The 71,336-nt window shown below is 37.3% G+C and overlaps 5 protein-coding genes across 10 annotated transcripts in view; 1 reads left to right on the top strand and 4 right to left on the bottom strand.

The window, feature by feature from the left end:
• The window catches only part of LOC124380772 (valosin containing protein), a 10,152-nt gene extending 1,315 nt beyond the window's left edge, over positions 1–8,837 (bottom strand). Inside the window, exons 1-14 of the mRNA XM_046842028.1 lie at positions 8,694–8,837; positions 8,280–8,396; positions 6,528–6,639; positions 5,547–5,719; positions 5,279–5,421; positions 5,043–5,173; positions 3,978–4,109; positions 3,794–3,896; positions 3,573–3,706; positions 3,154–3,289; positions 2,620–2,732; positions 661–825; positions 414–536; positions 110–322 (exon numbers count right to left, since the gene is read on the bottom strand). Of these exons, the coding sequence (XP_046697984.1) occupies positions 110–322; positions 414–536; positions 661–825; positions 2,620–2,732; positions 3,154–3,289; positions 3,573–3,706; positions 3,794–3,896; positions 3,978–4,109; positions 5,043–5,173; positions 5,279–5,421; positions 5,547–5,719; positions 6,528–6,639; positions 8,280–8,296 (1,695 nt within the window). The 5' untranslated portion in view covers positions 8,297–8,396; positions 8,694–8,837. The remainder of the gene's footprint in view (positions 1–109; positions 323–413; positions 537–660; positions 826–2,619; positions 2,733–3,153; positions 3,290–3,572; positions 3,707–3,793; positions 3,897–3,977; positions 4,110–5,042; positions 5,174–5,278; positions 5,422–5,546; positions 5,720–6,527; positions 6,640–8,279; positions 8,397–8,693) is intronic.
• A 6,379-nt stretch (positions 8,838–15,216) lies between these two features.
• Positions 15,217–24,377, bottom strand: fancg (FA complementation group G). Its single transcript, XM_046841812.1, has 14 exons — positions 24,182–24,377; positions 23,144–23,228; positions 20,098–20,223; positions 19,808–19,998; positions 18,939–19,074; positions 18,712–18,842; positions 17,924–18,070; positions 17,647–17,807; positions 17,474–17,537; positions 17,076–17,395; positions 16,943–16,983; positions 16,621–16,767; positions 15,669–15,783; positions 15,217–15,524 (listed from the first exon to the last, which is right to left on the bottom strand). Exons 1-14 carry the CDS (start codon positions 24,242–24,244, stop codon positions 15,425–15,427), a joined length of 1,827 nt encoding a protein of 608 aa, XP_046697768.1. The 5' UTR covers positions 24,245–24,377; the 3' UTR covers positions 15,217–15,424.
• A 3,311-nt stretch (positions 24,378–27,688) lies between these two features.
• On the top strand, positions 27,689–37,611 carry eef2l2 (eukaryotic translation elongation factor 2, like 2). 2 transcript variants are annotated; one of them, XM_046841491.1, is made up of 15 exons: positions 27,689–27,832; positions 31,481–31,695; positions 31,960–32,141; positions 32,489–32,700; positions 33,090–33,277; positions 33,475–33,580; positions 33,805–33,918; positions 34,008–34,146; positions 34,251–34,446; positions 34,822–35,080; positions 35,399–35,506; positions 35,652–36,005; positions 36,173–36,355; positions 37,030–37,162; positions 37,249–37,611. In XM_046841491.1, exons 1-15 carry the CDS (start codon positions 27,830–27,832, stop codon positions 37,440–37,442), a joined length of 2,586 nt encoding a protein of 861 aa, XP_046697447.1. In that variant the 5' UTR covers positions 27,689–27,829; the 3' UTR covers positions 37,443–37,611. The 2 variants fall into 2 exon arrangements, with proteins under 2 accessions (XP_046697447.1, XP_046697446.1); XM_046841490.1 differs by lacking the exon at positions 27,689–27,832 and adding an exon at positions 30,152–30,193.
• An 87-nt stretch (positions 37,612–37,698) lies between these two features.
• pias2 (protein inhibitor of activated STAT, 2) lies at positions 37,699–46,829 on the bottom strand. Of its 3 annotated transcripts, XM_046841494.1 has the most exons (15): positions 46,744–46,777; positions 46,472–46,573; positions 43,748–44,216; positions 43,448–43,535; positions 43,313–43,363; positions 43,133–43,223; positions 42,856–42,990; positions 42,661–42,766; positions 42,472–42,545; positions 42,210–42,370; positions 41,992–42,125; positions 41,077–41,257; positions 40,367–40,506; positions 40,231–40,268; positions 37,699–40,029 (listed from the first exon to the last, which is right to left on the bottom strand). In XM_046841494.1, the coding sequence occupies exons 3-15, from the start codon at positions 44,211–44,213 to the stop codon at positions 39,844–39,846; spliced, it is 1,851 nt and encodes a 616-aa protein (XP_046697450.1). In that variant the 5' UTR covers positions 44,214–44,216; positions 46,472–46,573; positions 46,744–46,777; the 3' UTR covers positions 37,699–39,843. The 3 variants fall into 3 exon arrangements, with proteins under 3 accessions (XP_046697450.1, XP_046697448.1, XP_046697449.1); XM_046841492.1 differs by lacking the exon at positions 46,472–46,573 and having other exon boundaries at positions 46,744–46,829; XM_046841493.1 differs by having other exon boundaries at positions 46,472–46,788.
• A 23,543-nt stretch (positions 46,830–70,372) lies between these two features.
• arid3c (AT rich interactive domain 3C (BRIGHT-like)) overlaps positions 70,373–71,336 on the bottom strand; it is a 55,479-nt gene continuing 54,515 nt past the window's right edge. For all 3 annotated transcript variants that reach the window (XM_046841146.1, XM_046841147.1, XM_046841149.1), the window contains one exon: positions 70,373–71,336. This exon is cut by the window's right edge and continues 2,447 nt beyond it. The gene's annotated coding sequence lies outside the window, so the exon portion shown is untranslated.

Here is a 71,336-nt window from a genome sequence, read left to right as displayed (position 1 = left end):
AAAATAAATAATTAAATCACCTTTTATAGATCATCTGATCTAGAATAACAGATGGATTTTGGTTATGCTTTAGAACACACATTTACCCTTTAAATTTAAAATTTCTCACCTTATCAAAGATCTCACGAACATTAGCCTCAGACTCTCCAAACCACATGGTCAACAGTTCAGGGCCTTTAATGGAAATGAAGTTGGCCTGGCACTCATTGGCAATGGCCTTGGCCAGGAGGGTTTTACCACAACCTGGCGGCCCATAGAACAACACACCCTTGGATGGAGTCATACCAAACTTCAGGAACTTGTCTGGATGCTCCACTGGATACTAAAAAAAAAAGTGAAAAAGAAATTACACACCAAACAGTGCAAATGACGATATAAATCTTATGATCCTGCATGGAGATAAGATGGATTACCTGCACCAGCTCCTGCAGCTCTCTCTTGACATCATCCAGTCCACCAATGTCCTCCCAGGTGATGTTGGGCACCTCAACCACAGTCTCACGCAGAGCTGATGGGTTGCTCTGGCTCAGGGCCCACTGTAAAGTAACATGAAAGACTTTGAGCTTGCATATTATTTTAGCCAAATCTGTAATTAATGCATCAAATAAATTTATCATAACATATTACAGTACGCATATGATTGTTTTACAATCTTCATACCCTAAAGTCATCCATGGTGACAGCCAGTGAGTTCATGACCTCTGCATCGATTGTTTCGTCCTCCAGGTCAATGAGGTCCATCTTCTTACGAATGGCCTGCAGTGCAGCCTCTGAGCAGAGGGCAGCCAAATCAGCACCCACATGGCCATGGGTCTCATTGGCAACCTGAATAACAAACATCAAGGATTAACAGCAGCAACAAAAGCAGCAATTACATTTGGCAGTTGACCAGTTTAAAATACTGAAATAAAAGTTACATAATTGCCATGTGCTATGATTTACCTATTTATATACAATTACAGGGACAATTGGAAAGAATGGACAAGGGGGGAAAAAAATTAAAATAGTGGTGTGAAAAATTGTGTCACACTAAAAGTAAAAGATACAAGTGAACACATAATGCAGTTTTTAAATGAAGGTTTTTATTATTGAGTGAAAAAAAAAAATCCAAAACTACATGGCCCTGTGTGAAAAAGTGTTTGCCCCTAAACCTAATAACTGGTTGGGCCACCCTTACCAGAAACAACTGACCTCAAGCGTTTGCGATAACTTGCACTGTGAGTCTGTTGCAGCACTGTGGAGGAATATTAGTTCACTCATCTATGTGGAATTGTTGTAATTCAGCCACATTGGAGAGTTTTCGAGCATAAACCCCCTTTTTATGGTCATGCCACAGCATCTCAATAGGATTCAGGTCAGGACTTTGACTAGGCCACTCCAAAGTCTTCATTTTGTTTTTCTTCAGCCATTCAAAGGTGGACTTGCTGGTGTGTTTTGGTTTATTGTCCTGCTGCAGAACCCAAGTTCGCTTCAGCTTGAGGTCACGAACAGATGTTTGGATATTCTCCTTCAGGATTCTTTGTTAAACAGCAGAATTAATGGTTCCATTCATCACAGCAAATCTTCCAGGTCCTGAAGCAGCAAAACAGCCCCAGACAACCAGACTACCACCATATTTTACTGTTGGTATGATGTTCTTTTTCTGAAATGCGGGGTTACTTTTACACCAGACGTAACGGGACACACCTTCCAAAAAGTTAAACTCAGTCCACAGAGTATTTTCCCCAAAAGTCTTGGGCAGACCTTTTTTTGCCCAGTCTCTTTCGTCATGAACACTGACTTTAACTGAGGCAAGTGAGGCCTGCAGTTATTTGGATGTTGCGGGGTCTTTTGTGACATCTTGGATGAGTCGTCGCACTGTGCTTTTGGGGTAATTTTGGTCGGCAGGCCACTCCTGGGAAGGTTTTCCACTGTTTCATGTTTTTGCCATTTGTGAATGATGGCTCTCACTGTGGTTCGCTGGAGTCCCAAAGCTTTAGAAATGGCTTTATAATCTTTTTCAGACTGATGGAAAATAATTGAGAGCTCTCATTTGTTTCTGAATTTCTTTGGATCTCGGCATGATGTCTAGATTTTGAGGAACTTTTGGTCTACTTCACTTTGCCAGGCAGGTCCTATTTAAGAGATTTCTTGATTGTGAACAGGTGTGGCAGTAATCAGGCCTGGGTGTGGCTAGAGAAATTTCTCTCAGGTGTGATAAACCACAGTTTTAATAGGGGGCAAACACTTTCACAATCCAAAACTACATGGCCCTGTGTGTTTGGCCTCAATAATAAAAGCCTTCATTTAAAAACTGCATGTTGTGTTCACTTGTTATCTTTTACTAATATTTAAATTAGTTTGATAATCTGAAACATTAAAGTGTGACAAACATGCAAAAAAAAAAAAAAAAAAAAAAAAAAAGAAGGAAGGGGCAAACACTTTCACACCACTGTACATGTATACATACACACACACACACACACACTCAACTTCCAATTGAAAATTCAACATGCACATCCCATATTGAGCAAAACAATCTGTCTCATCAATTATATAATAAACATTCACTGCACAAGTCTTACTAGTAAATGCAAATAACCACCCAATATATTCTCCCACAAAAAACAAAACACAAACCTGCTCCAGATCAACATCATCAGCCAGCTTCATGTTCTTAGTGTGAATCTGCAGGATTTCCAATCTTCCTGTAGCATCAGGAATGCCGATATCCACCTCTCTGTCAAAGCGTCCTATAAAAGGAGAAATGGTTGAACTAATATAAATTGTAGTGTCCTAAATAAACAAGTATACTCAAGCTGTCTATAATGTCATTCATTCCTTTAAATGACAACAATTCACTTGAACTACAGCACTTGGAAACCAGACAGAGAGTTGCCAACAATACAGAGTGGAATGAGGAATCAATCAATCCTTCTCCAGTGAACATCTTAAATAAGAATTATTTCCTTTAGACATCTTATATATAAAAAAAAAAAAACTTTCAGGCCAAAAGGACAACAACAAACCATAATAAACTCATACTTCAGCATACAACCTAGATGCATACAGCATTTCATTTTGCAAACTTCTGTCTGTTGTAATATTTTGCAGCATCGGTTCAAAAGCTGGGGGAAAAATAAAGGCCCTTAAAAAAAAATCTAGCAATTTTACCGAATCTCCTGAGAGCGGGGTCAATGCTGTTGGGTCTGTTGGTGGCAGCCATGACGATGACATGAGCCCGCTGCTTCAGTCCATCCATCAGGGTAAGAAGCTGAGACACGATGCGCCTCTCTACTTCACCGTGAGTCTGAGGAGACCAAACCAGATCAGGTTACTACAACACAAACTTCCCACTGCATAATACAGGAGCAGAAAACCCAGCTTTTTAAGGCAACACCGAGCCAAAAGGTCATGAAACTCAAACTGTGTACAACAAACAATTACACATTAAATCAAATAAACGCAAAATGAATGCGTTCATTTATCCCCTAATGAAAAAAGTGTCAATGCAATTATTATTGAAAGACAAATAATCTATATAAAAGCATTTCAGCAAGAATAAACACTCATCCAACATAACAGTTCCTCACCTTCTCTCTCTTGGGTGCAATTGCATCCAGTTCATCAATAAAGATGATTGCAGGAGCGTTCTTCTCAGCTTCTTCAAAAGCTTTACGCAGGTTGCTCTCAGACTCACCAGCCAGTTTACTCATAATTTCAGGGCCTATGGAAGTGAGAACATAAAAACATTAATTATCTACAAAGATTAAGAGCATTTAAACCCCGATTTCAAGCTTCATAACTGTTTTACCATTGATCAGGAAGAAGAAAGCTCCTGTTTCGTTTGCGACAGCACGAGCAATCAGAGTTTTTCCAGTTCCGGGGGGACCGTACAGAAGAATACCACGTGGAGGCTGAGCCACAAAATGAAAATCAATTAATCATCACTCAAATCTGAGATTAAAAGTGTGTCTTAAATATGCTGGATTCCTTACTTTCACACCAATGGCCTTGAAAAGTGCAGGGTGCCTGAGTGGCAGCTCCACCATTTCCTTGATCTGAGCCAGCTGCTTCCTCACACCTCCAATATCATCATAGCCGACTTCATTCAGAGATTCTTCCTCATCCTGTCAAAACAACCAACATTTGTGTTAAAATGCTGCAGTTATATTTTGCCTCCCAAACCCGACATCAAATACAATATCATATTCTGCCATTACCAACACTTTAAAACATATAAACACCCTAAGAAAGCAAAGTATACTCTAGATAAAGTGTTCTATGATGTCTAATACAAAATAAAAAAATCGTGCCTTCAGACCTTTGATCTGATGCATACTATATTTCTGGACCTGAGAGTAGGTGTGTAATCAATTGCTTGAAACCAAAGTCCTTTTATCAGCTTTCTTAATTATGCTGTTAAACAGTAAGGACCAAAGTAAGGAAAAAATGGAAAGGGTAAAAAAAAAAAACAAAAAAAACAAACAAAAAAAACCTTCACAGACTCTGTGCTTAGGATGGGTTTGAGCTGAAGATCTTTATTAGAAAGCTTTGGACAGTGGTTTTAAAAAAAGATTCTTACAGTTCATAAAAACCCTTTGTGCTACTGCAAGGTATAAGGACATTAAGGATAATTTGACATTTGCCTTTAATGCAAAATGTTCTAGACAGCATTTTACCTGGGCTGCAGTCTAAAAATAAAGAAGCAGTGTCAGCATTACACTAATCTTTATGCATGAGAATAGGAATAGAAACAACAATGGTAACTGAGGAGCCTTGTAAGTTTTGTCTAAACAATTACATTCCTTAATCTGCCTACTGATTATTAGTAATAGTGACCAAAAATAAATAAATAAATAAATAAAATAATTTTGTTCCCCTCTAATAATTTCTTCAAAATGTTTATTTACTACTAAATGTTTAAATACATGCATCGTTTTAAGGTTGATTTGGTTCTAGTACACATGGATTTAATATCCAGAATAGATCAGGTGGATCGGTGCAGGAAGCCTAAAAGCTATGCTTTGCGTGAAGATGCAGAACTTGTACATTTCTCTTACCTCACGCTTAATAGGTTCTCCTTCACAGTGAATGACAGTGTCTGGAGCCACTATACAGTATGGGCTAGGGTCAGTCTCCACCACTTTAAACTCAACAGCACGCATGCCTCCTCTGACCAGGAAGATATCACCTATTGAAGAAAAAGAAAAACCCTTAACAAAGAATGCAATTGTGTGTTCTATGAAGAAGGTGTAACAAATTAAATAATTTTAACTACATATAAAATGATGTTCACCTTTGCGGATTGGCCGGTAAGCCTCTAGGAAGTAAGGCTTTAGATACACCTCAAATAAGTTGCCAGTTATTCCCTCCACTGTGTCATCAATGGGCAGAACATGGATCCGTTTCCCGTACTTCACATCTGGGCATGGCTGAATGCTAACAAATAGAACACAAAGGATATCTTTACATATATTTTGACTGCAAGAGCCCACGTCTAAACTTTAATATTGCAAAACACTACAAATTACTGAAAAAGATTTATTAATAGACAGCAGTGTTACCTGATGACATCTCCGAGGCGAACCCTGAGGTTATTACGCACCACTCTGTTCATGCGCACTTTCTCATCTGAGCAGCTATCATCAGACAGAACAATGCAAACAGTCTCCCTCCTTTTCTTGCCCTTCATCAACACAGTGTCTCCCCTGAAGAGCTGAAGCTCATCCATCTTGGCCTGAAATTGAGACACATTGCATCAAAATCAGACACTTGGGATGAACATCCATCTCAGGTGATCTGATCACAAGTGGAAAATGTTTACTGCTTGTGTTCTGGGATTTCATCCAGCTTCCAGTGACTGATCAAATTTCATGCCGTAGCTTTCCTTTGTTTTGTCTGTAAAGGTGGCTAGCAACATAAGTAAATTATGGAACAAGTCACACTTGCTAAAGTGGTTTTAATGGGATTTTCTTTACTCCTAAGAGCTTAAGTAAATTTTACTTTATTACATTTAGACATAATGAAATGTTTACATGCCAAATTATGGGTATAGTACGCCAATTGGCCAACACCATAATAAGATGCATATTAAGAGTGCTTAATAATGAGAAATTAAAAGCCATTTAGGATTTTTCCTAACTAGGTGCTTCGGTGATTAAACTACACAATCCTGTCCAAGTGAACAGATTAACATGCACATAGAAAAACTACTACATTAAACTGCTACAAAATATCCTCTTTATTTTTAGTTATATCCATAACAAGTAATGCACTTTGTGAGAATTCATTACAAAACGGCCTAATAAAAACCAATATATTTTACATGACCTTTATTGGACAAGTTGCACAATATGTGTAAGTGATTCTGTAACATTTTGTAGTCCCTGATTAGACCACTGTAGACCATCATCAAGAACCATTTCACACAGGTACACTTCTCTGCCCACTTGTGATTCTATCATCTGAGACAGGTGCTAATACAAGGTTTGAATGGTGTAGTATTTGCAACCAAAAACAGACTGTTCTATTGGCCATGGGCATACCTGAGAGAGGGAGACCACACTGTTATCTTCATTGATCGATTCATCAACAATCAACCTGTTGGGTCTGTTCTTTTGTTTTAGAATGGCAGTAGAAAGATCGTCATTTTTAGATCTGTGGAGGATCAAGCAAAGGATACAATAATTATTCACATACTAGCAAACAAGAATATAAATAAACAAAAGCATATTTGAAAAAAAAAAAATGAACCTGGCAACATCACCCTATTTCACTGAAAACGAAAATGAAAGAACTATTAAAAGACCAACGCAGTTTCATAATGTCAGTTCATTCAAATGCACAGGATTAGATTTTATTTTTAACAAAATCAGCGGTGTAAAATCCACATGTGGCCCAAACAGAGCTTCACTCCAGATCTTTTTACTCTTGATTGATTAGTGAATCGAATCATTTGGCTCGGTTCAATAATAAGAACCGAATGGCAAACGGATCACTACCACTTTTCCCCTAAAGCAGAAAGTTTGCAGTATTGTGGCAGATGTTTTTCGTCTGATGAATACTGAAATACTTTAGTCAGATTTTCCCATATTTTATACATCGACTAAACATGACCACTTCAATTTATATCATCGCAAACAACATGAACATGATCCCCTTTGTTTCATTCACACAGCTGACAACAAAAACAGACACTCGACGGTTCGCGGAGTTTCGTAGAGTGTCGACTCGTTTATAAACGGCTCATCATGAGCCGTTTATAAAGAAGCCTCTATCGACATGTACACCAAATAATCATCACAAAATAGACTCCAGGCTGGATTAATAAATAAATACACGTGGACTAATTCAGTTTACTATTAAATACATCGAGCTTTCGGTGCCGCTCCATCTTTGTGAGCTAGACTGTCAAAAGCAAGGGTTAGCATTACGTGGCGTGAACGAACCAATTTGGAAATCATAAATAACTAAATAACGTTATATAGATTATTAAAAACGTCAAAATGTAAATTTGATAACAAAACGCCCAGAGTGTAGTGAATACAGCCGGAAAAACTACAGGCTTTATCAGTACACGATGGCCGAATGACACAGCAAATGTCTGGGCTTGAACCTGACCCTAAACCTAGCAGCAAACAAGAACCAGGGTGAGAGTGAAAACCACCAGGGTTTAGTCTGAAAATGAATTAAATCTGATTTATTCGGGAAAATATCGTGCTATTTATTTTTATTTTTTGGGAAATTGACGCTCAGCTTTATATCACGGATCAGCTCGAAGCTAAAGCTAGTCGCGGGTTTGTGTTGAATAAAATAAACAATATCAACGGATTGGTGAATATTCATTATCGGTGTGAACAAAACAATTAAGACATTATATAAACGTTTATTTTTATGTAATCACATTCGGACATACGGTCAAACAATGACTTAAAAACATGCCTGATGCCGGTAGGCCAAAGCCTGACCCGGAGAATGACTCAGTATCGTTGGTTAGCTAAAAGAGCTAACCAAAGCTAGCACATCATAGTAACGGGAAGGTCTTACCTGGCAAACGTGATGTATGAAAAATAATAATTTCGAGCTTTAAAATAAAACTATTATCTACATAAAGCTCATTATAGTCATTTTACATGTAAATTAGTGAGCGGTTTAACGGCTCAGCCTGGGCCATCAGCAGCGCCGCTAGCTAGCTAGCCTAGCTCCAGCTAAACTGCGACGCTTAACACAACTTTTAAAACGCGCACAAAAAAAAGACCTGAAAAGTCTGCGTGGGTTTCATTTATTATTTTACTCACTCGCCGCCCGAAGCCATCCTCCACTTGAGACGCTATAAATAAGATGCAGAAATGTAGCCTTCTTAAACAGTCAAGTCCAAGCTCCGCGACAGCACTTCTTCTTCTTCCTCTTCACCCCTGCAATGAATTTCAAAACGTCAGCTTAGCTTGCTAACATAATCTGCGGAAAGACACTACACGGCCACCGACCAATCAGACAGAGGTGTAGGTGTTAGGAAGGTTTCCTCTCATGCTCGATGGACCAATTGTAAGAGAGTTTCACTATCTGGTGTGCGCTAATCAGGATCTTGTATTCGCCCCAGCGTGTCAATAAAAACACGGTACAGGATTTAGAACACTCAAACTTTACTGGGTTTATAATTGATCGTGTGTGATTCTTGCTGTCATCTGGTAGGTTGCGCGATGCTGACTGACCTGCTATTTGGTAGGTTGAGCGATGTTGAATGACCTGCTGTTCAGTAAGCTGCGATGCTGCTATTGCTAAGTGTTCTGGCCTTTAATGCTCTTGATGGAGAACGGTGCAATGTGATGTCAGAGGCAACTTATCATAAGGGGTAAACTGTGTATCTCCCTCCAGTGGTGAAGCGTGGAAATATAACGGAATGGGATCTTCAACTCTGCTTCATCCAGCTCTATCTCCGATCTTTTACTCAATGCCACTGTCTCTAAACCATGGGCGTAAATCCCGGGGGAGGAGGACGTGACCCCAAAAAAAAAATAAAATAAAATAAAAATATCACAATCTCTATCGTGAAAATATATGTATGTATACCTAAATAATTGTGTAAGTAGAAAACCCACTGCCTGCTTTCCCAGTTCATCTTACCTACTCTACACACACGAGTCAGGTGTGTGTCTGCGGCTCAATTAATGTTCAACTCCATTAACTAGGGTATTTTATTCACTTTAAATAAAGCGATTCTCTTTAATGTAGTAGATGCAGACTCATTCATAAATTAGTTGCGGCAAAAATGCTGAGTGCCAATGTAATTTTCCATGAATCTGCTATATTAGTGATTAAAATAAGACTTATCTAGTGAACGTTAGCTTGTTTACAATAGCTTGTAGCATAGTGCACTGCAGCTAACACACCAAAGCCGTTTCCCATGCAGTGTTTTATTTGGGACGACTTGGCGTAATGTTAACTTAACATTAACAGCCACAATTAGCATATTGTTTATCTGTGCATTTACTAAATGAGCACTGTGCTACGTCTGAACTGACCCCACTGTATTTTTTTGTATAATCAATTTCTATTCTGTTCTTAAGTGTCTTCATTAATTTTAAATAAAATTTTAAAAGTTTTTTTAACTCCTTGTTTTGCTTTGTCATTGAACCTGAGAAAAACTTTGAAAATAACCATATTGACGCAGTCTCTATGATACAATCTTCTTCTTCTTCTTTCGGCTGCTCCCATTAGGGTTTGCCACAGCGGATCATCCGTCTCCATACCACCCTGTCCTCTACATCTGCCTCTTTCACACCAACTACCTGCATGTCTTCCCTCTCCACATCCATAAACCTCCTCCTTGGCCTTCCTCTTTTCCTTCTTCCTGGTGGCTCCATCCTCAGCATTCTCCTACCAATATAACTCATGTCCCTCCTCTGCACATGTCCAAACCATCTCAATTTTGCCTCCCTCACCTTGTCACCAAAACGTCCAACATGCGCTGTCCCCCTAATAAACTCATTTCTCTATGATACAATAATAATGATAAAAGCAAAGTTGTTCACTGTGGGGACACTGTCTTTATAAGTACAATTTTACTGTATTATTTTTTTCCCCATCAAAAATTGCTCATGAGAAATTTTATATTTATTGTCCCCCCCTACTGTTAAATGAAATTTACACCCATGCTCTAAACCATACAACATGCTCTTCTCCCTGCAACCGCACCACTCCACTGCCCTCCCTTTCATTCACACACATGTACTCTGTCTTACTCCTACTGACTTTCATTCCCCTTCTCTCCAGCATGTACCTCCACCTCTCCAGGCTCTTCTCAACCTGCTTACTACTCTCACCACAAATCACAATATCATCCGCAAACATCATAGTCCACGGAGACTCCTGTCTGACCTTATCAGTCAACCTGTCCATCACCACTGCAATTTTGCTCAGAGCCGATCCTTGATGCAGTCCAACCTTCACCTTGAACCAGTCTGTTGTTCCTATTGCACACTTAACTGCTGTCACACTGTCCTCATACATGTCCTGCACCACCCTCACATACTTTGCTGACACACCTGACTTCCTTATACAATAACACAACTCCTCTTTCGGCACCCTGTCGTACGCTTTCTCTAAATCCACAAACAAACAATGAAACTCCTTCTGACCTTCTCTATACTTCTCCATGAACATTCTCAAAGCAAATAAGGTGTCTGAGGTGCTCTTCCTCGGCATAAAACCATACTGTTGCTCACAGATGGTCACCTCTTCTCTCAGCCTGGCTTCCACTACTCTTTCTCGTAACTTGATGGTGTGACTGATCAACTTAATTCGCCTGTAGTTACTGCAGGTCTGCACATCTCCCTTATTCTTAAAAAACGGTACCAGCACACTCCTTCTCCTTCCTCAGACATCCTCTCACCTTCCAAAATCCTGTTAAACAATCTGGTTAAAAACTCCACTGCCATCTCTCCTAAACATCTCCATGCTTCTACCGGTATGTCATCTGGTCCTACCGATTTTCCACTCTGCATCCTCTTAATAGCTGCTCTCACTTCCTCCTTACTAATTCTATCCACTTCCTGCCTCACCACCTCTACACCATCCAACCTTCTCTCTCTCATTTTCCTCATTCATCAACTGCTCAAAATACTCCCTCCATCTTCTCAACACACTCTCCTCACTAGTCAAAGCATTTCTATCTCCATCCTTTATTGCTCTAACTTGCAGAACATCCTTCCCAGCTCAGTATCTCTGCCTGGCTAATCAGTAAAAATCCTTCCTCCTTGCTAAGTGTCCAACTTCTCATACAGCTCCTCATATGCCTTCTCCTTGGCTTTCGCCACATCCCTCTTTACCTGCTGCCGCATCTCCTTGTACTCCTGCCTACTTTTCTTATCTCTCTGTCGATCCCAATTCTGTTTTGCCAACCTCTTTCTCCTTATGCTCTTCTGCACTTCCTCATTCCACCACATCTCTTTGTCTTCCTTTCAATTTCCATATGTCAAATCAAGTATCTTTCTAGCTGTCTCTCATCACTTCTGCAGTAGTTGCCCAATCATCCGGCACCTCTTCATCACCACCGAGCCTATCTGACCTCTTCCCTGAACCTTACACTAGTCTTCCTCCTTCAGTTTCCACCATCTAATTCTTCTTTCAGTCTTCGCTCTCCTTCTTTTCTTCTTCACCTCCAAAACCATCCTACAGACCACCATCCAATGCTGTCTAGCTACACTGTCCCCCGCCAACACCTTACAGTCTCCAATCTCCTTTAGGTTGCATCTCCTGCATAAAACATAGTCCACCTGTGTGCACCTTCCTCCACTCTTATACGTCACCCTATGATCCTCCTTCTTCTAAAAATAAGTGTTCACCACTGCCATTTCCATCCTTTTAGCAAAATCTACCACCATCTGCCTTTCTACATTCCTCTCCTTAAAGCCATACCTACTACTTAAGTGACATACTCCGCTGATTAATCCATAGGATGACATACAATGCTCCACAAGTGGGTAGTGAGATGGAGAGAAGGAAACATTCTTGAGTGAGTTAGATGAAGTGGTAGAAGGTGTACCTAGGAATGAACAATTGGTGATTTGGGGCAGATTTAAATGGGCATGTAGGTGAAGGGAACAGAGGTGATGAGAAGGTGATGGGTAGGTATGGCTTAAAGGAGACTTAAAGGAGAGGAATGTGGAAGGGCAGATGGTGGTAGATTTTGCTAAAAGGATGGAAATGTCAGTGGTGAACACGTATTTTAAGAAGAAGGAGGATTATAGGGTGACGTATAAGAGTGGAGGAAGTTGCACACAGGTGGACTATGTTCTATGTAGGAGATGCAACCTGAAGGAGATTGGAGACTGTAAGGTGTTGGCAGGGGTTGTAGCTAGACAGCATCGGATGGTGGTCTATAGGATGGTTTTGGAGGTGAAGAAGAAGAGGAGAAGAGTGAAGACTGAAAGAAGAATAAGATGGTGGAAACTGAAGGAGGAAGACTGTAGTGTGAGATTCAGGAAGAGGTCAGACAGGGGCTCGGTGGTGGTGAAGAGGTGCTGGATGATTGGGCAACTACTGCAGAAGTGATAAGGGAGACAGCTAGAAAGGTACTTGGTGTGACCTCTGAAAATAGAAAGAAAGAAAAAGAGACATGGTGGTGGAATAAGGACGTGCAGGACAGCACAAGGAGAAAGGGCAAAACAGAATTGTCATCGACAAAGTGATGAGAAAATTAGGCAGGAGTACAAGGCAGCAGGTGAAGAGGGATGTGGCGAACGCAAAAGAAAAAGCATATCCTTTTGTACCGATTTACCAGGCAGAGGGACCGAGCAGGGAAGGATGTGCTGCAAGTTAAATCAATAAATAATGGAGATGAAAATGTTTTAACAAGATTGTTTAACAGGACTTTGAAAGTTGAGAAGATGCCTGAGGAATGGAAAAGAAGTGTGCTGGTACCGATCTTTAAGAATAAGGGAGATGTGCAGACCTGCAATAACTACAGGGGAATAAAGTTGATCAGTCTCCATTGACTATGATGTTTGCGGATGATATTGTGATTTGTGGTGAGAGTAGTGAGCAGGTTGAGAAGAGACTGGAGAGGTGGAGGTACATGCTGGAGAGAAGGGGAATGAAAGTCAGTAGGAGTAAGACAGAGTTCATGTGTGTGAATGAAAGGGAGGGCAGTGGAGTGGTGCGGTTGCAGGGAGAAGAGGTGGAGAAGGTGGAGTAGTTCAGGTACCTGGGGTCAAGAGTGCAAAGTAATGGAGAGTGTATTAGAGAAGTGAAGAAAAGTGTGCAGGCAGGGTGGAGTGGGTGGAGAAGTGATAGCAGGAGTGATTTGTGATAGGGTAGGAGTGATTTGAGAAGGGTATCTGCAAGAGTGAACAGGAAGTTTATAGAACTGTGGTGAGACCTGCGATGTTGTATCGATTAGAGACAACGGCAGTAAATAAAAGACAGGAGGCGGAGCTGGAGGTAGCAGAGCTGAAGATGTTAAGGTTTTCATTGGGGGTGATGAGGATGGACAAGATAAGAAATTAGTTTATTAGAGGGACAGCACATGTTGGACGTCATGTCACATGTTGGTGACAAGGTGTGTGAGGCGAGATTGAGATGGTTTGGACATGTGCAGAGGAGGGACATTAGTTATATTGGTAGGAGAATGCTGAGGATGGAGCCACCAGGAAGGAGGGAAAGAGGAAGGCCAAGGAGGAGATTTCATGGATGTGGTAATGGAAGACATGCAGGTAGTTGGTGTGAAAGAGGCAGATGTAGAGGACAGGGTGGTATGGAGACGGATGATCCGCTGTGGCGACCCCTAATAGGATGCAGTCGATAGAAGAAGATATCTTAGAAGATAAAAATGGACGTTGTGAATGAACATGTGTTTCGCTTAAGGTTTTAATTTTGCCTCTTTTATATTTATTACTTATATTTTTAATAAAAAATTGTAAGAAATGCGTGCTGCATTAATCACGCATAAATTAAACAAGTGCCATTAAAATGAATTTGCATTTTGACAACCTTAATTGATATATTAATACAAAACAAGTAAAAATTTATTGTTACCCAATAAATTTATCTGGGCTGAACATCCACTATATAGAAAACATGCAGAAAAAAAATTTATGATCAGGAATGTTTCTTTTCTTAGTCATGTTTACTTCAATGTTTACTTCACTGACTCCCCCTGTCTCACCCCAGACTTCTTGTTGCCTTCTGCTGCCGCCTGTTGCTAATTTTGTAAACTAGTCTACATCTGTGGTGTGTGAGAGCAAGAAAATGATACACCAGTGAATTGAAAAAACTACACAATGACAGGGAATCAGTTGATGGGCTGAAAACAGCGCAGTGAGAATAGAAAATATTTCATTAAATAGACTAAAACTAAAGTAACAAACCTGTTTTGAAAGTGTAAGAAGTAGAAAGTACAGATGTTAGTGTAAAAATGTAATGAGTAATGTAATAAGTTTCTATAATGTAATGTAAAATGTCATCCTGAAAATAGTGAAATGAACAACTGATACCAGAAAAATCTCTATGCAGTGGTGAGTGCACAAATCACGAAGTTAATGTACAGATACACACTAAAATATTACTGCAGTAAAATTGCTCCCTTAAAACTTTCACTTGCTTAAAAATACAAAAGTATATGCCCTCAAATGTACTTAAGTACCAAAAGTACTATGATATGTTATTTGTTATGGCTATAATGTTGCTAATATCATTTTTGTCTAAAAAAATGATAATAATCGTTTAATCAACACAGTTTATGTGAAAAGACTCTGGTACTCTTAGCACACCAATCTATTAATAGTATTATATTAATGAGTCAAACACTGATTGATATCTATCATTATTGTGCAAATAAGGCCACGGGTGTTGTGGCAAGTTCGAGTCAGGAGATTCTTCCATTATTTATTCCTCTCAAAATGTTCTGCTTGCTGTTGAACTGACGCTGAACTGTATATTGGTGATAAGAAAATACCACCAACTGGCAATCAAAACAAATCAAAACACAGGGCTCGCTCAAACCTGATTGGTGGCTTGACCAATTGTAACTGTTTTTGTAAAATGTTTTTGAGTAAAAAATAATTACTTTGAAATGTAGTGAAGTAAAAGTCTCCCCAAATGGAAACACTCGTACGGAAATAAATACAGAAGTACAGATATGCAAAAAAAGCTACTTAAATACAGTAACGAATTACATTTACTTCGTTACTGTCCACCACTGCTCTTATGTCCATATGCTAATATGTTCACTAATGATGCAAATAACCATTTTTAATTTAATACCATAAGCATGTATTTCAAAGTATTAACAATTCTGTAAATAATGTTAAATAAACTCATAAAATATGTATTTCTTAGTTAATACATTCTAATCAATTCCACATGTTGAGGTTCAATTCTGATCCAATAAGTCTGCATGTTGGTCCAACATACACGTAGGTATGCATGAATGAAATAGGAAATATTAACAATTCTGTATAAATTCCTCGATTTTCCTCTTCAGGCTGCTCAGGTCAAAGGCTGTAGGATCCTCATTACACGTTTGAAGATACAAGGGCAGATCTCTAGAATACAAATAAAAAAATGAGTAATGTGTTGCCTAACACAAAAGTATCAACAAAGAACCAGTTACAATCCTTACCAGACTGGTTTTTGATTTGTAGTTACACACAAAACATACAAGACCGACGGCGGATTCGGTAGCTTACACTGGTGGTGTTGACTGTGTGAAGTTAAGGATTTGCTTCCACATGGCTGCTGCCTCCTGCTTGCGGTCCAGCCTCCACATGATCTCCACCAGCCACATTCCAGTGTTCATGCATCCTGGTAAAATGAGAGCCAATTTTGAGTGGGGTTGAGAATGTTATTCCGTAATGATGTAATTCATAAGCACTTTACGACTTTTCAGTAGTAGTTCAATGCTAGATTAAAAATGAAGACTCACTAAAAATCATATTTATATTAGACTAGGGGAATGTTCAGGTCCCAAAAATATAATGTAAAAACATTATTATTATATCATACATAACCTGCTTATCATAAAACGAAACTGAATGTCACATTGATGGAATGACAGGTACAGTGGAAACTCGTTTTGCGAATGTAATTCGATCCAGATTAATATACTCAAACCAAATCATACGTATAACGACGCGAATTTCCGCATAATTAGAAATAATGGAAATTCGGATAATGCGTTCCAGGACCCAGAAAATATTCATATAAATGAAACAATACATTACAATATACAGTAAAATAATACATTTTAAAGTGATATTTGTTGTATTACTGTATATTGTAACAACAATAATAATCTTTAAAAGAAAAACTGTTTAGAGGAGAGTCTCTCTTTAGAGGAGAGATGGTGTGAGGAAGACAAGGCGGAATGGAGGATAAGGGTAACTGCTGGGAAGGAGGTGAATCGCCATGGGAAGGCTTTCACTATCTTCACTTAGTCTTTCAGTTTTCTACTCACTTGGATCTCATTTTTTTTAAACTTTGACTAAAAACCCCATCTAATGAAATTTCTTGGCTGTTGTCACGGAGTTAGGAAGCGTGTGAAAAGAACCAACGTCCCAGCGCGACGTTCGTATAACGAAGCTTCAAACATATAACGAGACAAAATTTCACGGGTATTTTTGTTCGTATAACAAAACTTACCTGGTGTCGCCTGAAGACTGAGCTGAAAGTCCCTTAAAGCCTCCTTCAACTTGCCTCTCTCTACAAAACACACAGCTCTAAATGAAAGTGCTTTTCCTTTAAGAGCTTCCAGGAATGTCACTGTTTTCTCAACCCCAGGATCTTTCACTGCAAGGGACATATTTTTTTAAGTGACTGCAACTGTATTAGAATGAATCTCATTACATACACAGGAGCAACAGAAAAAAATCAAAAGATCTAGATCACTATTTACATGCCACTCATAAAAGGAAGATAATTAATTTTATGCCATCCTGTAAAAGAAGGAAATATTTGGGCTTGCCTTTTTGTTTAATGCACACTTTTACCAGTTGATTGATAGCTCTGCAAAGAAAATATGCAAAAAATATATATGATGAGTAAAAGAATCGAACTAAATGGCACTCAATTTAAACAGCTTCAAGATCTTTTTTTACCTAGTAAAATTGGTCAACGCCTCTTTTGTATCTTTGAGTTGTAAATGAGCCTGCCCTTGAAGGTAGTAAGCAGCTCCAGACCACAGAACACACTGCAGTTTCTCCTCTTGAGAATCAGCTTCCAGCGTAAGAGGTACGAGTTCTCTGGAAACTAGTGGTGAAATCAACAAACTCTCTGGGATGAGGTCAACAGTTTTAGCAATAACCTCATCACAAATAGCAAGGGCATCCCAAACGCGTTTGGCTTTTAAAAGGGCAAAGGCTGCTTCAAGGTAGATCGCTGGAATTCTTGGAAATGACGAGCCATCTTCCACAGGCATCTGCATTGTTTTAGATTCGCATGTCATTATATATAGTGAGTGATATTCAGAAAATCATAATTAAAATGGTTAACTCACTTGTTTTGAGTCTGACTGCAAAGAAGCCAAGAGATCAAGATAATATTCAGCTCCTTCCGAAGTCCTAAAGAAAAGTTGGACATACATGTTTGAGAATAGCATTTTTTTTTTACAGGTTTATGAAAACACAGAACTGTGGAGGAATGGAATGGTCTTAATGTTGGTGCACTTGCCTGTCACTGAGTACACATCTATGCCCCAGTGTGTGTAGTATATAAAGAGTAGATGGAATTTGACAGATAAATTCGATTTGTTCACTACCAAGCAGCATATCAGGAGATATCAATGGCATTGATGAATTTGATGGATTGCTCTCAGCATGCAACATTACAGCCTGTGAACATAAGTAAATGAATAAAATTGTTATATTGTATATATTTTATAGCATGTAATATATTTTGTACTAGAATCATGTTTGGAATATAGTTTGTCTATAGTAAGATCACTTACAGAGTGCAGGAGATGTAATGCCTCTATTTCTGCATTGGTGTTACTCAGCTGTTTGTATACTAGCGAACTCTGATAAAGAGCCCTTTGGCAATTAAAGTCCACCTCCAAGGCCTTTCTGTAACATTGAAGAGCACTCTGGGGCTTTTGCTGAAAACACAAATATCAAGCAAATTATGAAATAATGTTTTTAAGTTGCAGAATTACAATACTTTAAAGTCGCAAAAAATGTCATAAAAATAATACAGTCAACCCCTTGGAAAATTTGCGAGTTCTCATTTGCAAACGACAGCAAGTTGTGGATTATCTTAAAATTCGCGGGAATCTGCGGCGTATGTTCAGGCGTATGTTCAGGAACGTTAGGAACATTTTAAATGATGTATTTGGTCAAATACTGTACACTATTAAGTTTATAAAGTGACAATGTCTAAATTAATTCACTAAGGTACCATATGGGCTGTGGGGGTGTGTCCAGAATTCGGATTTTCGGAAACTTCGGAATTCCGTGAGTTCCAGGGGACCACTGTATACAGATTCAGTGTCCAGTTGCCATGGTAACCAAGAAAGATTTGTAGCCAACACAAGTCTTTAACCAGCTAACCAACAATGCTTGCTAAAATGTATCAGGGATGACACTATTTATGTACTTACATTTACTCAACACATAAAATCCCACATCGATATAACTAGATAACATCCCTCCAACTGAGTGTGTATGTGTATATTTATAAGGATATTAGAGATGAGAGTGGAGAAATATGTGGAGATTTGGCAGTGCAGTGACTTTTTACCAGCTTGGCATAGCAAAATCCTGTGAGCACGTGAACATGAGCCAGAAGCGCTCTGGGCGAGGGCTGGGTGGCAGCTTCCTGCAAAACCCTAAAAGCCTCGACATATTTCTCTTTCTTCATCTGCTCCACTCCTAAAACACATATACATTATTACATACCCATATGACAGATTAAATCATTTTAGATTTTTAGTTTGGCCGCACAGAGCTTAGTAAACACCAATATACCAATAGAAATGAATGTGCACACGTGCAAAAGCTCCTGGAGGTCTTTGGTTGCTAAAGCAACAAGAAGGGAGTCGTCTTCTTCGATAGAAAGAGTGAGGTTTCGGGTTTCTGCAAGCAGATCCCCTGACGATGTGCTCTGTATCAGGAAGAAGAAGCAAGATGGTTAAAATATTGCAATTTATTTTTTTTATTTATTACAAAATCTTAAATTAAAGATGAAAAAAAACAAAAAAAAAAATTTATTTTTCAATCACTAAACATTTGCTTTACTGATGCCCTGAGGATATTTAATGGTTATTTGTCAATTTAGGGATGACAATTTCCTGAAACACCCCACCATGCTGCTACATTCTTTGGTTATTCTATTATGTTTACCAAACATTTTGATCAAAGGACAGCTTTCCACATATAGAATAGAAAGAAACGCAAACAAACTGTTATCATGGCAGATACATTTACTCCCCATTCTGTTTTCAGTGAAATTGAATAGATTGATTTCCCTGGGAGGTGATATAGGGTACTTATGGCTATCAAGAATATATTTAGAAATGCTTTCTATTTCACAAGCTGTTTCTCTGATGCATTCTATGGTCAGATTTGTGTACAATGTATTTTATATATATGTATATATAAAATGAAATTAAGACAGCTGGGGTGGTTCTTCATTTTTGGTGGTCTTTTTTTAGAAATAAAACTATAAATCTGTTCCATCAGGTTACTGTCTGAGGTATCTCCAAAGTTATATATGAGCAAAATGATTACAAAAGTTATAATGGCTAAATGTGCATACAACCTTATTAGACATGAACATTTTTAACACTGTAAATGACAATGTCTGTTGTAATGCCATAAGATTTTACATGACATACTTTGTGATTAACATGCAGAAGCAAATCCAGGACTCCATCATAGTTGCGTTCTGAGAGCCAGACCGCCCACTGAATCAGGAGAAGTTTGTGGATCCATGGCTCATATGCCATACCACCAAAAGTCTTCAGCACAGCTTGCCATAACGCAACCAAATCATAACTGGGAACCTGCTTGTGTACAGCCTCTAATGCTAGAAACCACAAAAAAGTAAAACAACAAAGTATTTATAAACATACAATTCCCATCTGCAAATGTTTTTCCTACAATTAATACATGACTTTACATTTACCTCTTATTAGGATATTGGTGATGCAATCCTTTGTCTCTTTTGGTGTGCCGCAACTCAGAGAAAACAGCAAAGTGTTGTATGAAATGGTGATTTCAAGCTTTAGGTGTTTTGTTTGGGCGGCCACACCTGTTAAAGGAACATAATAATACACCAGTTTTTCTATTTAACAATAAGGTGGCTTTATTGTAATAACTCCTATATACAAAAAGTACAGTACACAGTTAAACAAAACAACATCCCTCCAGGACTATGGTGCTACATTAAACAACAAAGCTACATAAAGTTAGTTTATTAGTGTGCAGCGGTGTAACCTCGTAGATGGGGTGAGTGGCAGCTGCTGTTCTTAAAATAGGTTTTGGCAACCTAATTATGAGCTGGGATTACATCTGCATGACAGACAGACAGACAGATTTTTATCTACAGTTGAAACCAGATATTTACATACACTTCAGAAAAAAACACAAAAACTTATATTTCTTTACTGTCATACATTAAATCAGAGTAAACTTTTTCTGTTTTAAATCAATAAATGTTAACATTTTTTGCATTTGTTAAATGTCAGAATCGAGCGAGGGAGAATTTTTATGTATTTTTATTATCACTTTCATCAAAGTCAGAAGTATACATACACTAAGTTTATCGTGCCTTTAAACAACAAAAAAAACTCCAGATGATTCCATTCTAAGCTTAAGAAGCCTCTGATAGGTTAATTGATTCCATTAGAGTTAATTGGTGGCACAACTGTGGATGCATATAAAGGCACACCTCAAACAAAGAGCCTCTTTCTTTGACATCATGGGAAAATCAAGAGAAATCCAAGACATCAGAAAAAGAATTGTTGACCTCCACAAATATGGCTCATCCTTAGGTGCAATTTCCTGCAAATGCCTGAAGGTCCCACGTTCCTCCGTTCAGACAATAATACGCAAGTTTAAAAAACATGGGAATGTACAACCATCATACCGCTCAGGAAGGAGACGGATCTCTCGGAGTCCCAGAGAGGAACGTTTTTTGTTGCGAAATGTGCCAACCCCAGAACAACAGCTAAATATCTTGTGAAGTTGCTGGATGAAACTGGTAAGACAGTGTCATTATCCACAGTAAAACAAATACTGTACCGCCATGAGATGAAAGGTTACTCTGGGAGGAGAAAGCCATTACTTCAAAACCACCATTAAAAAGCCAGACTACAGTTTGCAACTACACATGAGGGAACAAAATCCTAATTTCGGGAGACATGTCCTGGTGTCTGACAAAACAAAAATTTAACTGTTAGGCCATAATGATAAACGATATATTTTGAGGAAAAAGGGAGAAGCTTTGAAGCCTCAGAACACCATCCCAACTGTTAAGTATGGGGGTGGTAGTATAATGTTGTGGGGCTGCTTTGCTGCAGAAGCGACTGTTGCACTTAGATGCATAGATGGCATCGTGAGAAAAGAAAATTATGTGGATATATTAAAGCAACATCTGAAGACATCAGCCAGAAAGTTAAAGCTTGGGCGCAAATGGGTCTTCCAAATGGACAATGACCCCAAGCATACCTCCAAATTAGTTACAAAGTGGCTTAAGGACAACAAAGTCAAGTTATTGGAGGGGCCATCACAAAGCCCTGATCTCAATCCCATAGAAAATTTGTGGGAAAAGGTGAGTGCGAGCAAGAAGGCCTACAAACCTGACCCAGTTACACCAGTTCTGTCAAGAGGAGTGGGCCAAAATTCCAGCAAACTATTGTAGAAAGCTTGTGGAAGGATACCCAAAACGTTTGGCCCAAGTGAAACAGTTTCAGGGCAATTCCACCAAATACTAAGGAAGTGTATGTATACTTCTGACTTTGATGAAAGTGATCATAAAAATACATAAAAATTCTCCTTTGCTCGATTCTGACATTTAACAAATGCAAAAATTTTAATATTTATTGATTTAAAACAGAAAAAGTTTACTCTGATTTAATGTATGACAGTAAAGAAATAAAAGTTTTTGTGTTTTTTTCTGAAGTGTATGTAAATATCTGGTTTCAACCATATCTATCTATCTATCTATCTATCTATCTATCTATCTATCTATCTATCTATCTATCTATCTATCTATCTATCGATCTATCTATCATCTATCTATCTATCATACAGTGCTTGTCAAAATATTTGAAAAACCTAGTCTTTTATGGTTTTTGGGAGACCCTTTTGTGTTCCTTTGCAACAAACATTATTGGAAGAACGTCTTTGCACAGACGAGGGCACAGATATTAGCTCTAACAGAAGAACTTATGTAAGAGACTAAAAACAGGAGAGAAGATTTTAGCTGAGTGCATCACACCCAAAGATAAACATTGAGATGAAAGGTTTGGGGTTGTTTTGGAGCAGGGAAGGATGGAGACTAATTCCGTGTGAAAGTAAAATTGAACCAACATGGCTACCATTCCATACTTCCACACCATTCAATTCCATCTGGACTATGGCTCATTGGAACCAACTTCACCATACAACAAGACAATGACCCAAAGCCTACATCCAATGTTATTTATAAAGTCGCTGGAGTGTTATCTATCATGGAATGGCCTGTACAGTCACCACAACGAAATCCTACTGAACTGCTCTGGGATAAACTGTATCACAAAGAAATCTCTAACTAGTGAAGAACATCTTTGGCAAGTTTTACACAAGGCAAAGCAAAGTATTTTTGTTGAATGTTTGGAGAAGAGAGTGTGCAAAGCTTGAACATAGTTGAACATCTGTATATTTAGATATTTCTTTGGTCAAAGTAAATATTTATATCATAAAATGATCTAGTTTGTTGCACATAAACAAAAGGAACGTGTGTTTCTAAATATTTTGAGAAAATCTCTTTGAAGTATTTAGAACTAAAACAGTTACTAGAATTATTGTGAATTTATTTGCAGCTTATTGTTAATAAGTGGACAATATTTTAACAGTGCATTAAACAAGACACGAATCAGACAACATGCAAATAATACAGTTACTATATCTAAATCGGTAACTAGTTGGTTATTTTTCTCTTAAACAACAAAATAACGTATCACTCTCACCTTGAGCTTTTTGCTGCAGTTTCAGCCACTCTGAGTAACAGTGTTTCCGTATGTCCTGAAGAAGCTGCCGGTGACTTTCATATTCCTGTAACATAACAGCATCACCACATTAGCTGCTTTGAGACAATCTTCATTGTTAAAAGCACAATACAAATAAAAATAAATTGAATTGAATTATTGAGCTCCTTATCAAATATGCACCTCCATGTCAACTTCGCACACCCATAACTTCAGCACCACTCACATTACATCACTGCATTACCATAAACTTTTTTAATGCTTTTTTTTGCACATCTTTTCTGAACTGATGCTATATTGCTCTTTTGCACAACATTTTTGTTTACATTTTGGCTACTGTTCAATTTTGTCCACTTTGTCTTGTCACAACAGGTTTCCTGGCAGAGCTATTTTGTGTTTTGTCCTGCACTGTCTTGTGTTGTTTTTGCACTGTCTTGTGTTGTCTTTGCACTGTCTTGTGTTGTCTTTGCACTGTCTTGTGTTGTCTTTGCACTGTCTTTGCACTGTATTGTGTTGTTTTTGCACTGTCTTTGCATTGTCTTGTGTTGTCTTTGCACTGTCCTGTATTGTCTTGCACTGTCTTGTGTTGTCTTTGCACTGTCTTGTGTTGTCTTTGCACTGTCTTGTTTTGTCTTTGCACTGTCTTGTGTTGTGTTGTTTTTGCACTGCTTGCACCAGGTTGCACACATGCACTTTATGAGGCGAGGACACTTACTAGTCCTTATCCCTGTGTTTTCTGTTTCAGTGATTGTTGTTGTATGTAGCATCAGGGTTCTGGAGGAACGTTGTTTTATTTCACTGTGTACTGTGTCAGCTATATATGGTTGAAATGACAATAAAGGCTTCTTGACTTGACTTGAACGGTTGTATCCAAAACGTCTCCCTAACAAACACTATAGACACTTAATAGTGTGGAGAACTCATGTTTTTATAAACACTGAAGTGAGCTGATGGAGGGAGTCAGGAATAATTAGGTAATTCACCCTACAGCAGTTAGCTGAAAGAGCTAATAACACATACCTTCCACTTTAAGGCGACCGTATTATTCTCCTCGGTCCATCTGTCAACCAAAGTCGGAGGCATATCGGCGGATATTTAACATAATCAAACCAAAAACTACTTACAACGCGAATTCATTATTAACAATTTCTCGCGATTTGAACTTTCCCTCCAGGGGCCATAGCGCCTTTCGAAACTTTACTGCACATGCGTCAAAATCGCCCCCTCCACTCCACGCATGCGCACAGTGGTAGCGCAGATAAGTTGATCAAGCTCTGCAATATGAACTTTTCTCATAACACAAAATTCAGTTTTGTAGCTCTGTCATGAATAATATTTAATATTCTGGTGAAAAAGGCCCATTTGTTTTGCTTTCTTTAAAAAAAAAACCAACATATCATTTGCACAGATCATTTTTCATATTGAACCATAATAGACCACATAACATATTTATATTATTATTATAGAATTATTATAGAATAGAGTGAGGGGCAGTAAATGTTAAATCTACCCAGATATAAAATGACAGACAATCACCCAACTTCCCCTTCAAATCCAGACAAGATCAGACCTTATACACAAAATGTTTTATCGAGCACGTGATTTTTCATTAGAGCTCATTAGAGATGTATAAGAGTTAAACTTATCGGCACTATAATATTCATATTTATACTTATAGGCACTTATTAATTCATATTTTATAAGCTATTATAAGTTGCTTTGGGCCAATGTCCATCATTAAAAGTGCTATACAAATAATATTGAATTGAACTGAATTGAACTGATGACGTTCAAACATAATTGCTCTTTACAAATATCTTCTTCTTCTTCTTCTTTCGGCTTCTCCCATTAGGGTTTGCCACAGCATTCTCCTACCGATATACCTCATGTCCCTCCTCTGCACATGACCAAACCATCTCAATCTCGCTCCCTCACCTTGTTCCAAAAATTCCTACATGCGCTGTCCCTCTAATAAACTCATTTCTAATCTTGTCCATCCTCGTCACTCCCAATGAAAATCTTAACATCTTCAACTCTGCTACCTCCAGCTCCACCTCCTGTCTTTTACTTAATGCCACTATCTCTAAACCATACAACATTGCAGGTCTCACCACAGTCCTATAAACTTTCCCCCTTCACTCTTGCAGATACTCTTCTATCACAAATCACTCCTGCCACTCTTCTCCACCCACTCCACCCTGCCTGCACTCTTTTCTTCACTTCTCTAACACACTCTCCATTACTTTGCACTGTTGACCCCTGGTACCTGAACTCCTCCACCTTCTCCACCTCTTCTCCCTGCAACAGCACCACTTCACTGCCCTCCCTCTCATTCACACACATGTACTCTGTCTTACTCCTACTGACTTTCATTCCCTTTCTCTCCAGCGCGTTCCTACACCTCTCCAGGCTCTTCTCAACCTGCTCCCTACTCTCACCACAAATCACAATATCATCTGCAAACATCATAGTCTATGGAGACTCCTGTTTGACCTCGTCTGTCAACCTGTCCATCACCACTGCAAAACGGAAAGGGCTCAGCACTGATCCTTGATGCAGTCCAACCTTCACCTTGAACCAGTCTGTTGTTCCTACTGCACACTTCACTGCTGTCACACTGTCCTCATACATGTCCTGCATCACCCTCACATACTTCTCTGACACACCTGACTTCCTCATACAATACCACAACTCCTCTCTCAGCACCCTGTCGTACGCTTTCTCTAAATCCACAAACACACAATGCAACTCCTTCTGACATTCTCTATACTATATTCTTTTATCTACTATTTATCTACTCTATATTCTTAAAGCAAATAAGGCATCTGTGGTGCTCTTCCTCGGCATAAAACCATAGTGTTGCTCACAGATGGTCACCTCTTCTCTCAGCCTTGCTTCCACTACTCTTTCCCATAACTTCATGGTGTGACTGATCAACTTTATTCCCCTGTAGTTACTGCAGGTCTGCACATCTTTCTTATTCTTCAAAACCAGCACACTCCTTCTCCATTCCTCAGGCATCTTCTCACCTTCCAGAATCTTGTTAAAGAATCTGGTTAAAAACTCCACTGCCATCTCTCCTAAACATCTCCATGCTTCTGTCATCTGGTCCTACAGACTTTCCACTTTTCATCCTCCTAATCGCTGCTCTCACTTCCTCCTTACTGATCCTATACACTTCCTGCTTCACCAACTCCACATCATCCAACTTTCTCTATCTCTCATTTTCATCGTTCATCAGCTGCTCAAAATACTCCTTCCATCTTCTCAACACACTCTCCTCATTAGTCAACACATTTCCATCTCCACCCTTTATTGCTCTAACTTGCAGAACATCCTTCCCAGCTCGGTCCCTCTGTGTGGCCAATCGATACAAATCCTTTTCCGTGTCCAACTTCTCATACAGCTCCTCATATGCTTTTTCCTTGGCTTTCGCCACATCCCTCTTTACCTGCTGCCGCATCTCCTTGTACTCCTGCCTACTTTTCTTATCTCTCTCTGTCGATCCCAATTCTGTTTTGCCAACCTCTTTCTCCTTATGCTCTCCTGCACTTCCTCATTTCACCACCATGTCTCTTTGTCTTCCTTTCTATTTCCAGATGTCACACCAAGTACCTTTCTAGCTGCCTCCCTCATCACTCCTGCAGTAGTTGCCCAATCATCCAGCACGTCTTCACCACCACCAAGGCCCCTGCCTGACCTCTTCCCTGAACCTTACACTAGTCTTCCTCCTTCAGTTTCCACCATCTTATTCTTCTTTCACTCTCCTCCTCTTCTTCTTCACCTCCAAAACCATCCTACAGACCACCATCTGATGCTGTCTAGCTACACTGTCCCCCGCCAACACCTTACAGTCTCCAATCTCCTTCAGGTTGCATCTCCTACATGGTCCACCTGTGTGCACCTTCCTCCACTCTTATACATCACCCTATGATCCTCCTTCTCCTTAAAATACGTGTTCACCACTGCCATTTCCATCCTTTTAGCAAAATCTACCACCATCTGCCCTTCCACATTCCTCTCCTTAAAACCATACCTACCTATCACCTCCTCATCACCTCTGTTCCCTTTACCTACATGCCCATTATAGTCTGCCCCAATCACCAATCGTTCATTTCTAGGTATACCTTCTACCACTTCATCTAACTCACTCCAGAACTTAACTGCTCTTTACAAACATAACGAGCAGAAAAGCATGTCAGAAGTCAAAACCAGATCCTCTGACAGTCTGTCCAGGTGTTCATGTGGAACTATTAAAATCTAATACATTTCAGACATTTCCAGTGTCTTCTGACACATCAGGGAGAAACTTCTACTCTGTCTAGGAATATCCAAGATCATTTTGCAAGGGAAGAAAAATGCACCTTGCGTTGAGATCATTCGCCCACAGTGTCACAGATATCATCTCACTTCATTTTCATAGTTACATCATTTTATAAAGGGTGTCAATTATTTTGGATCTGGGAACCACTTAAACACTGCGCTGTCAATTTCGGTCCATATGACTCTCTCCACATGACCCAGTGTGTGTGTGTGTGTGTGTGTGTGTCGCAGCATAAACTCCCATACGACGTCATCTTCTCCCTCTTTCACCTCCTCGAGTGCAGAAGCGGAGGATCGCAGATCCACAACCGAGGCGGTCTCACACCGGACAGCCCTTTCGCCAAAATGGTACTGTCATTTTATTAAGGTTACAAGAAATGGACAAAATTCCTTATTATAGAGCTCAATAGGAATGCGCTGTTTCGCTGTGTCATGCTTCGATTTATTATTTTATTTATTTCAATGACGCAATGGCAACCTGCTAGAGAGGTTTTTATTATTTTTATATGATCTTATTTCGATAGTTTTTTTTTTTGTTTATTTCGTATATACATATATACAGGGTTAAGTGTAATTAATGTGTCCCATTAGACGTGACGGAGTTGGTAAATAAGGCCGCGTATGGGACGGACACCGCGTCCTCCTGCAGGCTGAGCGGCTCGTTTCGGGTTGATTGCGCTGTTATTTTCGTGAGATCTCTTCTGCCCACATGAAGCGGCATAACGTTACTTAGCGGCGTTATAAATAACGCGGACACGCCCACGGCTCACTGCGGCGCGCGCGTTCGGATTTCATTGGCACCGAGCGGCGAGGGGGAAAACCGACGGGCAACTCGCGAACGATTCGTTTTTTCATAAACGAGTCTTCGAAACGAATCGATTCGTAGCACGAAGAAGAGAATATTCTCGAATCCTGGGTGTCAAAAATAAAAGGAAAAGGAGGGGATGCCTATGATTAGTGCAGGATAGCTTTTATTATTATTATTATTATTAGTAGTAGTAGTAGTAGTAGTATAGTATAGTATACTATTAGTATTAGTATTAGTATTAGTATAGTAATAGTATTAATTATTAATTATTATTAAGTATTAATAATAATTATTAATAATAATAATAATAATAATAATATTATTATTATTATTATTATTATTATTATTATTATTATTATTATGCCATGGCCAAGATTTCTATGTTTGAAGATCAATTACACCTGTTATAAATATGAGGGGTCCAGATGATTTTATTGGTTCATAAATTAGATATAAGGGAGCTAAGGTAAATTTTAAATACTGTCTACTGTATGTATGTATGTATGTATGTATGTATGTATGTATGTATGTATGTATGTATTATTAATATTATTATTATTTTTTTTTATTATATGGTCAAGATTACTATTTTTGAAAATTGACAAAACCTGATGTTGATTTGAGGGGTCAAGAAGACTGGTTCTTTAAATAGATATAGGGGAGGTGAGAGGAATTTCAAGCAGCACATGTAATGAGCAGTCTACTATACATTATTATTATTATTATTATTATTATTATTATTATTATTATTTTATCACTTCAGCAGCAGCCATGATATTTGGGGGTGCAGCAGCATCAATACCCCACTTTTTGTGTCCTTGAAAAACATATTTTTACTGCATTTTCTATAATGTTATGGTTACAATACATTTTTTAAACAATATTGTCTGTTGTAGAAAATTGAACAAAGATTGAAAATACAGAATAATGTAGAATTTTGTAGTTCTTAAAACGGTGTCAGTGGAACCCTGAAATTTTAAGTTCAGTTTAAAATTTTAAATCCCTCTTTTAAATCTATAAATAATTATTCATCATTAATTATGGATGAGGTTTCCCTTTCAACAAAGCAGGCCAGATTGATTAAACCTGACAAAGTTGAGGGATCTAGTATCTCCAGTAGTCTAGAATGATGGTTCACCAAGTTTAGTATGGGAATCCCCAAGAGCCAGTGGATTTTAGACAGGATTTAACATTTTTTTATAACCTGGTAGTAAGATTTTACTTTATGAAGATGAACAAAACCTGAAATAAAGGGGGATACAGGACTGCCTATCACAAGACACCTGTCATTCAAGATATACAGGTGAGTGACAGGTGTCTCGTCCAATGATCTGTAAGTTTCCATTCACAAACTATACCTACCTTTTCCGGTTTGTCGGATTTGTCGTTGTGTTTTTGGATTTGTTAATTTGTTTTTGGATTTGTTAATTTGTTCATGTGTTTTGCACTTCTCGGCCACCGTACACGGGGGATGCGGGGGATATGTCCCACGCACATTTTTATAAAAAGTAAATTCGTCCCCCTCACTTTTTTAGTGGAGTTGTGTTCACGACATGTTGAGGTTTTAATGGAGCAATGGTACCTCGACATACGAGTGCTCTAACTTACGAGTTTTTAGCAAAAATATGAGGTACGAGCTCAAGACGCCTCAGTCAGTGTTGCTGATTGTGTGTCTCGATACACACGCACACAAACAAAGGTTTGAATGTGCGCGCACTATGACGTCACTGTGACGAATCTTGTGATAAATCAGCAACACTGGCCTCAGTCAGTGTACTTGTTTGCCTCGCTGTCGAAGCATCTTTGATAAGTTGTGCTCGCGTTTTTTGCTTTTTGTACATTTACAGTACTTTATCACATTTCATTTTATAACCATGGGTCCGAAGAAAGTGAGTGGAAAGGTCAGTGCTCAGAAGAAGATGTCTATTGAATTAAAGCGATTGACTTGGCGAGGCAGTACAGGCGTAGTACTTCAATGATATGTACTATGCTTAACCAGTTTATTTTTTTTTTACATTCTCTTTTATAATCCTTTTATACAATATTTGTCATTTATAAATACATTTTTCTTATTCAAAAACACGTAACAAAAACAACTGGGGTGGCATTTTGGGGGCTGGAACGGATTAATGGCATTTCAATTAATTTCAATGGGGAAATTTGCTTTGAAATACGAGCAAATTGACATACGAGCAAGGTTACGGAACGAATTAAACTCGTATGTCGAGGTACCACTGTATTATTATTATTATTATTATTATTATTATTATTATTAACACATAAACATATGTGTCGCACAATGTTTAGTAACTCTGCCTGTTGCTCATGTTGAATAATTAGCAAGTTTTAAAGGATTTAAAGGATTATAAGGAAAAATAGCTGCTTGGACAAACGTTCACTTTTTTCTGTGTATTTTCCTTAAACTCTTTTATAGATGGGAAGGAACGTCTCGGAAAAACGTTTGGCAGTTTTAAGTAGCTTTATATGTTGAGATATATGTTCGCTTTAACACTGTGTAAAAAGCTACTACTTTTAAACAAACCAGCCAGGAAGTTTAAAAGAAGTGACACTGAATGTTTATTTTATCTCATTGTATAATTGATATCGGGTCTTGACATGTTTGTCAGTTGAGTTCAATACATATTTTGTTTCAATAGTTTGTTTTGAATTTCTTGTTTTATTCCTGAAACATGGACTGTAAAATAGAACAAAATGAAGTATTATTTTAATGTGCAAGTATCCATTACTGTGTGCATTGTACTGTGCATACACAAAATACAATTTAAAATATGTAAACAATATACTCTTAGTACCATTATAAGGACATATTTGTACTTTATACTCAAAAAGGTACACATTACTACCTTAGAGTACCAATGTGTACCTTAATGTACAACTATACATTTTTGGGGTAAATAAGGTACAAAGATGTCCTTTTAAGGGCACTGTCCCAGTGGCAAACTGCTGTATTTCTTTCTTTCTTTCTGTTTTATAATCATATATAATTATAAAGCATATAAAGCAAAAAAATTATGATTAAAAATAAAACCGGTCAATTACACAACGGTTAACTGAGAAAAAAACAAAAACAGGTAACACTAGACATTTCGTCCCCCGCACTTTTGAAATGATGGCTACGCCCCTGGTTGTAATATACCAAACACTGGTGTGTTTTTTTTTTCCCTCAGGTGAACTTCACAGTAGACCAGATTCGTGAGATCATGGACAAAAAGTCCAACATTAGGAACATGTCCGTGATCGCTCATGTGGACCATGGCAAATCTACTCTCACTGACTCTTTAGTGTGCAAAGCAGGTATCATTGCCTCCGCACGAGCTGGTGAGACCAGGTTCACGGACACGAGGAAGGATGAACAGGAGAGGTGCATCACCATCAAGTCGACGTAGGTATTCCTTGTAGCTTCAAAATCCACAGCGTCCAATGAATTTACCACATCTCAATATTATCTGTTATCGCTATAAAAAAATAGAAGGCAAAAGTAGTAAAAAAATTATCCTATTCATTCTATTTCAAAAACAATCATGTATTGGCAGCTGATAATCTGTTCATTAACAGCTTCTACGCAATGTCTAGCATCCAAGTCATAAAACAAAAGTAGCGCAAGTCTATACATTTTTAAAGGCATTGTGTATTATCTTCAATGCAGAGCTATCTCTCTGTACTACGAGCTCAGCGACAATGACTTGGCCTTCATCAAGCAGTGCAAGGATGGATCTGGTTTTCTCATAAACCTGATCGACTCTCCTGGTCACGTGGACTTCTCGTCCGAGGTGACGGCAGCTCTGAGAGTTACTGATGGGGCTCTCGTAGTAGTAGACTGTGTATCAGGTATGACGGTGCTGGACTTCAGCAGGTCAAATTGAAAGGGTCTTTGCAGTATTGACTCACAAAATCCCCTGAAAATGTACCTACAACATCCGGTGCACTGACTGTTTTTAATGTACTAAGATTTACTGCAGTCAAGTGGCAATTGTTGGAAAATCAATAATATTTATGAATGTGATAAAAAAAGAAGTCTCATAATGCAGTGTAAAAACACTCCGAAATCCTAAACAGCATTTCCGCCAAATGTAAATGGATAAAAAACAGTCTGTGCTTAGTAGTGTGTATGTAACATATTTTGAATGATGAAGCGGTTTCTTCATATTTGAATAAGAAATATATGTATTCTCCAGGTGTGTGTGTGCAGACCGAAACCGTCCTGAGGCAGGCTATTGCCGAACGCATTAAACCAGTCTTGATGATGAACAAAATGGACCGTGCCTTGCTTGAGCTGCAGCTGGATCCGGATGAGCTTTTTCAGACCTTCCAGCGCATCGTAGAGAATGTCAATGTCATCATCTCCACTTATGGTGAAGGAGAGCATGGACCAATGGGCAACATTATGGTAAAAAAAAAACTATTTGCATTTGAGTGTTTTTTTATTTTCCTACCAGCCATCATCAGTTTTATTGTGCAATTTTGATTCTGATGTTTTATTTATGTCTTGTGTACATCTATTACTTTTTGTAAAGAGTTTTATTTTAAATGTTCTTCCCCATACCATCTCAGGGATTTTTTCCTTTCCATTGTCTTAGGGGTAACTTTAAAAACTGTAAACATTATATTTGTAATCTATTTAATTCTGTAAAGCTGCTTTGAATCAATGTCCATAGTTAAATGTGTTGTACAAATAAATTAAAATGTAATTGAATTGATTAAAAAGATTTGGAACGACACAATATATAAATGATCTTTTTTTTATTCAAGTTCATTTGTAACATTTTTCATTTTCAGGTGGACCCTGTTGCTGGTACAGTTGGATTTGGTTCAGGCCTCCATGGTTGGGCTTTTACTCTTAAGCAGTTTGCTGAGATGTATGTTGCCAAGTTTGCTGCCAAAGGTGAAAAGAAAAAAGGAAATGTCTCTCCTGAAGAGCGCTGCAAAAAGGTGGAAGAAATGATGAAAAAGCTCTGGGGAGATAAGTATGTGAAGCAAAAAAATCCCAAAAGGACTCAAATAATTAAAAAATGTTTGTAATATTTGTAAAATATAATTATTATAATTCTTTATGTAACTTTTTTGTAATTAAATATAGTTGATAAAGTAAAGGTAGAAAAGTTATATATTTATTGTGTCAGGGTGGGAATTAAAAAAAATAATATATTTTTTGATTTCTTAGGTATTTTGATCCTTCCTGTGGAAAATTCAGCAAAACAGCAGCCAATGCAGAGGGGAAAAAACTCCCACGCACTTTCTGCCAACTTGTGTTGGATCCAATTTTTAAGGTGCACAATATAATGCTAATAGACATTATTATTTTTTTTTTATTCAAAAAAGAGACATAGGACATTGTGAAAATCATTACTATTTACAATGTACAATGCCGGACATAAGACATAATACAAAATAGTATTTTATATAGACAAATTTCCAAGGTTTTACCTTGCTGACTTGAAAGAAAGTGCACCACAAAAGATATCTAAAATTGTTTTGAATATTGTTTGGAAAGGTGTTTGATGCCATCATGAACTTTAAGAAAGAGGAGACACAGAAATTGATTGAAAAACTGAACATTAAGCTTGATGTTGAAGATAGAGAGAAAGAAGGAAAACAGCTGCTTAAGGTGAGATCATTTATGAAGACTTGCATAAGAATTCAAATGCTTTGCACCTGTATTGGTGTGGTTTCAGAGTGCTTTTCTGCCATATGCAGGCTGTGATGCGCCGCTGGTTGCCTGCAGGTGATGCATTGCTCCAAATGATTACAATACATCTACCTTCACCGGTAACAGCGCAGAAATATCGGTGTGAGCTGCTCTATGAAGGCCCATTAGATGATGAATCAGCAATGGGTAAATAGTAAAAGATTATGACGATAAATTTGAAGTTACAACCTCTATGATATCTGAAAGCCAAAATTTGAGAAAACGTCTTTGTTTTAATATTAACTCTTTAGGTATCAAGAACTGTGATCCTAAAGGTCCACTAATGATGTATATCTCCAAAATGGTACCAACTACTGACAAGGGCAGATTCTATGCTTTTGGTCGTGTTTTCTCTGGTATTGTTGCCACGGGGCAGAAAGTACGCATCATGGGCCCAAATTATACACCAGGAAAGAAGGAGGACTTGTACTTGAAACCCATTCAAAGGTTTGCATTCAGGCTGTATATCAAATGATTTACCAAAAAACAGACGTTTGATGTTTGGCCTATTGTTGAGAGATTGTGAGATAGAATCCTGATGATCTATAGTTGTAAGTGTAGGGTCTCGAATTGTCATGCTCCCTAGGTTGGAAAGATGGCATACTCAGTAACAATAAGAAATTGCAGACATTTGTGAGCCTGGGTATGTAGAGGAGGGCAGATAAGACTGAATTCTTTTTATCTTGTCCTATAATGTGCTATGAGCAGTAGCTCGAAAGAAGATGTAGAATTTGTAGAATATATATAGCCTTACTAGTTGAGAGTTGCTGTGTAAAATAGAGAAGTAGAACATGCTTATACAATTTCTCTTTTTCACTGCAGAACCATCCTGATGATGGGTCGTTATGTTGAGCCCATTGAAGATGTGCCATGCGGGAACATTGTTGGACTGGTTGGAGTTGATCAGTTTTTGGTGAAGACTGGTACCATTACCACCTATGAGCATGCTCACAACTTGCGAGTGATGAAGTTCAGCGTTAGTCCTGTAGTGAGAGTGGCCGTTGAGGCTAAGAACCCAGCTGACCTTCCAAAGCTGGTAGAGGGTCTGAAACGACTGGCAAAGTCTGACCCTATGGTTCAGGTGAGTGTTGAGAAGTTTTTAATCTAAAGCGTGATTAAACTGGGAGTCTGGAATCAAAAGTATCCCTGGGGGATTGTGGTCTTTTTACCTGTCGATCGCTGTGACAAAATGCCTATTTAACCTCATTTAACTGGCCAATGATTTAGCATTAGCAGAAGTTATAAAAACTGAGGAAAAATGTTAGTCTCCACACCTGTAGAGGTAGATGCTGTTTTTAAAACTACCAGGGAAAAAAGAATCAAGATCTGGTTGAATATTTCCATTCTTAAAACAGATACAGTGTTAGTTTTATCTATTATTTTCCTATATGTCCACCAGTGCATCATTGAAGAGTCTGGTGAGCACATTGTGGCTGGAGCAGGAGAACTACATCTGGAAATTTGCTTAAAAGATCTTGAGGAAGATCATGCCTGTATCCCCCTGAAGGTAAAGCTCAACACTAATAGATCTCTGTGTGATACAAATATATTATCATATATATATATATATATATATATATATATATATATATATATATGGTATGGTACATACTTACATACATATCAGATGATAACTGATTCCTTCCTTCCAGAAATCAGATCCAGTGGTGTCATATCGTGAAACAGTGAGCGATGATTCTGACCAAGTATGCTTGTCCAAATCTCCTAACAAGCACAACCGTCTGTACATGAAGGCTCGTCCTTTCCCAGATGGCTTGGCTGAGGATGTTGATAAGGGAGATGTGACAGCAAGGCAAGAACTCAAACTGAGAGCTCGCTACCTGGCTGAAAAGTATGAATGGGAGGTCACAGAGGCTCGTAAGATATGGTGCTTTGGACCAGATGGCAATGGACCCAACATTCTTGTGGACATAACCAAAGGAGTACAATATCTGAATGAGATCAAGGATAGCGTGGTGGCTGGGTTTCAGTGGGCAACCAAGGAGGTGAGTAAAGTCCAGAAGCAACATCTGTTATTGATGTGGAGATTCAGAGCATACAAATGATGCCAGTGCAGTTTATATAGTATACAATTAGATCATGCTTAATATTTTAAACAGTTAGTACATTTACTACAATATTAGGGGTTTGGCATTTCATTGCATTTCTTTAGGGGGCACTTTGTGAGGAGAACATGAGGGCAGTGCGATTTGACATCCATGATGTCACTTTGCATGCTGATGCGATACACAGGGGAGGTGGCCAGATCATCCCTACAGCCCGTAGAGTGCTGTACGCCTCAGTGCTGACTGCACAGCCACGACTAATGGAACCCATTTACCTGGTGGAGATTCAGGTAAAGGAAACATGTTTGTGATAATATTCAAAATTTTATACCATCATACCTGGGGTTTGGTTGTTTAGGGTTGCCAAGTCTTGGGCCAAAATGTTGGGCAAGTAGTGTTAAAAACATGACATTTCATTGAAATATATATATATATATATATATATATATATATATATATATATATATATATATATATATATATATAAATATAAAATTATTATTATTATGAACAGTATATTGCTATAAAATATCCTGATACACATTGTGTATACAGTTTAATGCAGTTCATTTTATGCACACACATTTCAACTAGATTTATTTTAGTTTAAATATATCAGAATTTGTCACGATAAACGAATCAAATTCCTACCAAATAGCGAGCACATTACAATGTAAACTAATCTAAATAAAACTAGATTATCACTAAAAATGGTTCAACACTAAAATCCTAGCAAAAGCGCTGAACATGTTTTCTGGTAATAGTGAGCATGTCTGTAAAAAAATTTCACTTTTTGACAGAAATGACCTGTAAAAATGAGATGTTGCTTAACAGTTCACCGACTTTGCATACACACAATTAAGTGAAAAAAACAACAACAATATTGACAAATCAAAACTAAAGATATTACTAAACAATGCAGCCAAATACTAAAACTCATTCTGCTTATCCGTGCCTCCTGTAGTGTCCAGAACAAGTTGTCGGTGGTATCTATGGTGTTCTGAACAGAAAAAGAGGCCATGTTTATGAGGAGTCACAAGTGGCAGGAACACCTATATTTGTCGTGAAGGCATATCTTCCTGTGAATGAATCATTTGGTATGCTTATCTTCTAAAATAAATATACAGCTACTCTTAAAATGTGTTACCCTTTTTCAAAAATGTCCTGGTTGAATCTTTTGTAGGTTTCACAGCAGATCTAAGGTCCAATACAGGTGGCCAGGCCTTCCCTCAGTGCGTGTTTGACCACTGGCAAATCCTTCCTGGAGACCCGTATGATGCCAACAGCAGGCCTTCGCAGGTCATAGCCGAGACCCGCAAGCGCAAGGGCCTAAAGGAGGGCATCCCAGCTTTAGACAACTTCCTGGACAAACTGTAATTTCTCTCAAGACTAAAGGCTAAAAGAACATTTAGTGATTCGGTAGCCCTCATTCTTTGTGTTGCACATTTATGAGCCTAAGTATATGAAAATATTACATGTACAATAAAATAAATAAGATTACTACTGTCGAAGTTCACAGCAAATAAAAACTGAGCACCTCACATTGCGTGAAATGTCCGAGGCTGATTTTTTTTTTTTTTTTTTTTTCATTTTAAGAATATACTTTTCATAAATAAAATCACAACAGCATGTATTCAGATAGACATCATAGACATCATTTACTGCCTTTTTGCTGCATATGTTTAAATGGCACAATTTGGGTCCAAAATAAGCATTTGGAGTACAATCATTTGAAATCAATACATATAAATAACTATATGGATTTTCACCCATCTGTTCCTCTTAAGCCACACCATCCAAGATTTACAAGACTTGTTTCACAAGTAATAGTATCAGTTACTATAATGTCTAATACAATAACGATGTAAGCAATCATTTAAATAATTACAAAGGCGCAAATCTGGAACAAATGTGAATAAAGTACCAAAAATGTTAAATAAAAAAAAGCCTGTGATAGCAAAGCTAAACCTTTAAATGAAACTGTAAAAATTAATATATGGCTTACAGGGCAGAATGTTGTTTTGGACAGCAGTAAACTGAAGATTAATTGATAAACCTATAAATTTCTATAATAAGGTCTTTTATTCTAAACTAAGATTTATTAGTTGAGATGTTCAAGTGGCATTTTCCCACGTTTTCTAGTAGATTCACTGCTTTTAAATCCACTGGACTAAGATTCAAATTCTTGATCTGCGAGAATTATGATGGAAAATAGCAAAGATGGAACTGCCTTATACTCAGAAGCTTATTGGCATTTAAAAGGGAAGAAAATATTAAACACATGAACCCAAGCAAGAAAATAACTTGCTACAGTTGTGCTTATTGTACAGTTTATATGAGATTTTACAGTTTGGTGATTCACTGGTGACCATATTTTTACAGGTCTCTGTATTATGTAGGAGAGAAAAAAAAATCCCGACTGTTTGAAGGCAGTGAAATGTTACATTTGATGTTTTGGTGGAGATCCACATCTACAGCACATACAAGCAAGTTCAGTGTGCTCAAGTTTTTCAAAGCTACAAATCAACGAGTGAAACATTTAATCGTGTAAAATATCTTTCATAAAACAGATGCACTATTAAAAAATTTTTGCCCCTTTCCTTATGTTAAAATTGGCACCTTTATCGCTTCATTGACTAAAGTTTAGCATTTTGGTCAAGCCACAATGCTGTGCCCTGGAAAAAAGTGATCATGTGCTTTATTTCATAGTTGAAAGCATACATAATTTCATTCGTTAGAAGATATGGGATCTGACAATAGTTGTTCTTATTCTCTATGAAAGTGACAGGTAACTATTATAAAAAATTGAATTATATATTAAAATCCAAGTGAATTAAAAGTGGCACACAAAACCACAACAGGCTACTACATTAGAGCTGGTGCCATAAACTGCTCTTTTAATCGAGTCCTGGGCTGTTAGCCCTTTAATGTTGGGGTACACCTCAGAACAAGCCCAAAACATCTTAATGAAATAAGGATTCAGAAAATCTGAAATCAACAACACCAAGTTGGACAACAATTTGAAATTTGATGGGAAATGTCAGAGTTTAACCAACCAGAAAGCCAGTTTCATAGTGTACCTCCGTGATCCATGAGCCTGTTTTCACTAGGCTGAATTTCAGGTTTAAGCATGGCTGTGAAACCAGCATCTGCAGCACCTTTTTTTTTTTTTTATGCAAATGTTAAAGAGGAGAATGAAAAAAAAACCCATATAAAAAGATGTCATTGCATCATGGCTTGATTATGGCCCAAATGAAATGGATCTAAAAATGCAGCTACGAACTGCAGCAAAATATTGTGACCCAAACAATATGCAATAAAACGGGTATTGTTTAGACAGAAATTGATGTTATGCCACTCGATACAAAACAAATTATGTACACTCCTGATGTTTTTTCAAATATAAGGTCATTGTTGAGGTTTTGAGGTGATTATTCAAAAATATGTGGTTTAAATAGTAAAAAAAAAAAAACAACAAAAAGTTTCACATACAAATGCACGCAGGTCCACGAGTCACAATGTGTCTAAAGTTCCTAGTGCCTCCGCTTAATGCTTTGTCTCTTGAGTTCTCCCAGGCAAGAAGGCAATAAGTTTCACTCATGGTTGAATGAATTGCTCAGAAAAGGAAAACCAATAGCTGCAACCAACCTCGTCATTCGTGTGCATATCATCTACTATATTAGTAAATAATATTAAACTGCAATTAATGTCTGAGTTTTTTTTCTGAAGCAAAATCCGTGGCAGTTTGTCTGATGACTTGGTAGATTGAAATTAGGACTTAATCAAGTGAGATAATGTCTGAAAGAGTCGAGGAACCTCCTGTGATAACCCCCGTTTCATGGCTGGAGCTTCCTCGATGCGACGTTGAATCATACTGGACAGATGAAGCCATAAGGCTAGAGCTACTGGCGCTAGTCTGAATGCTGCTCGACAAATTCTCCAAGAACACAGGGGTCCGGTAATGCTGCAAGGAACAGCAAGCATGTGAGAACTACTGTTCATGGTTGCTAATCAAGACCAAACGTTGAAACTCATACACATTCAGGAAAATATTATATATTGTAATTGCTCTTTAATTTATGAAAAATCTGGCAACTCTCTTAGTTAAATCAAAACAATTCTTTGTTCTAGTTCACATAAATATAAATAGATTTTAAACACATACCTGAGAATCTGCTTGAAGTAATGAAAATAAGTCAAGACCTGCACAGGAAAGAAAAAGTTGTAGTGAGCAGTCAGTTACCAACAAATGACTACAGCTGGGAAGATTATCTGAATGGATCACAGACACAACAGTATACCTTGAATATCTGTGGGAATTGTGGACAGTGCTGTATGGTGGAATGGAACTGCATAGTCTGCAATGGAGGAAGTCAAGTATGAAGTGTCCAGCGGTTGGACATTCGGCACCCGAACCGTTGATGGCTGATAGGTCAAAACACTGAGGGAACAAAAAAAAAAAAAAAAAAAAAAGGAAATTGATAGACATCCTCTTCCTCCTTCTTATTAGTATTATCCAAAATGCTGGTGTCATTTTACAAAACAAATATTGGGTCTGTAATTAAAATGGATTGGCAATTATGTTGAGGCGAGACACCATTCTATTTGTATATAAAGCTCAAATACTCAACTGAGAGATTCATAATTCCTGAGATCTGATCACATCCTAGACACAAGAGTTTTGGCTGTTCTGTATAACAGTCTGTCTCTTGCAAATTTATTTCATTAATTTAATATATGTGCATTTAAATGGAAAGCATTTGCATTCCGAAATTATCTTTTAAACAGATCATGCTTTAAGAAATGCAAACTCAATTTGTGCTTATAGTATTTATCAAATTTCTTTGCTCCAATGTACAAAAGATCTTACAGATCAACTGAACTGTTATGTAAAATCACTGCTACTGTGTACTTCTTTTTGGTGGTCCTCATTATGGGCACATCTATTTAAAGTGACCACAACAATAAATAAGGAAATTTACATATAAGAAGGATAAATGCTAAAACTAACCCTTTGCTACTATGTATATCCTCAGATTTGGACATGTAAAGACAGCGCTTTTTCACTGGAGGGTCCGGCTCTGCTTCTTCATCCGATGAGCTTTCAAGTGTCAGGTCAATCACATCAGCCTTTTTCGTACTGCTGGGTTCTGAGTGGGGAACAACTGCACTCTGACGCACAGGGGCAGTGCCTGAAAAATAAGTCCAAAAGGTTAACACGTGGATCAAACATTATACAAGAGCACACAGCAATTACATTAGAATGCTGTTCTGTATATTCATATACAATTATTGATAATAATAATCGATCAGGCATAACATTATGACCACCTGCCTAATATTGTGTTGGACCCACCGAGCATTAACATTATTTACTTCTTCAGCTACAGGAGCTCGTCTGATGATCAGAACCACACGGGCCAGCCTTCGCCCCCCACATGCATCAATGAGCTTTTCCTGCCCATTGACAGGTTCATCAATGTTCCTTCTTTGGATCACTATTGATAGATAATGACCACTGCAGACTGAACAGCCCACAAGAGTTGCAGAAATGGAGATGCCCGGTCGTCTAGACATCATCATATCAGGCTCGATGAAATCCATACACCTATTTTTCCTGCATCTAACATGTCAGCTTTGTGGACAAAAATACATCCACCGACTAACAGGTGCCATGATGAAGAGATAATCGGTGTTGTTCACCTCACCGCTCATAATGTTATAATATTGATGTTATGCCTGATCTGTGTACTGTATATAACAAATTTAATATGCCTTTTATGAAATTTTATATTGTATCTGAATTCTCTAATTACTTATAGGCAATGCCAGACAGAGCAGAAAAAAAGAAAGACGAACATAACCAGTGATTATGTTCTATAAGTGTCAGTGGGTTACATTTTTGAAGAATTCGTGTTGAGCTTACACTCAATTTTGGGTGAACATGGAGATGACACTTTCAATGTCTCCTTCTTCGGTCTCATGGGGCACCATGTTCCATCCTCTTGAAACTTGATTTCATCCACATCTGTGCAGTCATTCAATATTTCCATAAAAAGCCTAATAAAGAGTGCACAAGCAAAACAAAATCTCAACTGAGGTGTAAATCATATTGCCAGGGAGGTATAATAAAAAGTTACTTACCCATCTATGATCAAACTCTCATATGCAGCTTTCTTGTCACACACAGGGCAGATCCAGGTGGGCTTCTTCTCATTCATCTGTAGGTATAATGCAGCATCGAAGCACTGGAGGTGAGAGCATGTCACTGCTCGACAGGGCACCGTTAGCCGCATTTTCCCAAGCTGAATAAAACCGGGATAGATTTAAAAGAAGAAGTGAGCTGGGTAAAGAACACATGCAGCAGGACACTATTAAACACACAAAAAAAGTCTTCAGGACTTACTGGGCACATAAGTGAGACTCGCAAGCTGGTTGTGGCTATTTCACTGTCAGGGTCTGCTGTAAGCTTTTCTTTTACTATAACAGAAAAATTATTTAAGAAATTTAAGAAAATTAGTACACTTTTTTTCTGGGGTTTTTTTTTTTTTTACAAAAAAAAAAAAAGATTTTCATTAAAAGAAGTGGATCTTACTGAGTGCTCTTGAGTGGTCAGGGTTTCTGATTCCTTTCATTCTTAATCTCTGTAGTAACAGCGGTGATGTCAGCTGCCGTACCAAATACACGGACATGGAGTATGTCTGGAGAATACAGGCAGGTGTGTTAGAAGAATGACAAGAACGTACCACTGACATGATAAGAATATCGCTAAAGATGAGGAGAAATGTACTTTTCCGATTTCAGGTGCCCACGTGATCGATATCTGATTGGGAACAGCAGAAGATAATCTGACGAGAGAGGTGATGTTCAAGGGTCTGCCTGGTCTCTTCTGCTCTACACCATTCTTAGGAGGTGGTGCATAGCCCTGGTACAAAAATAAGCACATTATAAACACTTTACACAAACTTCACAGTACCAAACATATTTGCATGATGTCCTACGTTTCAAAAGCATATAAAAAAAAAAATATATAATAAATAAATAATCACAATCATGTATTTACTCACTGGGAGAGGAAAAAGCTTCCCATTGACTTTGATGCAAAGACTATTGGGATAGTTGTCCTCTTGGGGGCAGCTGGTCTCTGAAAGGCAGAACCTGACAACAAACACAAACGATCATTCCACTGTATTTTGTACATTTATTCAGAACTAGTAACAATGTTAATACAATTCCCAACATCTTACCGGAGTTGTATTTGAACCATATAATCTCTTCTGCCACCAGGAAGAAAATCCCTTTCAATAATGAAGAAAGAAAATGAGAAACACACGCGGTAAAACAAATCATGGCCAAACGACTTGTCCAAATTAGGTCCTTACCGTGAAATGCAAACTTCTCGCACTTGCTGTGGGGTCAAGGCAAAGATAAAGTATTTTTCTTGATGAAATCTTTGAATAGTACTTGCCCCTGCATGCAAAATGAATATATTTTTGAATCTGATACATCTTGTATTACAATAAACATTTCATTTTTTAATGAGTTCAAGAATTAACCAGTTAAGATCTTTTTAACCATTATATGTAGTCATTTATATAATGTACATTGATTGTGAAACAATATGCCTTTTATATAAAGAAGGGAATGTATTGGATGCATTAAAACAAGCTAAGAACAACTACCTAAACTTGACGGTTTGATCAAAACATCCAACACGTCATAAAACGGAAGGGACTTCATCTGGACGTCCGGGTGGACGGGAGGCATGAGCGGTGTTGGCTGCTGCATGTTCATTCTTGGCTTTGAGTCATGAAACACAGTTGATTCAAAAGGTACCAGGTGCTGATGAACAGAGTCTGATGGACTTGCACTAAGACAAAAGTCCAGACTCTCAAGTGTAGATCTTTCTTCAGACTCTAGGTACGACTTTATGCTTGACTTTAGAGAAGACAATTCTGCCAGCGTGTCTAATGTCCTCGGGTATCTCCGGCGATAGAGGTCTTTGATTTTGAGGCTCACGGCAGGGCTACAGTCACTCTTCAGCAAATACAAAGCCCTCAGCAGAAGTTCATTCTTGCGACCACTCTTGTTCCTTCCAGCGAAACCTAGCAGTACCTGGAGCTCCGAGACGCGGAAACCTGATATCATATTCTGGGAAATAAAATACAAAGAGCATGCAAATCAGTGTGACAGTCAGATGGGGAAGAAAATAAAAAAAAAGAAGAAATGTCAGTTCTTATAATGTGTGCGCAGTGAGAATTTTAAAAAGTACTAAAAGAATAGACACTGGACATTCAATATCTGTTTTTCAGCACCATTCATTTTAACCAATACATATTTTACAGTTTAGAGAGCTATCAAACATTGAAATTAGAACTAATTTTAATATGTTGCATTCAAACACTGCATCACAAACTTCAGATTAGAACAGCAACACAGATTTATTCAAACTTTACAAGTCTAAACCACAACAACAATTCTTTCTGACTGGAAACTAAAAATCTAAGAGACGGATTTTTATTAAATCCAGGTACAAAGTTTAATCTGTGCTTCTAAAATACAATTTAAGAGATTCTTTGGTAAACAGACTCAGCTGAGCCTTCAGTATAAATCACCCATTCATTTGATTATTAGGCACTTATACTTTATAAAATCCTTGCTATATGTCTAACATTTAAAATGTGGTTGTTAAGAATCATTCGTAGGCCAATGGAATAATCACTGAGACACTGTAAACACAACATACAGGTATTATGTTTTATTATTTTTATGAAAACTAAGAAAATGCACAATATTAAGAAAAATAAATAATTTTGAATTTGATGGCTGCAACACATTGAGACGAGGCAACAAAAGGCTGGAAAAGTTAAAAAGTTACTAAAACGATATAATATAATATAATATATAAGAGCTAAGAGTCCCCCAGAAGTAAAGATGGGCAGAGGTTCACAAATCTGTGAAAAACAAAAATGTGTTTACAACTGTGGGACAATTTTAAAATAATGTTTCTCAAAATAAAACTGCAAAGACTTTGAAAATCTCATCTGCAGTAAATATCACCAGGAAAAGATTCAGAGAATCTGAAGAAATATCTGAGCACAAAGGGTGAAAATCAATAATGATCCTCGGGCCACCAGGCAGCAACTTCATTAAAAACAGGTATGTTTTTGTAATGAAAATCAGGGTATGGGCTCAGAAACACCTCTAGAAAACACCATCTGTGCACAGTTCAAAATACCACCCGGAAATGTTGGTCAAAGCTCGGTCATGCAAAGAAGCAGTCAAATGTAAACATGGTCCGGAAACATGCGCCACCATCTTTTCCACGGGCCAAAGCTCATTTCAAGCATACTGGCAAAAAAAAAAAAAAAAAAAAAACTATTCAAACAATGTATTTTTCAGGGAGAGCCTTGTATATTTTAGCACAACAATGCAGAACCACATACTGCAACAGAATGGCTCCATCATAGAAGAGTCCAGGTGCTAAACCAGCCTTCCTAATGTCATGACTTTTCATCTACAACAACAAATGAAAAATCTGACAAAGAAGACCCAGGACTGTTCAGCAGCTAGAATCCTGTATCACACATGTATGGTAGAAGATTCCTCTCCCAAAACTCCACTAATTAACACTGTTCCCAGACATATACAGACTGTCGTTTGGAACTGTGCCAATTTATTATTATTATATATTTTTTTTTTACATGTTGCAGCAATCAAAAAAAAAAAAAAATCCCCTTTAAAATGGTACATTGCCTCCGATAAAACATTTGTTTTCTATGATCTATTGTGAATAAAATACGGGTTTATAAGATTTGCAAATCACTGCGTTTTGCTTATATTTACATTTTCCACAGCATTCCTTTTTTTGTATTGTCTGCTTGCTCTACAACTAGTACCAATAATAATAATAATAATAATAATAATAATATAATGATAATAATAATAGTAGCAACAATACTACCACCATCGCCAACAGTAATAACAAAAATTATATCACTCCAAATTATTATTATTAATAATAGTAATAATAATTACACAAACTGCTAATACTACTACCGTAGCAAGCTAGCTACTGTATAAACTAGCTACAGCTAGGCATTATTTGTGTCTTATATTGATTTTGTAATGAACACGCCTTAAAAACATACATTTGTACAGAAACCCTGCGCTGTATATTTGAACATCTCACAATAAACAGAGTTAGCTCTCGAGCTACATTACAACGCTAACAGACAATAACAAAAGATTGCCCACAACATCCACTCAGCTTTATAGTTTTTCCAGGTGTTTAAATATTATACATTTTCCACGTAAACACACAATACTTTTCCCACTCAAAGCATAATGAGAAATGAGCGCTAATTCCCCAACCGCACACTGAATAAGACATGAAGCCCAAGCACCTTGATAGCTAGCGAAGCAGCTGGAAGCTAGCAGGCTAGACGGCTAGTGCTAGCAGATTAGAACAGGTCCGGGCTTCAGAGTGTCGACTCTCTGGCCTACGACTGGGAGAAAACATGACGCTGTTTAAACTACAAAACGATGCAAAACGACATGCTTGTTTGTTTTTTTAAAGAAATAAAACGATAACATCTAAAGCCTAGCATAAAAACTTTTTTTTAAAAACTCCGACAAGTGCAAGGCAGCGGCCAGCTCTCATATCACTTTCGCCTACCCGTAACTCCTCAATATCCGCCATTTTCTGTCTGGGAGCATCCGGGCTATTCGAGATGATGACCCACGTGACCTGGTCAAGTGCTGGGCTGCTTAATGACCAAGTCTCAAATCGCTCGTGACCCCTTTGAAGAAGTGCACTTAAGTAACAATTGCTACACCACCATCACCATTTTCCCACCTGTAAGTAGATGCACAACTGTAGGTAAAATATGACCCAAATAAAAGTAAAAGTGCGCCCTTTAAACTTTCTCTTTGAGTAAAATGACAAGTCTTTGCCTTCATTTGTACTCATGTATCCAAAGTACTATGATTTATTATGGCTATAATAATCCTATTATTATTTTTCTCACAAGACTGTGAAAAGCCTCTAATCTTACTCTTAGCACATCAATCTATTAATAGAATGATATGAGTCAAACACTGATGGATATCTATTACATTTACATTTACATTTGCGGCATTTAGCAGAAGCCCTTATCCAGAGCGACGTACAAAAGTGCTTTGAGTCTCTAGCAATGACTAAATCTACACTGTTATGCAAGATTACAAACTTAATATAAATATAACTCTTGAATTCTACAGAGCAAACTTGGAAAGTGCTAATATAAGTGTTTCAGGAAGAGGTTGGTCTTCAATCGTCGCTTGAAGATAATCACGGACTCTGCTTTATGGACATCTAGGGGAAGTTCATTCCACCACCTCGGTGCCAGAACAGAGAAGAGCCTTGAAGTGTACTTACCTCTCATTCTGAGAGAAGGTGGTACCAGTCGAGCAGTGCTGGAGGATCTCAGACAGCGTGGTGCAGTGCGAGGTGTAATGAGGTCCCTGAGGTAAAATGGTGCTGGTCCATTTGTCCATTGTAGGCAAGCATCAGTGTTTTGAATCTGATACGTGCAGCTACTGGAAGCCAGTGAAGGGAGCACAGCAGTGAGGTGGTTTGGGAGAACTTGGGCAGATTGAACACAAGTCCTGCAGTTGCGTTTTGGATCATTTGCAGTGGACGAATAGCATTCAGAGGAAGACCTGCCAGCAGAGAGCTGCAGTAGTCCAGTCTAGAAATGACAAGAAACTGAACAAGCACCTGGGCAGCCTGTGTGGACAGACATGCAAATGTGAATGTAAATATCTATTAAAATGATCATGAGCCCAAAACCTTTTTTTAACTTCTTAAAAAAAAAAGATAAGTTAAATAGTTAATAGTGATAAGTTAGAGTCAAGAGTTTCTTCCATCATTTAATTCTCTCAAGATGTTATGTTTGCCGTTTAAATTGACGCTGAACTGTATATTGGTGTTAAGTAGATACCGGCAAGAGACAATTAAAACAAATCACAACAGAGTGTGCTTTAACCTGATGTCTTTCTGATTTACCAGTTAAGTTTTTATCCACTCATAATAAATAAAAATAAACTCTATTTGAGTAAAAAAGTACGATATTTGACTTTAAAATGTAGTGAAAATAAAGTAAAAGTCTCTCCAAATGGAAATACTTCAGTAGAGATACGCAAAAAAGCTACTTAAAAACAGTACTTACTGCCACTGATTCTGTAACACAACAAATGTATTAATATAGAACTTATTTTTATGTGTTTTGTAGATTAGTGAGTCATTTGGTTACTCAGTGGTTAAGGCTCTTCTGATCAGAAAGTCAAGGTTTATGCCCTAGGCTTCCAATTGTTGGGCCCTTGAGTGCTTAAATGCAGAACAGTTCATGCAAACTGCAGTCCTAAACCATTGATGTAGACTGTTGATATTAATTACAGTTTAAATCCAAGATGCATTGGGCAGATATGAAAAGAAAAAAGAGACAGCAACACTGGTCACTGGTGCCCCATGTTTAACACGACAAAGAGAGAGAGAGAGAGAGAGAGAGAGAGAGAGAGAGAGAGAGAGAGAGAAGGAGATTAGAGTGGTGACAGGGAGAAAGAAATTAGGATTGTTAAGTATTCTTATTATTACATAAAAGTTAAAGACACTGTACAGTTTGATCAGGGTGTAGGAACTCTAGCAAGACTAGCTATAGCAACATAACTGAAAGGGAGAACCAGTCTTTTAGAGCCATATTAGTCAAGTGAAGTCAAGTGAAGTCAAGTCAAGTCAAGAAGCTTTTATTGTAATTTCTACTATATATAGCTGACACAGTACACAGTGAAATGAGACAACGTTCCTCCAGAACCCTGGTGCCACATAAAACAATATAGAGTTACATCACACAACATAAAACTACACTACAGAACACAGAGTTCAGGACTAAAGTAAGTGTCCTCGCCATATAAAGTGCATCGTGTGCAACCAAGTGCAAACAGTGCAGACAAAAAAAACCCCAGTGCAGACAGACAACACAAGACAGTGTGGTACAGATACACAAAACACAAAATAGTGCCGACCAGTAAACCTATTGTATAATATGATCATGCAGTAATGTGCAAACAAGGACTATAAACAAGAGTGTATTTGTAAACATGAACACAATGTAGTGCAAAAACAGCAGTAGCAGCAGTCGAGAAGTGCACAACAGCATGTAACAGTATAATATGATTAAATATTAATATAATATGGGTGGTGGAATGGATTGAAATTCTTGGCTCAGGTCTTATTTGACTGATCGCTATCAGTTTGTGGATGTAAATGGTGAGTTCTCCACACTCTATGATGTAAAGTTTGGTGTTTCTCAAGGATCTGTCTTAGGCCCACTGCTTTTCTCTTTATATATGCTGCCTCTTAGTGAAATCATTCATAAACATGGGATTCGCTTCCATTGCTATGCTGATGACACACAGCTGTATATTTCAGCAAAGCCAGATGAGCGAGATCAGCTAAACAATGTTGAGGAGTGTGTAAAGGACATTAGACAGTGGATGCTTAATAACTTTCTTCTGCTCAACTCAGATAAGACGGAAGTACTTTTACTAGGACCACATGCAGCTAGAAGTAAACTTTCCGATTACGTAGCATCTCTAGATGGTGTTTCTGTTTCAGCATGTACGGCAGTCAAAGACCTTGGTGTGATTATTGACTTGAGTCTTTCCTTTGAGTCTCACGTGAATAATATTACCAGGATCGCCTTCTTTCACCTTAGAAATATTGCTAAAATTAGAAAATGATGTCGTTACAGCATGCAGAAAAACTAGTTCATGCTTTTGTTACTTCTAGATTAGACTACTGTAACGCTTTACTGTCTGGGTGTGCGAGTAAGTGCATAAATAAGCTTCAGTTAGTCCAGAATGCAGCAGCAAGGGTCCTCACTAAATCTAGGAAATACGACCACATCACCCCTTTTTAATCAGTCTACACTGGCTCCCAATCAAATCTCGCATTGATTATAAAATATTACTACTGACGTATAAAGCACTTAACGGTTTCGCACCACAGTATCTGAGTGAACTTCTGTACCAGTATGACCCTCCACGCCTACTTAGATCAAAAGGTGCTGGCTATCTGTTCGTTCCTCAAATAATGAAGACTACAGCAGGGGGCAGATCTTTCTCTTATAAAGCCCCACAGTTATGGAACAGCCTTCCAATCAGTGTTCGGGACTCGGACACAGTCTCAGTGTTCAAGTCGAGGTTGAAAACTTATTTATTTAGTCAAGCCTTTTATCAGTAGATTTTTCTTAGGTAAAGGCTCAGATCTGGAGGGAGCATGGATATAGAGTGTTTGGTGAACTGGTATATTTGTATGCTGTCGTCCCCTCACATTCACACGTTCACTCAGGTTTGTTGACGGTGGTGTGGTGGGTCATCTCTTATCCCAGAGATCCCTCATGTCTGTGTTACCTTCTGGTTCTCCCTTTTAGTTATGCTGCCATAGCGAGTCTTGCCGGAGTCCAAACTGCACAGTGACATTAACTTTCATACACCAATAGGGACACTTAATAATCCATATCCTTCTCTCTCTCTCTCTCTCTCTCTCTCTCTCTCTCTCTCTCTCTCTCTCGGTCGAGTTAAACCTGCTCCTGAGGTTCCAGTGACCACTGTTCCTGCCCCTCTCTCCTCTGTGGATCTTCACACTTCTGTGCAGCTTGGGACGGTTTCTCATCAACACCCTGGGTGGTTCCATGTAATTCCGGAGTAGAACGCGTGCTTTTGAGGACGGATTGGACTGTAGTTGGTGTCGGCGGTCTGCTGCACTGACTCGGGAGTGCAGTTTGCTTCTGATCATCATCACTGTACCCCGCAACTTTGTATATCTGCTTCAAATGGACATTTGGTGCAACCCAGATGAGGATGGGTTCCCTCTTGAGTCTGGTTCCTCTCAAGGTTTCTTCCTTATGCCATCTCGGGGAGTTTTTCCTTGCCACAGTTGCTCATCAGGGACAAACTTACTTACAAAGAACATATTTACGTTTAATCACCACATTATCTGTGTAAAGCTGCTTTGATACAATGTTCATTGTTAAAAGCGCTATACAAATAAAAATGAATTGAATTGAATTGAATTGAATTAAAATGAGTAATGAGTGTGTGTTTAGTTCAGGTTGTACAGTTCAGTAACACACAGTTGAGTGTGTGTGTGTGTGTGTGTGTGTGTGTGTGTGTGTGTGTGTGTGTGTGTGTGTGTGTGTGTTATGTACAGTTCAGTGTGTGTTATGTACAGTTCAGATTATACATCAGTGCTCAGTTCTCACTATGCTTTGAGTGGCACTGTGTCATGGCTGACCCTGTGCTCTGACCCCGGCTTTGTAACAAGCTGGGATATGAGAAGAAATAATTTCACCATGCTGTATTGTATATGTGACAAATAAAGGATCTTAATCTTATTTGCTTTATTATCCCTATGAAAGGTTTAAGGTTGTGTTCTGCACTAAAATTACACAGGAATCAACGCCAGCAAAGTTACAATGGTATTTCATCAAAAAATTTAATTTAATAAGTAAAAAGCAAATGATAACAATTATTGTTAATTCACACCAAACCCACATAGAGATATGAAACTTCCTGAACAAAATGCAGAACAGATACTATGCTGTTTGTTTTGTTTTGAGTGATCTTTGAGATGACAAGCACACCAGGGCTGATGGCTTTGTGACTATGAAAGTTGAAGCTCTGGAAAAAGTTTTGTTCCCTGCCCAAAGTGTACAGAAGAGGATTGAACAGGATTAAAGCAAGGCTACTTGAGATGATTTCTCTGTATCAGCAAAAAGGAAACCACAGTGAAAACCATATAGACCAGCTTGTCAGTTAATACTATTAAATTCTGTTGCATGATGGAAAATCAATATATAGACATAATATAAAAATATTTGGATATGCCATATGTGGTACTTTTCCAAACTTTAACCTGAAAGTTGGACGCAAAAAATTGTTTAGGATGTCTTTGGAATTAGTTGCATTAAATCCTGTGTACAATGTGAGCTCCATAAAGATATGGTTTACATGTGCTGGAGTGAAAGATCTTGAGTGGCCTGCTATTGAACTCTGACCTCAACCCTACTGAACTACTGAGATACAAAATAGGCACAAAATAATATATGTTCATATCTGATTGCTTTTCAGATTTAAATTTACAGATTTTTGTCAGACATCCTTATCCAGAGAAACTGTGGAACAGTTTCTTCCCTCAAGCCATCAAGCTCTTCAATACACAGAACTGAACTGAAACACACAATCGTTCTCACTTCACACATCCATGTCTTCAGCACCACTCATATTACATCACCTCATTACTACAAACTGTTTACGTGCCGTTTTTGCACATCTATTTTTGGATTGCTGCTATTGCTCTTTGCACAACATTTTGTTTAGATTTTTGTTAATTACAATATTCACTTTACTCTTTTACACACTGCACTGTGTATTATACAACAGGTTTACTTTTGGCGCTATTTTGTGTATTTGTCTTACACTGACTCTTGTGTTTTCTTGCACTGTCCTGTATTGTCTTGCACTGTCTGGTGTTGTCTTTGCACTGTTTGTACCAGGTTGCACATGATGCACTTTATGTGGCGAGGACACTTAGTCCTTAGCCCTGTGTTTTTCTGTGATTGTTTTATGTAGCACCAGGGTTCTGGAGCAACATTGTTTCATTTCACTGTGTACTGCGTCAGCTATATATGGTTGAAATGAAAATAAAAGCTTATTAACTTGACTAGACTTACAACTGAGCAGTTAAGGACCTTGCTCAAGGGCCCAGGCAGACCATTCAATCCAAAGATTTCGACCTACCACCTCCTCCTCATTCTATATTTTAAAATAGGGCCCGATTGTGTTCAATAGTTCAAATATTTTTCTATGACTGACTTCACCAACAACAATATTTGGTTTTCATTGTGTTAATGAATAGCGAGATCTTTTTTACGTGTTCAACCTCATGTTTATCTTCATACAATTTTCATACAATTCATACAATTTTATTAAAAAAAGATTTCTTTGTATCATTGCATTGCAAGTACCAATTCTCTTTTTTGCTTGTTTGCAGCACCAGTAACAAGCATTCATAGTTTTTTTTAGAGGCTGGAGTTTTTTTTAAACAGCCTGCATCTACCTCAGTCCTTTACCTGATCAAACTCTCTAGAATTATCACTGTAGTGTGAAAACTGCAAGAGCTGTTAACCATTCTTTTTTTATAATTATAATTTTTAAAGTTATTGGTTTTAATCAATGCATTATATGACCAAATTTTAATGGAGCCCTGACTATCAATGTTGAACATTTTGGGTGCTTACAATTGTCTAATATGTCTTAGTTTACGAGTTAAATTAACTAAAATTTGCTTCAATTTCCCTTTGTTTCAGCATGACGGTGCATCTGGGTAAAATGTGAATTAATGGTTTGCTAATGTTGGTATGGTAACTTATGTGTCATGCACGAATCCCTACAGCCACACTTCCAAACTCTAGTAAAAAGCCTTTCCAGAAGAGTGAGTGAGTAATTGTGGACAAATTCTGGAATGAGGTGTACAAAAAGCACGTGTGTAAAGGTCACATTCAAACGTTTGGTCATCAACGTAATAAACATGTATGTTTGAAAGGACCTGAATATATGCATCAATACACTATAATGCAATATTTGTTTGAAAGTAAACTTTATCAGAAACCAATTGTGCAAGCTTATTTAGATAAGATCATTTTAATGTAATAAAATACACTCAAATATTGAAATTAATTTACAGTTTATAAAAAAACAAAAAAAATTAAAAACCTCCTATTGTAACATTTATTGCTTGTCAGAATTCTTCGCAGACGCTTAATTTGTCCAGCAGAGGGAGGTATAAGAAAGTGTGTGTGAGACCCACAATTTTTTTTTTCTACATAGACATTGCAGTTAGCGTTTATTAAAAGAGATATAGTCAGTACAACCACGTGTAAAATAAATCCTTATTTGCTGCCTCCATTATATAATTTGAAATCATTCAGAAATCTACATCTTTATGAAAAAAAAATGTATACCTCAAACCTTGCATAAAACAACTTCTCAATGTAATTTCATGCAAGTAAGTTTAATGAGTTCACATGACTTAACAGTTACTCAAGAACTGAGCTTTTGTTTTTGACCACTTTCTTGTATGATCATTAATCAAAAACTATTTATCAGCACTGGGCCAAACACTGTTTTTTTGTAGTGGTCAAAGGGCAAACTCCTTTATCAATCTTTGTATAATGAACTTGAAAGGATCCATGGTGGTGTTTAAAACAAGATCTCACCATACCACATAGGTTAGCAGAAAGAAGGTATAAAATAGATTTTGTCAATATTTCAATAGTTACATTTATTTACAATAGATTAAATTATATGTGTAAATTATAACTAAAATACAATGTCTAAGAGTATATTTCAACGATCAGACAACAATAAAAATGCCTGGACCCGATATTAAATGATGAAATTAATTTATCCCACTTTACAGACACTGAACAATATGAATACAGTAAATAAAATATAATAACGGATTAACATTATCTGTTAACTAAAATATACTCCTAATTTCATGCAGTCCTGTCTCACACTACATTACTAGTTTAATAGTATAATTGTATTTTTAATAACACGTCTGTCATCTTTGTTGCATGAATAATAAAGTAATAATGTTGAAGTAGTTCAGTATTCTAAGGAATTTCAATAAGGCTTTATCCAATTTTATCTTAAAGTTAATTAATTCAGTCATGTTACTTATGGAGGTTATGTAAGTAAAATAATTGTAAGTATTAAAATGATAAAAATAACAATAATGGTGTATAAAAGAATAGCCATGAAAGAATGAATTTACTTGAAACAAGCTTTAAATTATTTGTATTAGTATTTGTAAGTATTTGTACATGTCCTATGTTTTGTTTGTAAAACATTCCAGTCTCGGTTGAATAAAACAGCTCACTGCATTTGAGTTGGAAGCCTGTGGTATTTATATTATATTCTGAAGGTGACGCATATTCTTTTACTGATGATTTTTTTAAAACAAAAAACAAAACTAAACAGAAAATAATGGGTTAATTTGTGAAGAGTTTCAAGTTTTATATGAACTCAAAGACCTCAAGAGCCTTCTAATGCAAGCAACAATTGCAAGGCTCAAAAGCCATATAGTGATTTGTGGCTTTTCTTTATTGAGAAAACCACAGATGTAAAAGATTGCAAAAATGATGGTTCAACAGCATTAAAGCTAGTGTTGGATCTCAGGACAGAAATAAATCCCAGATCAGTGCGCAATGGAAAGTGTATAGTGAGTGTAATGGTGCTTGGAAACATTACCATTAGTGGGTGCTGCTCTAACCATTAAACAGAGCAAGTGTGCTTTCTCATAAATATCCGTAAGCTTTTTGGGGATATAAAGTGTTGTGTGTATTGGATTGTATCATATGTATTATTATTATTTTTAATATTATTATTATTAATAATTTTATTTATTTCATTTATATAGGCTGCATTTATCTATTTTATCTTTTTTTTTTCCAAATATTTTTCAGGTTTTGCCACAGGGATAAAACCTTCTTTTTGGTATTGCAAAACTATTTCATCTAATTGAACATCAGCAATTAAAGCCAAAAGCCAAATGGTGATATGACATGTCACTTTCAGTGGATTTTTTGATGGGAAAATAAATTAGATTGCTCGATGTAAAATTGCAGATTGTGGTGACAGGGGTGTAATGTGATCATGTGATTATTCACAAATAAATTTCGTATCATCTGATTGATTATTTGAGAGCAGTGCAACCAATTATTTTAATTTAATTGACAATATGTTTCAATGCAAGCTTTAATTATGTTTATGTAATACAAGTCTTGTTTTAAAGATGGGATATTGTAATAGCGATTGGCAAATTTCATTTTATTTTCAGAAATGTAGCTTTATTATCTGTTATGTGCTTCTTCTTTCCGGCTTCTCCCATTAGGGGTCGCCACAGCGTTTCACCTGTCTCCATTCTACACCGTCCTCCACATCTGCTTTTTTAAATTAACAACCTGCATGTCTTCCCTCACCACATCCATAAACCTCCTCTTTGGTCTTCCTCTTTTCCTCCTTCCTAGTGGCTCCATCCTCAGCATTCTTTTACCGATATACCACATGTCCCTCCTCTGCACATGTCCAAACCATCTCAATCACGCCTTGCCCACTGTGTGTCCAAAACGTCCTACATGCCCTGTCCATTTATTAAACTAATTTCTAATCCTGTCCATCGTCGTTCTAACACACATTCTCTAACACACTCTTCATTACTTTGCCACTGTTGACCCCAGGTACTTAAACTAATCCACTTTCTCCACCTCTTCTCCCTGCAACCGCACCACTCCACTGCCCTCACTCTCATTCACACACATGTACTCTGTCTTACTCCTACTGACTTTCATTCCTCTTCCTTCCAGCATGTACCTCCACCTCTCCAGGCTCTTCTCAACCTGCTCCCTACTCTCACCACAAATCACAATATCATTCGCAAACATCATAGTCAATGTAGACTCCTGTCTGACCTCGTCTGTCAACCTGTCCATCACCACTGTGAAAAAGGAAAGGGCTCAGAGCCGACCCTTGATGCAGTCCCACCTTTACCTTGAACCAGTCTGTTGTTCCTACTGCACACAGCTGTCACACTTTCCTCATACATGTCCTGCACCACCCTCACATACTTCTCTGACACACCTGACTTCCTCATACAATACCACAAGTCCTCTCTTGGCACCCTGTTGTACACTTTTTCTAAATGCACAAACACACAATGCAGCTTCTTCTAACCTTCTCTAAACTTCTCCATTAACATTCTCAAAGTAAATTATGCGTCTGTGGTGCTCTTCCTCGGCATGAAACCATACTGTTGCTCACAGACCTCTTCTCTCAGCCTGGCTTCCACTACTCTTTCCCATAACTTCATGGTGTGACTGATCAACTTTATTCATCTGTTATGTTTGTGCATATTACTAAATTCTACTATTTATAGGATTTCTACTCTTTTATAGGATAGTTCTTTGATAGGAAAGTCTGTGTGTAAATACACCTAAATGTTTGGTTCAAACACTATTTTTGTTCTAAAGGTCCATGTATTTTTTAGCTCCTAGCAAACCCTTCACAGTAAAGTGCCTGAAAGTATAAACACTGACCTATTCTCCTGTTGTCTCCTTTTTTCCAATTATTGTACAGTGATGGATAAGGGCATCCAGTATAACCATTTAAGCCCACAGCCTGGACAAAGTGCCACTGGCATCTAATTACACAAACACTCGTACCTAAAAAATCTGCTAAAAAAAAAGAAAAACTGACACACCTGAGGCTTTGCCTTTATTAACCTTGGCTCCTGTTATTGGCAACACTTTGACAGAAACAAGACCCCAATTATTGTTAGAATCAAAGCTGCTGCTGCTAAGCTCAGCAACGAGTGTGTAGAAAACCATGGCCTTAAAGTGGCTTGTTAGGCCGCTTAGTGCTAACTCTGCCGGGACTCTGCCTGTCAACTACCTGTCTCTGCTGGCATTGTTATTCGAACATAAAATCGAACATAAAGTCAAATATGATGGTTGTTTTGGTGTGCTGGTAATTTTTGTTCAGTATAAACAACCACAAAGTATTATTGGTGTTTTTTGTACTGTGTTTACTTATTGTTAGTGTTGACACACTGAGAGTTTAAAATTAAGTAAATTATCCCAGTCCCCTATTATATTAATGACAGATACTCAACGTTTTTTTTGTTAAACTCGTGTTCAGCAGCTTTCTTCATGGGAATCTTCTATTAAATCCAAATATGGAAATACATATAAATAATCACACATGCCAAGAGTTTAAGAGTCATATTGCTTAAAATTGATTGTCAAGTTAAATAATATCAATTCTTTTTGTTTTCAAGATTAAAAATAGTCTTGTAGGTCACTTGCTGCAAGTGCACTGGAATTCGTACTTGTTAATCAGTAACTGGTGTCATTTATCAAAACTGGTGTCATTTAGCAAATGAGGTACTGTATTTTACTGAGAAGGACCGTAGTTAATAAACTATGTGTGCACTATTAAGTATAGCAGCATTAGTGCAATAATGTGCAGTATAATGTTCACAATGGAGCTGTATACACAACAGCAGAGCCGGCGCTATCTATAGGCAAAGCAGGCAATTGCCTAGGGCCTCGGGCTTGGAAATGGGGCCTCCATAACTTTAACAAACCTATACAGTCAACTCCTGATATTTCACGGTTCGGAACTTGTGGCTCGGAAAATTTGCGGGTTCTCATTTGGAACCTAACTAACAGCAAGTTGCGGAATATTTCCGGGAATCCCCAGCGGGACCGAATGTTCAGGAATGTTAGGAATAACATTTTTAACTATGTTTTCACTAACAAATTACAAAAAATCTTTAAAACACATTATTTTAATAAAGTGACATAATGTCTAGATTAATTCACTAAGGTACCACAGGGGCTGCGGGGTGCGTCCAAAAGTCCCGGATTTTCAGAACTCGTGGGGGTTTTTAGAACGTAACCCCCGCACGTTCCGGGGACCACTGTACTTTAGTTCACCAATCAAAACAAGCAGCGTAAGACTAGACTCTGTGTCCATTGGATTTAAAATAAGTTATTTACCTGAAGTGGAAGCAGTTAATATCATTCGGGCCCCACCCTCTGAATGCATGAAGAGACTGTGTACAGTGATGAACACAATCCAACTTTTCTATACACTGACCTGGTGGTGCCGAAATGAATGCACCCCTCGGGGACTGCTAAGCAAAAAGCTAAACAGGCACGCAAAGAAAACGTGATGCAGCTATGTTAGGTGTCATCATATATTTTTTAAGATACTGTATTGACCTTAAAATAAACGGAGCCATAATCTGCTGATTCGCGTCATTTGAGGATAAATCATTATTTGCAGCCGGTTTGTTCTGAATTTAAACCAGCGTGAGCCCCATGATGCAATAAGACTTTACATTTGTGAATGTGTGACGCTTGAGCTGATCGACTTTACAGCGACATTGCATCAGAAGCTAACTTTCTAAATGCAAAAAAAGTATCAATTTGTAAAAAAAAAAAAAAAAAAAAGCAATTGCAACTAGGTGGCCATGGACAAGGAATAATAAGAGCTGGTCCAGGTGACCTTTCATATTGTTCTTTCTTTCTTTCTTTCTTTCTTTCTTTCTTTCTTTCTTTCTTTCTTTCTTTCTTTCTTTCTTTTTTTTTAACCTTCGTTAAAGTTTAATTAATATGCACATGTAAGTAAATATAAGTGTATAAAAGTACTGATAACAGGTTTTGTATGTTAAAAATGATATTTTTTTCAAGTGCTTATTATTTATTGTGAATATTGGAGCGAAAGGAGACCCTGCACAACAGCATACATATAGATATCTTCATGAAATATATTTTTATGTATTCAACACTGTTAGACTCTGTGTTACTTATCCTCTCATCTCACACTTGTTACACGTTAAGTGGACCACCATGAGTCTGAAGTAACTATAACATTGCATCTTATTGTGATAAGAAGAATGACAATAAAGCCTACTAAACTTGAAATAATGTCTCACATGCCCACCTTTTTTGTGTGAAAACAAAACAAACAAAAAAAAGGCTCCATTCCTTTATTCCGCAATCAGAAAACAAACCACGTGGACATTAAATATTTTGTATTACGTGTGTAATAAGTGTATAAACAGATCTCTTTTTCATTTCTGTTTTTCTTCTTCTTTATTATTCAAAACGAATGGGATTGATTATATCTAAAATTAGTTTGAGTTGTTTGACAAGTAACAGAGTAGTCAAAGTAAACATTTTATCTATGTTAACAGCAACATTTTAGATGTTTTCTAAATCAAATATCAGTTAGATTTTTATTATTTTTATGTCTTATTTACATGCTATCTTACATACTATATGCTTCAATATTCTCAAAATATATATGGTGGCATCATATAAAATGTGGAAAACCACGTGGAAAAGCAATGACCATGAACATGACCTCTATTTGTAAGGCAAAATAGATACATAAGCAAGGCTTATTATGGGGGGCAGCTGTGTTTGTTGGAATGTCAGCATGTTTGTCGCAATGCATTCATCATAGCTTCGTACCTATGGCCTGACTTTGCATGCTTTGGTGAATTTGCATTTGAAATGTTTCATATCATCCACACAATGGCAAATACTGACCTAATCTAGGTTTCAGTCTCCATTACTTTGCACTGTTGACCACTGTTGACCACAGGTACCTTAACTCATCCACCTTCAACACCTCTTCTCCCTGCCGATCCTATTCCTGTTTTGCCAACCCTTTTCTCCTTATGCTCTCCTGCACTTCCTCATTCCACCAACACGTCCCTTTGTCTTCCTTTCTATTTCCAGATATCACCAAGTACCTTTTTAGCTTTCTCCCTTATCACTTCTGCAGTAGTTGCCCAATCATCCTGCACCTCTTAACCACCACTGAGCCCCTGTCTGACCTCTTCCCTGAACCTCACACTACAGTCTTTCTCCTTTATTTTCCACCATCTTATTCTTCTTTCAGTCCTCACTCTCCTTCTCTTCTTCACCTCCAAAGCTATCCTACAGACCACCATCCGAAGCTGTCACCTGCCAACACCTTACAGTCTCTAATCTTCTTCAGGTTGCATCTTCTAGATAGAACATAGTCCACCTGTGTGCACCTTTTTCCACACTTATATGTCATCCTATGCTCCTCCTTCTTCTTAAAATAAGTATTCACCACTTTAATTTAACCTTAACCCATCTTTCCTTCCACGTTCCTCTCCTTAAGGCCATACCTACCCATCACCTCCTCATCACCTCTGTTCCCTTCACCAACATGCCCAACAAAGTCTGCCCCAATTACTAATCTTTCTTTTTGAGTTACACCATTTACCACTTCATCTAACTCACTCCAGAATTTTTCTTTTTCCTCCATCTCACAACCCACTTGTGGAGCATAAGCACTGATGACATTTATCATCACCCCTTCAACTTCCAGCTTCACGTTCATCACTCTATCAGAAACTCTCTTCACCTCCACTACACTCTTACTGTACTTTTGCTTCAGAATCACCCCTACACCATTTCTCTTATCATCCACATCATGATAGAACAGTTTGAACCCCTTCAATGTTCCTGGCCTTACTCCCTTTCCACTTGGTCTCCTGAACACACAACATATCTACCTTTCTCCTCTCCATCATATCAGCTATCTCTCTCCCTTTACCAGTCATAGTACCAACATTTAAAATGCCCACCCGAACCTCCACTCTCCTCCACTTCTTTCCCTGCTGTCTCTGTAGTTGTCTTCCTCCTCTCCTTCTCTTTCTTCAGCCAACAGTAGCCCACTTTCCACTGGTACCCTGTTGGCTATCAATACCTTTGGCGGTCGTTGGTAACTCTGGGCCTCGACCGATTCGGTACGAAATTCTGGTTCGTGATCTGCATATTTGATTTGGCACATGTTTTACGCTGGATGCCCTTCCTAACACAACCCTCCCCATTTATCCGGGCTTGGGACCGGCACTAAGAGTGCACTGGCTTGTGCAACCCTAATAACTGGGTTGTGAAGTCTTTTTTATTAGTGCCTTAAATTGATAGGTCGATGCCAATAAATGATCAGCAACTTTATTTTAGTATATAATGACTTTCTCATATGTTTAAACCACAAAGATGATCCCAGCAACAAAATGTGCAGCTCTGGTGAATTCCATGCCCAGGAGGATTAAGGCAGTAACAATGGTGCTCACACAAAATATTGACACTTTGGACACAGTTTTGACATTTTCACTTAGGGTGTACTCACTGTTGTTGCCAGCTATTTTTACAATAATAGCTGTATGTTGAGTTATTTTTATATCACAGTAAATCTGTACTGTTTAGAAACGAGTTTATTAGAGGGACTGCGCATGTAGGACGTTTTGAAGACAAGGTGAGAGAGACTAGATTAAGATTGCAGAGGAGGGACATGGGAAATATCTGTAGAAGAATACGGAGGATGGAGCCACCAGAAAGGAGGAGAAGAGGAAGAGCAAGGAGGAGGTTTAAGGATGTGGTGAAAGAAGACAGGCAGGTAGTTGGTTTAAAAGAGTCAGATGTAGAGGACAGTGTATTATGGAGACAGATGATTTTCTGTGACGATACCTAATAGAAGCAGCCCAAAGAAGAAGAGAAGAACTAAGTAAAGGAACATCTTTACTGCTATACAAGCTGCAAACTGACAATTTATATATATATATATATATATATATATATATATATATATATATATATATATATATATATACAGTACAGACCAAAAGTTTGGACACACCTTCTCATTCAAAGACATTTCTTTATTTTCATGACTATGAAAATTGTAGAGTCACACTGAAGGCATCAAGGGCTATTTGACCAAGAACGAGAGTGATGGGGTGCTGCGCCAGATGACCTGGCCTCCACAGTCACCGGACCTGAACCCAATCGAGATGGACCGCAGAGTAAAGGCAAAAGGGCCAACAAGTGCTAAGCATCTCTCGGGGAACTCCTTCAAGACTGTTGGAAGACCATTTCAGGTGACTACCTCTTAAAGCTCATCAAGAGAATGCCAAGAGTGTGCAAAGCAGTAATCAAAGCAAAAGGTGGCTACTTTGAAGAACCTAGAATATGACATTTTTCAGTTGTTTCTTTTTTGCTATGTATATAATTCCATATATAATTCCACATGTGTTAATTCATAGTTTTGATGCCTTCAGTGTGAATCTACAATTTTCATAGTCATGAAAATAAAGAAAACTCTTTGAATGAGAAGGTGTGTCCAAACTTTTGGTCTGTACTGTATATATATTGCTAACAAATTTTGTGTGTATGTGTGTGTGTGTGTGTGTGTGTGTGTTTTATACTTAATACAACACAAAAAATTGCAAAGATTTGTTAATAGTAAAAAGACTCCAACTTTTGTTGCCATTATAGTATAGCACTCAGCATACATAAAATCTTTCTCCTTAATAATGTGCTTAGTCCGTTCTTGTACCACAGTTTTACAACTAACTGCCACATTTTAGCTTAGGCTTAATAATACATTTTTTTTACAAGCCACAACACAATTATATATTTGCCCTTAAAATGGTAAATGTAATAAACTAAAGAATTTAGTGTATGAAGCCTGATGAATTGTGCTCTCAGGTTGCCTTTGAAGTGCTGCTCCTTATTACCATCGCAATAAATCTTATTGGTGACTTCATCTAAATGTGTGCCCAAGGCAGGGCCAATGGCATGTAAAAGCGACTTGATTCAGGCTGGCTTAATACTAACCTTCTCTCGATTTTTTTATTTTAAACATACAAACAAATGTTTAGCATATAAGACAAACACATGAACTCCACCAACTTATTTCCTGAGACTTTTAGAGGCAAGAAACAGGCAAAGGTCACTTTCTAAGACTGTTATTTAGGAGAAATGTCTATAGACTGTTTCATTGGGTGTCATTAACTTTGTGAGGATTGGTGTGGTATTTTCAGAAAATTCAGCATTTAGAATTTAGAATGATACTAAATGTATTTGTTACAGCTGCACTGGAATTCCAGCTTGTGAAGTTCTCAGGATGGTCTATAGATATTTAAGACTGATATGTGACTCTTCCCCAAATTATTACCACAATAGGATCTTTGGATGCAGTAATATACATTTTTATTTTTATTTTTGAACTAAGAGACTCAAACCTGTTCCAGCATGACATTGCCAGTGTGTCCATCAGAGGTGGCAAAAGTACACACATTCTTCACTTAAGTAGAAGTAAAGATATTCAGGTTTAATAAATACTTGGGTAAAAGTTAAAGTACTGACTGCACTTACGCTAACTCAAGTTAAAGTAAAGAAGTTTGGGCTCTGACATGTACTTAAGTAAAAAGTAGTCATTATTACTACCTGTTTTAGTGTCAGTTTGGTAACTGGACCTCACATCATATTAATATTAGGGCTGTCAATTGATTAAAATATTTAAACGCGCGGTTCTAAATGTACCTTAAATTAATACTTACAAATATTTTAATACTCTAATCAATATGCGCATAGACAAATATCAATGCTTTATGCAAATGCATGTTTATTATTTATGAAACCAAACTCAACATAGAGCATAAAGAAAAATATTCAATTAATAAACGTTTTGAAGTTATAATGTTTTTTTTAATTACGTAAATTATCAGGACACCAATCAGAACATTTTGCTATGTTTTCACACGGACGGTTAATGAGGTGTCTGTGAAGAGAGGAGACGGAGAAGGCAGAGAGCGCCCCCTGTCTTTTTATTTTTATTTTTACAAAAGCAAAGCGCTTTGCTGTTATTATGAGTGTACAAATAAAAATAGACTCTTTAAAGATTTAAATGATGGGTTGCTCTTATTTGTACTTATCAAAAAAGACTAAGTAATTTATGTTCATTTGGGCGTTATGAGGAAAAAAATGCCCCAAAAAATGCGCCGGTGCGTTTGTCGACCCCCAGAGGGTTAATTGTGTGGAATTTCGGTGCGGATTTAAGACTTGATGCATGAGTAAAACAAATGTTTACTGATTAAAAACATCTTTTCGAACAATAAACGTGTGTTGCGCTGAAGGTTATAATTTCGACTCTTTTATATTTATTTATAAAAATTTTTATCGAAAATGGTCAAACGCGTTAATAAACCAGTGCCTTTAAAATGAATTTGCATTTTGACAAGCAGAGAAAAGATGATGATGATCAGGAATGTCTTAGTTCTCAGTCATGTTTACATCACTGATTCACTCTGTCTGCGTCTGATGGCTCATTGTGAGCTTCATAAATTAGACTAAACTGTGGTGTGTGAGAGCCAGGATATAATAAATCAGTGGTAGATTGGAAAATCTGCACAATGACAGGAAATAGGCTGATGGTCTGAAAACGGAGCATTGAGAAGGAAAAACTAAATAACATTTTACCAAATAGATTAAAACTAAAGTAACGAGTCTGTTTTGAAAATGTAAGAATTAGAAAGAACAGATATTTGTGTAAAATTGTAATGAGTGAAAGTATTTCTACTTTGTTACTTCTTACCACTGGTGTCCATATTAAGTTTCATGAAAATACTCATGGGTTGGAGTGGAAGGTCTTAATTGATCTGCTATAGAGCTCTGATACGCAACTTCTTTGGGGTAAATTGTAATGTTGACTGGCCACAGGCCTCCTCAAACTTACATCAGTACCTTTTTTATTTTTTTTAACTAAAGCCCTGGTACCTGAATGAGCACAAATCTTTCCAAGCACAAACCTAGTGAAACATTTTCCCAGAAGAGTGAAGGATATCATATCAGCAATGGGGGCTAAATGTGGAATGGGATGTTTAAAAGGCACATACAAATCTTGGTAACATGTATTTTGACTTAAGAAATACTGTTTATGATTGATAGATGAAAAATAGCATGATGCACCACATTATAGCAAAGTATGTTCTATTTCAATGTTTATTAAGAGCATTAGTGTTAATTAGGTGTTGTTGATTCTGATAGGGAAATGCATTGATTGTAGTAGTATAGACCTTTTAAAGTTTCCCCTGCAACAACCTGTAAAGGTTTTAAAAAGTACAGCACAAATCAGATAAAACAGTACAATTTTGGGATTCTTAATGTGATTTTCATGCTCTAACATAAAAATGAAGTCAGTTATGACGAATCTGATTAATCTTAATACTTACACAGTATATCAATACATATTACCTACCATTTAAATTTTCTAGCATTTCATATTATTCCTGGATTTTAAACACAGAAGGTCCAGGTAAACAAAACAATGTTGACTGCTATATGTTGCATCCATAATGAACTGAGAGGCCAATTAATTGCTATGGCTGGCTTATTGCAGCACAGATATATGCTGAAGTTGCTAATTGGTATTGACAGGGCATGATCCAGTCTTTTCAGATCAGCTGAGCTAATCACCCCTGACAGCTATGAGGTGATTTTTGGTGTGGAATTTTACTCCTGGGGTGAAAGTTCATCATTTAATCGATGGCTATAAGAAAACAGAGAGAAGAGACAATGCCATTTGTGTTTCTTTCTTTAAAAAATTACATTAGGGGTTCATTGATTAATACAGACCTGAATTTGTATAGTTTTGTATGATTACAAAAATATATTATTTAAAGAGAAAACTATTGTACATTTCATTATCTAGTAAAAATAAGACTAAATAAATTTGTATTATTTATACATTTTATGTTTATTATTAAGCTGTGTATCGAATAAATTCACAGTTTTATTTGTGCATTAGGATTAGCAGCTCCAAAATGACCCCAGGCATGAGTAATATGACCCTGTGGTCACATGACCACTTTAATGCACTGGAGGTCTATTTGGGATGCATGATGGATGAAGCGAGCTACACACTGAGGTCACTTAGCCATCAGATCAAATACACAAAGATATATATGAAAACTGGTGGTGTGGTTTACATTCTATCTTTGAGTAGTTGATATCATGTTGATTTGTTAATGGTATTTTATGATCAAGACACAATCAGAAAAATAAACAACTGAGGCTGCAGAGTAAAACGTTCTATATTGTCTGAGCTGTCGGAGTAGAAGATAACTTGGCAAAAGATGCATAATGTTAAAATGTCTAAGATTACAATAAATACATTATCAAGGGGTTAGTGGTTAGTCAATCAAATCACCTTGTCTCATTATTTTTGCAAACTGAGCGCCAGATGTACAGGTCAAAAGGCACGACTGAATTACTGCTGATGTATTGACATTGATGAATGTGTTCCTGATGTACGTGCTATAACCAGAGTTTTCAGTTCTGCAACAAAAGCAGCTCAACTGACAAATAATATTAAAATATTTACCTTCCCTGGATAGTTCTTTCACCTATGACCTAAAAACCTCTCTTATTACAAATTTTCACTCACCATTTTCACCATTAGCAGAAGTTAAAAACACATGACAGAAAAACACATAATAATGTCATAATAATAATAATGCCAAAATACTAAAAAAGAAGGAATTATATAATATATAAATGATGATGAATACTGTATGTATGTATGTATGTATGTATATATGTATCCTGCAGATACAGGTCAAAAGCTTCAGTTAATGTTCAGGCAAACGACAGTATGTAGCTAAAATCTGATTTCTGTGCCTGTGACTTTAACCCTGGAATGTTTTTGGGTACCAGATGGACTGGTTTGAGTATTTCGCAAACTGCTGACCTCCTGGGAATTTTACACGCAACTCTAGAGTCTCTCTAGTTTAGACAAACTATGTGCAAAGGGTCTGCAGGCTAAAACATCTTGTTGATAAGACAGGTATGAGGAGAATGACCAGACTCGTCTGAGGTGACAGAAAATCTATAGAAATTCAAAGAAGCATGTCTTATGACAGCTTATAATGTACAACAAATCAGCCATTGAGATGGAAGGGCTGCCACATTGGGGTTCCACTGGTGTTAGACGAGCAACAATCCATGCCATGGTTAAAGTAACAGAGAGAAAACTTTTCCTCATTCTGATGTTTGATGTAAATATTAACTGAAGCTTATGACATGATTCTATTTTTTTTGCTTTCTGCCTGTCTGATTACATAACTGCATAAATGTGCAGGTGTACAGCTCTTCCAAGCTCTTCCTAATAATATAAAAATGGATGTAAATCACTCAAATGAAATGGGTCTCCTCTGATTGACAGGGGCAATCGAGACTCAATTTAAGATTCACCTTTTGTCATTAATTATAATATTATTATGTTCAAATGTAAGATTATACATATACATTATTATATGATATGCAACTTTATCAGTTTCGTTTTTGTAAAAACTGAATTTCTTTTGCATTTGAGACTTTAAAAACAGTTTAACTGTCAGATTGTGTGTATTTCAGTGAAATGTATGCTGTCATTACTGCAAATAAACTCTAATAATATTTTTATTAGAAATTATTAAGCTCTATTATGTAAATTTTGAATATTAATATTTTTTAATTACCCAGATATAACTTGTAAAATGTATTGAAAGATTATTTATAAACTATAAACTTTTTCTCATGGCCAGCCAGAGATTGATGTCACTGCCATCTTTGTGAAATGGTGCTTCAGTGCTTCAGTTAGGAGTAAACTGTCTTCCAGAAGATAATGTGCTAATTGTAAACTCTACAAACACAGCACCAAAGCAAGAAAAATCTCCTCTTCTGCCTGTCTTCAACATGGATTGATGGCCTCCTTACTTTATAGAAGCTATATTGATTGTGACGGTGCTCGTCAGTGGTGCATAAAATTAACACTGTGTTATAGAGCATGGATTTCTGTCAGGGTCTGACAAGATAACCCATTATCGGGCCAATGCTGCTAATTTGTTTTTGTTTATTCCGAAACGTAATGTAACTCTGCTTGCGCCCTCCCCTTCCACCCATCTTCCCCCATGATAACTCTATTACCTGCAAAACTCAGGCAAAATCATTGACAGCCACTAATCTTGGCCCGGCTCCTAATTACATCAGGTTCTCAACCCTTAATTAACCAATCTTTACTCCATTTTAGCTGCTTAATGCTGCACACACGCCTGGCATCATTAGTTTAATTACCAGTGTTTGCAGAGTAGGATTTTGACCTTTGTCCTGACAAGTCATCTCTTTCCCTCCGTTGCTTTTCCCTTTTCGGTAGTAATTGCTGAATTTCCTGCCTTAATGCTTAACACGTGTTTTGACCAATTGCCATTTCCTGATGATCAAATTGTAATTTCTAAGGCAACAAGAGAGGAATGTATCTTTATTAGGGCTGCACCTGATAAATAAGAATATTTACTATTTCCACCATTGCTCTTTAAAATCATTACAGGTTTTAAAAGTTTTTTAAATGACAGAAAGCACAACAAGTTTTTTTGTGTTTTAAGCTGCTAAGCTAACTACTAAGCTGAATGATTTTTTAGCTTAGAGCTTTGTTTAGCCACTAAGGTGGCTAAACAAAGCTCTTTGCTAACAGTATAATAAATAAGGTTAGGCTAGGTGTTACATAATGTGATATATGTATATGTCCTACAAAGCGAACTAGGTTAGAATGTTGTATTTATGTAAGTCTGATAGTTTAAAAACATATTGTATAAACCTGTGTTAGTAGCATGCTAGCTAACAGCTAATGCAGAAATCTTAGCAAATGCTAGCTAATTGCAGGAAGATTGAAGAATAAATAAACAAAAATAATAATAAAAAAATGCTTTTAATCAAGTGTAAAAAAAACAACAACAACACTTAAAATACATTAGACCTGTATATATTTTAAGTGATAATATTTTCACATTGTGGCACGATTTAAGCTCTGACATTACCTTTATTCCTTTATTTCAACCTGTTAAATTTAGGAAAATGTGGAGGCTTGTCTGCAGAAAAATTAATTCAATTACAGCCATTAGATTAGCATCAAGAATATTAATAATTATCTGGTATTATAATGTGCAATAATAATAATATTTAACAACAAGAACAACAATAATTATTATTATTATAGTTATAATGATTATTAATTTACATTTATATTACATATATATCACTTGATTCTGATTTATCAGAAGGTGAAGAGGTTCAGCTGTAATAAAATTTCAAGTCATGTTTTGTTGCACTTCTGTTCCAATCTGGTTTCAATAACAACAGCATACATTGGCACATGCGGCACATACGTAGGTTTAAGGACATTAACTTGTCTGTGAGGTGTCTCTAGTTGTAGTTCTTTGTAACAGCGAGAGGTAAAGCTGCAATTTTAGGCTGTCAGCCATGTTAAAGTCTTTAGGATAATGGGCTTTCCATGTTCCTGGTAATATGAAAAAACCCTGCATTTTCATTTCCATTAACTTCATCAGAGAGAAAGAAAAAAGGAGGTAACAGCTGTTTATAGATGGTAGTGTATAAGTGAGAACATGATTGAACGTCACATTATTAATTGTAAAAAAGTGTTAGTTTTGGTTGTGCGAGTGCAATTAAGCACTTTAGGACACTAGGTAAAAATAATCAATGGTGTGGTAATAAATTATATTTTCTATTACAGCCAACCCCTTAGAGTTCCCGATACTGAACATCTTTTATTCCCAACAATATATTATTTATTAATCTTTGTGTCATAACTAAACGCTTCCTAGTAGTTACTAAATTACTTCTAGTATAGTATAATAGTTTGATATAATATAGCATAATAGTTTACTTTCATATCAATTTAATTCTTATTATAATAATTTGATTATATTAATATTCTTTATTAACAAGTAATGACTATAACACTCAGTTGCTTGGTAAAGTTGAAAGTAGTACTTTATTTCTAATTATGCTACAAGTTAATGGCAAAACAAACAAACAAAATCTTTCACCTGTTTTTTTTTTCTTTTCTTACTTTTTTAACCCCTGAGCACCACAATCCAGCTTTCCCATAATGCACTGGATCATCCAAATAAAATAAAAAGAGGAATAGAAAGAAATTTTCCGAAGCTTCATACACAGCGAATAAAGAATCTAAAATCTACCATCATAGCATTGTGTACATATTTAACATAGTAAACATAGTCTTGTAAGCACATGAGTGAACCCTTTCTTCTTCTTTTTTTTTCCAACATTCAACAAAATGATTTCAACTTTGTTAACAAGCTTTCCGATGTTGAACAGTTTTTAAAAAAAAAGCTTTGGTTTTACAAGAATCGCGCTGACTCATGTTCTCGTTTCACAGTCGACAAATACTCCAGAGTTGCACAGACATCTCTGCAGTTTAGAGATGAGATATGAAGCGGCATCTATGTGAAAAGATATCAATCTGTGCCATAGCTGCGGAATAAAAACCAAAGAAACATCTCTTAGAGCACAACACTTTGTGACAACACGACTGTGCCCCATTCTGTGTTCCACATATGCCCTTCTGTTTTTGTTTCTATACATTTGAAAAAATACGGTCATGATCTAATGTAATGTTGTGCTAAATTCAGGACACATTTTTTACATTCTTACGGTTGTCACTTTTCAACCAAGGCCTGAACTGTATATATAATCAAGTTTTTTGTGTATTTAAATAAAGATGGCAAAAATTAATATTTGAATCAATGAAAAATAAGCAAAGTTAGTTGCAGATAATATAACCGAAATCCCTAAACTTCAGTAAAATGTTCATAGGGCACTTTTAGGCATTTAGATCTTAAGTCTTGAAGCCTTTCTAATGAGATAAAACAACTATTTTTTGGGTTTGCTGGGTTTTTATTTTATGGGGATTACT

The sequence above is a fragment of the Silurus meridionalis genome, chromosome 27, assembly GCF_014805685.1.
Source record: "Silurus meridionalis isolate SWU-2019-XX chromosome 27, ASM1480568v1, whole genome shotgun sequence".
Taxonomy (NCBI): Eukaryota; Metazoa; Chordata; class Actinopteri; order Siluriformes; family Siluridae; genus Silurus; species Silurus meridionalis.
The sequence above is the reverse complement of the archived record's forward strand: the minus strand, read 5'-3'. Positions and strand labels throughout refer to the sequence as shown.

Excerpts from the sequence above, each read along its gene's own strand:
- fancg (XM_046841812.1), bottom strand. The coding sequence starts at position 24,244 with ATGCCTCCGACTTTGGTTGACAGATGGACCGAGGAGAATAATACGGTC. Across the intron at positions 19,999-20,097 it reads CACCAATATCCTAATAAGAG|CATTAGAGGCTGTACACAAG; the intron begins GTAAATGTAAAG and ends TGTGGTTTCTAG. Across the intron at positions 15,525-15,668 it reads ACACAGTCAACACCACCAGT|AGATCTGCCCTTGTATCTTC; the intron begins GTAAGCTACCGA and ends TTTGTATTCTAG.
- eef2l2 (XM_046841490.1), top strand. The coding sequence starts at position 30,167 with ATGGGTCCGAAGAAAGTGAGTGGAAAG. Across the intron at positions 33,278-33,474 it reads AAAAAGCTCTGGGGAGATAA|GTATTTTGATCCTTCCTGTG; the intron begins GTATGTGAAGCA and ends TTGATTTCTTAG. Across the intron at positions 34,147-34,250 it reads AGATGATGAATCAGCAATGG|GTATCAAGAACTGTGATCCT; the intron begins GTAAATAGTAAA and ends TTAACTCTTTAG.
- pias2 (XM_046841492.1), bottom strand. The coding sequence starts at position 46,767 with ATGGCGGATATTGAGGAGTTACGG. Across the intron at positions 42,371-42,471 it reads GAGTCTCACTTATGTGCCCA|CTTGGGAAAATGCGGCTAAC; the intron begins GTAAGTCCTGAA and ends GGTTTTATTCAG. Across the intron at positions 41,258-41,991 it reads ATGTTCACCCAAAATTGAGT|GCACTGCCCCTGTGCGTCAG; the intron begins GTAAGCTCAACA and ends CTTATTTTTCAG.